The 72,089-nt window shown below is 44.0% G+C and overlaps 1 protein-coding gene across 2 annotated transcripts; it reads left to right on the forward strand.

Annotated features, from left to right (window-relative positions):
* The first annotated feature begins 34,066 nt into the window (after window positions 1-34,066).
* Window positions 34,067-42,877, forward strand: ZNF438 (zinc finger protein 438). 2 transcript variants are annotated; one of them, XM_083188879.1, is made up of 3 exons: window positions 34,067-34,408; window positions 36,136-37,831; window positions 40,809-42,877. In XM_083188879.1, the coding sequence occupies exons 1-3, from the start codon at window positions 34,309-34,311 to the stop codon at window positions 41,404-41,406; spliced, it is 2,394 nt and encodes a 797-aa protein (XP_083045005.1). In that variant the 5' UTR covers window positions 34,067-34,308; the 3' UTR covers window positions 41,407-42,877. The 2 variants fall into 2 exon arrangements, with proteins under 2 accessions (XP_083045005.1, XP_083045006.1); XM_083188880.1 differs by having other exon boundaries at window positions 34,088-34,149.
* The last annotated feature ends 29,212 nt before the right edge of the window (window positions 42,878-72,089 follow it).

Below are 72,089 nucleotides of genomic sequence, written 5' to 3' on the forward strand. Positions count from 1 at the left end.
AAAAAAACTCCAATTAGGTATACAATTCAAAGAAAACAATGTGACAATTGTAGAGAGTCAGCGTTCATCAAAAGAAATAAAGCCTGGTTCTCAGCAGAGATCAGAGAATGATGAAATGAAGACTCAAATGTGGCGTGGAGTTTCAAATCTCAGGCTGCCTATTGTAGTTTTCATAGAAGTTACTTGCATACTTGCCTACTCTCCTGGATCCGGTAGAGGATTTCATTTTTTTTTTGTGGGGGAGGGGGGGGGGTAGTCCCCTGCAGCCCCAGAAGAGTGGGCACCCTCAACATTCTGCCCACTTCCTAGTGAAGAGGGCAGGGTCAGACCTGATCTCAGGATAAATTTATTTTCACAATGGGAAAAACCATGTTGCATTGCAGGTGGGGCAGATGTAATGTGCAGAGATAGATAGATATGGGTGGGGTGTGTTAACACTGAAATCTAAATGGCAGTTTAAAAATAAGGCAGACAGTATTTACCCTGCACAGAAACAAAATAACTCACCCAAATCTAACTCTCTCTGCACATGTTACATTTGCCCCACCTTGGGTGTGGTCTACACTGGGGTGTGGCCTGTGCTGTGTGTGGCTATCACTATGGAGGGCATTGCTAGCGCTAGTACCTACTTTCAAGCACTTTAAAGTGGAGATATAAACAAAGATAAACTTTATGAAAGGGTATGAAATGAAAAGAGGGATGCTGCCCTCTGATAGCAATAGGCTCAAGGTTAGAGATAGGTATAAGTGTAGGAGATACCACTTACAATGATTTTTTTTTATTAAAGAACATTTATTGAGTCACAACACAAGGACTAAAACTAGATGTAGCAAGAAAAAAGGAAAACAAGAAAAGTGATAACAAGAATGACCAAAAAAACAGATACCGGAATCCATGTACAAAGTGCAGCTTTTTTCCAATCCAAGTTCCATTAGGCTCAATCACTCACAATATACAGATGTGTCCCGCTACAGCTTTGCTGGGTGTATAGCATCTTCCTGTAGTGGGACCACGATGTGAGCGCAGGGCGGCATGTCACACTCATTCACATCGCTGCCAATTCCCATAGGAATCAATGGTGCACCACTGAAGTGAATGCATAGCAGGAGTGTACACTTAGCATATGCCCTGATATTCCAGGTGTTGCATTTCTGGATGTGCCACAACATAAAAGGACACGTTGTATAAGTGCCATATATCAAATGAAACAGCACAGGCGTACGTTGTGGGCGTACGTTTTGTACTTAAATAGTACACATCGCATCGCATGCCTTGTGCATGCAATGCGATGCGATACGATGAAAAGCTAGTACAAAAGTATGTGCAGCATATACTTTTTGTACTGTACGATGAGATGCGCGGGAGCAGGCATCTCAAAGTACAAAACGGACCACCGGTGGTGTATGGGGACCTTAAGACGGTACTGCTTTCCTAGCACGGCGCCCACGATCTAGATTGTATGTGTGGGGCTGATATCTCAAGCATCTCATGCATCCTATGTGTTTGTGCGGCATAAGATGCATGAGATGATGCAATCGACGAGATTAGCATCTCATGCATCTTATGTGTTTGTGCGGCATAAGATGCATGAGATGATGCAATCGACGCGATCGACGAGATTAGCATCTCATGCATCTTATGCGTTTGTGCGGCATAAGATGCATGAGATGATGCAATCGACGCGATCGGCGAGATTTTTACATTGGAATCAATGTAAAAAGCCCCCAAAACCCCAATTTTAATTGCTAACCCCCCCTCATGGGTGAAATGCCCCCCCATTGTTAACGCCACCCCACTATTGACGCCAACCCAAAGTGTGGCGAGCGCAGCAAGCCCGCGAGGGGCGGCGGTACGCGTCCTCCGACCTTTTCATACCCCCACTATCCACGTCGGCGTGGAGTTTATTTTATATAGTGTGGCGAGCCCGAAGCGTGGCGAGCGCGAGGGGACGCGGAATACATGTAAAGTAGTCCACGTCCCCTCGCGGGGCTCGCTGCGCTCACCACACTACATAAAATCAACTCCACGCCAACGTGGATAGTGGGGGTATGAAAAGGTCGGAGGACGCGTACCGCCGCCCCTCGCGGGCTCGCTGCGCTTGCCACACTTCGGGTTGGCGTTGATAGTGCTGGTGGCGTTAACAATGGTTATTGGGGGCTCACGATTTTTTTATCTCATGCATCTCATGGATCTCATGGATCTCATGCATCTTATGCATCTTAAGTATGCATAAGATCCATGAGATTAAAAAACCGGGTCCATCGCGTTGATTGTATGCCTTAAGTACCTTAAACTTAAGGCATACAATCAATGAGACGGGCGCCGTGCTAGGAAAGCAGTACCCTTAAGACACATCATTGTAAACAAAAAAAAGAGAATAGGACCTGGCGGGTTACTCATACCAGGAATCTCACGCTGTGGGGTGTATTGAGGCTAGATTATGAGGACATGTGTAGTTTCAATAAATTCATGTATTAAAAATGGAGTAAAGGGCTGTATAGTGAACCATCAAATGTGGCTTGCCATAGAGACATGTATTATGGCTGTTAATTAGGAATGCAAAATTGTATATGTACATAGCAGTGACTGTGCAGGCCTGCATCCATGCCCCTTAATATTTGTGTCACAAGTGCCTTAAGCAGGATTTAAATGAGCTGTTGGTGTGGGGAAAATGTCCTGTGATGCCGAGATCACATGATCAAACAGCTCCAATGTAGTGAAATCTGGCAGCTTGATGATGTTACCAGATGTTTCATAGGAACACAGTGAGCGTGCTCCTGCAAGTACATTGCTCATAGCAGCCCAGAAGATATATACCATCATGCAGCATAGTGTGCTCTTGGCCCTACACCCTGAGTGATGCCAATAGTTGTATACACCTTGTTACAGATGAAATCTCTGTGATCCTGGAAAATGCCCAGAAGAACGTGTTTGAGGAACACTAAACATCCAATTGAGTTTCAAGTAAAAAACACCTGTTGAAGTTACCTCCAGCAGGTGGTTGCCAGTCTTTCTTCATCATTTTGGGGAAAAAAAACCCTGTAATTAGAATGTATGCTTTGTACTCTTCCAGGGTTCTCTTTATATGAACTGGCTGCATTGTGCCGCTAGGTAAAGCTCTATTTGACTGGCAAATAAATTATTATGATTTGATTTTGAATCACTATATTGGACATCAAATGATTCAACTATTTTAGGTATAATAATGCCTCTTTCAAATAGTTTTAGTCATTATGTAAAAGCTTTGCATAAAAGAGATGAACAAAAGGTACTTTCAGGCCAATCCTAGGGCCTAATTCAGATTCCACAAGAGCAAAATTTCTCTAATAGGCAAGAATATGTGCACTGCAGCTGGGGCAGATGTAACATGTGCAGAGAAAGTTAGATGGAAAGAAAGAAAGTTGGGTGAATTGCGTTTAAACTGAAATCTAAATTGCAGTGTAAAAATAAAGCAGCCAGTATTTACCCTGCACAGAAACAAAATAACTAAATTCCCAAATCTAACTCTCTCTGAACATGTTACATCATGCAGTGAACACAGTTTTGTCCATTAAAGAAGGAGTTTGCATTTGCAATCCAACCTAAATCACCGCCCAATCATGTCCATCTGAAAAACACACAGCACAGCAATGAAAGCCCCTCCAAATCTATGAAAAGGAAGAAAGATAGCCTTTGCTTGGTAAAGGGAGTGACTAAAACAGAATCTTATTGTTTTCCAGCTGTGTCCTTAAATACGAGTACGAATCACGTTGTGCAGATCAGCCGTTCGGCATGCACGGCAGGAAGAGAGTTAATATCCCAGGGAACAAGGTGAGTAGGAGTGATGGGAGTCTCCCTCTTGGCTGCGTTGTACCAAGTTGGAAAAGGAAAACCAAAAATTTCTTCCTAGTTTATATGTTAATGGTATAAAAATGTCTCTCAAAAGCTGCACAGGAACAAGATAATTTGAAGACCACCCAGGTAGACCATAATCCCAAAGCTTTGATCTGCTTTACAAGCATGCTCTCACTTCCTAAGCACACTCCAAACTTCATAATCCTACGGGGCTTTTTGTCCTTCTGTAGGCACGGACAGTACTAGAGATGCCAGTATACTGCATATACTTCTCTAAGACTTCAAGTAGTACCTTGAATGTGGCAGGTTACACACACATACAAAAATATATACACATTATTGTTATGTGACAATATATATATATAATCCAAGAGCAGGCACTCACAGACGACTCAGTTGCATCAGTTATGCAAATTGGAAGCTATTAGAACTTTTTATAAATATATTTATTTACCATGTATTTTGTTTTGTTCCATCAACGCCTATTTTACCTTGTAGTTTGGCAAAGATAAAGGTGTACTCTTATGTTCCTTGACAGTGAAGGGTTACTGTTCACATTTCCTGTGTAATTCCCTCTGCTCTTGCTATGCTGTAATTGCTTTCTTGATGTTAAACATTCCCAGGCTCCCATAACCTTGTAGCCTTCAAGCACTGGCCAAGTCTGTCCCAGGTGAACATGTGGGCGAGCCTCCTGTTTGTAAGGATAAAATCTCTCCTTCTTCCTGTCTAGAATAGGCTCCGAAGGCACACTGCTATGTTTAAGTCTAGAATATAAGACTTTTGTAGCACTGTGTAACTCAGTTGATTTTCCTTTTTAATAAACATGATTCAGTATTGGATTTCCTTAACCTATTTGGAGATCCCCAGTAAATCATCCAATTTACTATACTATAGGCAAATATTTATTAGTATACTCCTGAATAACCTATTCATTTTCTTCTGGCCAAGGTACATACATTTGCATTTGGTCATTACCACAGTGACAGAATTCAACTACAGTACTAGCAGCCAAATACCCTGATTAAGACATACATGCCAAATTCTATAGTTCCTATCTCATACCTCCAAACTTTTCTAACCAGCAAGGAGGGACTTCTGCATGTGCCGAAGGTGCGTGCCTTAAAAAATAAGGGGCATAGTCTACAATTGTTTCACGAGGCCACGCCCCCAATTATGCCACTCTGGGGGCTGGCCAGCCCCAGCCTCTCTGCTTGCGCACAGCGTCTATTCACCGGATTACAGAGGGGACTCCCAACTGCACACACACACACCACCCCCACCACCCCCAATCCCCCCCGTCTTAGGACACTGCCGGCCTCGGGAGGGATGCGGGAACGTCCCCAAAAACCGGGACGTTCTTACGGTATGTGGGACATCCCACATACTTTTCTAGCCAAAGGTAATGAGCCCACACAGTGCGATTTCAGGGCATTTTCGACGTGACCTCGCTAGATCGCTTAGAAAATGCCCCTACATCGCTCCATGTGTAGGGGCCATAGCGATAGGGATGCGTGTCGCTATCACCTGGTGATTAATATCCAGCATGCTGGAAATTAATTGGTCAGGGCCAGTGTTCTCACGGAAGAACACTGGCCATGACGGATCGCTCAGAACACATCGCTGTGTGCAATCTATCTAAGCAATCTTCATTGCTCAAATTGCTCAGCAGTCTCACCCCGTGTGTAGGCCCCTTAAGAGAATGTCTCCAAAAAAATATCACAAGCCCCTAAATCTATGGTCCCTTTAGGTCTTATTCAGCAGGGCTGCCATCAGAAATTGTGGGACCTATTACAAATTAAACATGCAGGTTCCCCTTCCTCCTTGGTCACCCTTCCCCAACAACATGATTTATGCAGAGGTGTGGTGTGAAGTCCTTCTGCCTGGAGCAAGCACATGATTGGTCGACATTCAACCTTCTACTCCTTGAACCTTTGTGCCCCACCCCCAATAGCTGGTTGGGGAAAGCATTTAACATGGAGTCCTGGTGCCAAACCATGGCTGCTGCAGGTCTGACCACAAAGTGCATTGGGAAGTTGCATAAGACATCGTACTCCTTGTCAGTCTGCCACTGGCTACTCTCACAGGAGTCTGGGGTGGGTTTAGCAGGAGTTTTATGCCTTATGCTGAGTCCCTGGAGCCTCATGCTGTACAGTCAACGCTGCTAATCTCCAGGGAAACCAGCCAGTACATATGCTACATGCATCAGAACATGTATGTTTATATGTGCTGATTTTCCTAGCAAAATGGTTGGTACTGCAGCTACCGCTGGTGCCAGAGAAGGTCATGTTATGATTATTCCCCTGACAGAACTGAAGTACGCCATGTGCCCCTCATTGGTCGTTCATAACAACCCATTTCACATTTACAATACCCTGAGACCACCCTATGGGCCTGATCCAGACCTGGCAGCAACAGAGTACAGCGCATTCTTCACTCAATGTATCCCACACTTCCTTGCAGTATGCAATTCTCTGCTTATTATTTTTGTTCTCATAGGAGGACATTTACTAAGATAGTAGTTCTATTTCACATGGGATGTTGCTATGGGCAACCAATCAGAATCTACTTATTATTTATTTACCACCTTCTAGAAGATAACAGATAGTGGGCTAGATTCTCTAAGCTTCAAAAGTGATAAAATGGAGAGTGATAAATAGCCAGCCAATCAGCTCCTACCTGCCATGTCACAGACTGGGTTTGAAAAATGTTAGACAGGAGCTGATTGGCTGGCTGTTTATCACTCTCCATTTTATCACTTTTGAAGCTTAGATAATCTGGCCCAGTATCTGATTGGTTGTCCATAGCAATATTCCATGTGAAATAGAACTCCGATCTTAGTAAATTTGATGGCCCCAGCTCCCCAGCAATGAATATATTCCATATTTTTGAGTAAATATGACAAATGTTGGGTATTTTGAAAACATATAAATATAAACATGGGGCCTGGTTCAGGACACTCCCCCCCCCCCCCCCCCCCCCCCCAAAAAAAAAAAAAAAAAACCCTGGCGTTACGCCTCCAAGTATGGGACACATGCACACAGCGTACTGTAAGCATGCGTGATCTTTTGATAATAGGCAGGGCTGCAAATTTTGAATCGGGTCCATAATCTAGAGAGATGAAGGACTGTGGACAAATACACGATTGAGATTATATGTTGTAAAAACTGAAGGAATGAAAACAAAAGAACGCAATAAAATACGATAGAAGGATCTTGTAGACCTAAAGTCTACAGCATGCTCACAAAGTTTATGACAACACATGAAAGAACATTAATTGTAACAACTTCTATATCACTGCATCACTACATCTATAAAATGCATCACTAGATCCATAACATGTATTCGTATTTACAAATAGCCTTGGCAAGAATTTGACATATTCAAAGTGTACTTATCAGTGGAAGATGCAAATCTATATTTAGGAAGGTCGGCTGTCGCCCTTATTTGTATTAACCTGGGCCACAAAAAAAAGGCATGACATCAATGCAGGGTGCAGGGCCAGATTAACAACGTATGGGGCTGCAGCTCCAGGTCTTCACATAACATATACCCATCACCATGGCAACCTGATGATCACCAGACAGACACCAGCTCATACCTCCCAACTGTCCCGGTTACCGCGGGAATGTCCCGGTTTTTGGGGACGTTCCCCCGGCAGGGGTGGGGCAGTTGGGAGTCCCCCCTGTCACCCGGGAATAGACGCTGTGCACATGCGCACAACGTTTATTCATGCCCCACAGCGGCAAAAATGGGGGGTGTGGCCTTGCAGGAGATTTGCGAGTATAGTCCACGCCCCGAAAATACATAGTTACATAGTAGGTAAGGCTGAAAAAAGACTTGCGTCCATCTAGTTCAACCTGGTATAGATATACATTGCTGATTTGGTAGGTTCTGGTATTTTACAGACAAATTATATTTCTTATTTGTACCCATGGATGTTTTTCTCCAGTAAATGTTTGTCCAACTTTGCCTTGAACGCATTTAATGAGCCAGCCGTTACCACCTCTCTGGGAAGAGAGTTCCAGAGTTTGACTGTTCTGACCGTAAAGAAATTCTTTCTACTAGCTGAATGAAATCTTTTTTCTTCTAATCTATACTCATGCCCTCGCGTCCTAGATTCCTTTCTAGTAGAAAATAGGGTGTGTGACAGTTCCTTATATTGGCCCTTGATATACTTGTACATGTTGAGCATGTCCCCCCTTAAACGTCTCTTTTCTAATGTAAATAGTCCCAAATTGCTTAATCTCTCCCCGTAGCTTAAATTCTCCATTCCCCTAATAAGCTTTGTTGCTCGCCTTTGGACTTTTTCTAATTCTATGATGTCCTTTTTATAGTGTGGGGCCCAGAACTGTACTCCGTACTCTAGGTGAGGTCTCACCAATGCTTTATATAGTGGCATAATTACCCTTGAGTCCCTAGTTTCCATTCCCCTCTTAATACATGCCAGAATTTTGTTGGCCTTTTTTGTACCTACATTACAATGGGCACTACATCCTAGATTGCTGTCTATTTGGACTCCTAGATCCTTTTCAAGTATGGAATTACCCAGTTCCTCTCCGCTAAGGTTGTAACTTGCACACTGGTTGTGTCTCCCAAGGTGCATAACCTTACATTTATCTACATTGAACCTCATCTTCCATTTTTTTGCCCACTCATCTAGAATTGCAAGATCATTTTGAAGCATGGTGACATCTTCTGGTGATTTGATGACTTTGCTAAGTTTTGTATCGTCCGCAAAGATACATTGCTGAGTAACCCTATCCCAATATCGTTAATAAAAATGTTAAACAAAATGGGCCCCAAAACCGAACCCTGGGGCACTCCACTTAGTACCGGTATCATATCTGATACGGCACCATTCACAACCACTCTTTGTTCTCTATTACATAGCCAATTCCCTACCCATCTGCAGATATTTTCACCCAATCCTAGGTTCTCCATTTTATTAATCATTCTCTTGTGTGGGACAGTATCAAATGCTTTAGCGAAATCTAGGAAAATCACATCTACAGCATTTCCATTATCGAGGTTTTTGCTAACCTCTTCATAGAACCCTAGTAGATTAGTTTGGCATGAACGATTTTTCACGAACCCATGTTGGTTAGTACTGAGTAGACGGTGATGATCTAAATATTCCTGGATACCATCCCTTAAAAATCCTTCAAATAGTTTACCCACAATTGATGTTAAACTAACGGGTCTGTAATTAGCGGGATCTTCCTTTTTTCCTTTTTTGAATATTGGCACTACCTCTGCTATTCTCCAATCTTTTGGTACTATACCTGACGATAGTGACTTGCTAAAGATATAATGTAGGGGGGTAGCTAGTTCATCCCTTAATTCCATTAATACCCTCGGATGAATCCCATCTGGCCTTGGTGACTTGATTTGTTTTGAGTTTGCTTAGCCTCAGTATTATTTCCTTCGGCGTGAAATCCACAATGAGATCTGGCTTATTTGTCCCGTTTGTGGTAAATGTTCGTTCCACAGTCTGCTCTCCCTTAGTAAATACTGATGAGAAGAACTAATTTAACAGTTTTGCTTTTCCCTTGTCCTCAGTAACACTTTTTCCACTAGTATCAGTTAGTGGGCCTATGTTTTCCTTAATTAAACGTTTACTATTTATGTATTTAAAAAACTTCTTTGGGTTGGTTTTGCTTTCAGTGGCTATGCACTCTTCATATAATATTTTAGCTGCTTTGATTACCCCTTTACAAGTTTTGTTTGATTCTTTGTATTTTGCGAACGCCTCCTCATTCAAGTTATTTTTATAGAATTTAAAGGCTCTGGTTTTATTGTTGATAGCTGACCTTACTTCTTTGTCCAACCATGGTGGCTTTTTTTTGTTGAATTTACCTTTAGTTACTTTAGGAATGTATTCAATAGTTAGTGAATCAAGCACCTTTTTTAGAGTATCCCACATTTCCTCTGCATTTTTTCCCTCCATAACCGTTTCCCACCCAATTCCTGTTAGGGCTTCCCTGAATAATTCAAAGTTCGCTTTTCTGAAGTTTAGTATTTTTGCAGATCCTTTTTGATGTAATTTACTGAAGTTGATTTCCAGTGAAACCATATTCTGATCACTATTCCCTAATTGTTCAATTACTTTTGTGTTTGAAACTAAAGGTGCCCATACACGTTACAATTATTGTATACAATATTGTATACAATATCGCATCTCATCCGATCTCGGTTTTGCGATGACATCAGATGAGATGAGATCTAGAACAAAAAGTATGTGCTGCACATACTTTTTGTACTAGATCTCATCTCATCTGATGTCATCGCAAAACCGAGATCGGATGAGATGCGATATTGTATACAATATTGTATACAATAATTGTAATGTGTATGGGCACCTTTAGTCTGTGTTATTTGTTAATACTAAGTCCAAGAGCGCCTCATGCCTTCGCTGTACGTGCGAGTGGCCCTCATTGGCTTACTCAAAGTTGGGAGGTACTGTATGCCAGCTGGCCACATGGTTGGCCACAAATCATAGTATTAAAATTGCATTTCTATTTTCCACACAAAAGTATGCAATTCTTGCAAATATATGCAATATATTTAGGAAGTCATTGGGGCTTATTGTGTAAATGAATACATAGCATTGGCCTCACCTCCTTCACCTCTCATAATAGGCTCTTAAACATTTTCACCTCCAAGCCCATGAGGCCCTTAATCCGGCCCTGAGTGAGTGAAATCATCCATATATGTCCTCTGATTGTGTGTCTCCAAAACACTGCCATCTGTTGGCAGCAAGTGAAGCTACATCTCTTCTCTCTCACACATGCACAAACACAGAGGCAATCACAAGGTAGCAAACTAGCTTGTTTTTTGGTACATTGATGGCTGTTTATTGGTCAAATTTGCAAATCTGGACTATAGCATGCAAACTAATATGACATGGGGGGCCTGATGCACAGGTGGATTGTGCTGCGATTTGTGTAAATATGTGCTGCAATATGTGCTGTGATATGTAATAATGCGACTCATTAAAGAGATGGATGGAAGATCAATGTGCTTGCAAGCAGCACTGAATTTCCATCCTGTAACTGCAATCCCAGCACGGTGACTGATGTTGCAAGCTGGAATCCAACATTGCGACCATCTGTCATGGTGTTCCATGTAGTCGGCCAGCTGTGTAAGTCACTTCCCCCGTTTCTAGGAATGCAGCCCCCTGCCCACAACATCAACAATGCTGCATATCAATCAGGCAGTGATAGAGAGAAAATATGGGGACAATGCAAGGCCCTTCTGCACATGCATAGAACTGGCCATGCACCAGGGGCGGATTGGGAATTAAAAGCAGCCCGGGAAATATCTTGAAGCAGCCCTAAAGGAGGGCGGTTGTTGCGCGCCGTAGGCGCGCCCGATTTTTTTTCTGGAGGCGTGGCCTATCTGTATGGGGTGTGGCCTATTTCAACGAGGCCACGCCCAATTTTTGCCGCTATGGGGGGGGGGGGTGGGGCGGCATGGCTAGTGGCTCTCTGAGCTGCTGGCAATGTACCCAGCCCCTCAGGCTGCAGAATAGGTGCATGCGTACAGGGTCTATTCTGCAGCCTGTGGGGCTGGGGAGATAGAGACAGGGAGGGTGACAGGGGGTCTCCCAACTGTCCCCCCCACGCGCCGTGGGACACTGAGTATGGGCCACCTCCCTTGAACACATACACCATAACAAGAGGGCCCTTTTTTCTATCGAAAAATCTGTACGCATTATGCCACACAGTATGAGCCAATATTCACATTATGACACATGGAATGATCCAAAATTCACAAAATGCCACACAGAATGCGTTAAAAAAAAAGAAGCTAAAATTCACATTATGCAACGGAATGAGAAGACACAGGGTGAGAGGGATAGGTAATGAAGGGTGAGAAGGGAGTAACGAGGGGTGAGAGTAGAGTGGCAGGGTGGAAGAGGATGCAGGGAGGGTCGGAGGCGGGACGGAGGGTGGCTGAGAACGAAAGGATGGAGGATTTACACAGGGTGGCACAGGACGCAGAGTGTGAGGGGGGCAAGGTGGCACAGGATGCAGGGTAGGAGGGGGAATGCAGAGTGGCAGAGGATGCAGGGAGGGGAGTCACAAAGTGGTGGAGGATGCAGGGAGGGGAGACAGTGATGCCCACTATACATATGCCACACACCATGATGCCCATTATACATATGCCACACAACGTGATGCCCTTTATACATATGCCCCACACCATGATGTCCATTATACATATGCCACACAACGTGATGCCCTTTATACATATGCCCCACACCATGATGCCCATTATACATATGCCACACACCGTGATTCCCATTATACATATGCCTCACACCGTGATGCCCATTATACATATGCCATACACCGTGATGTCCATTATACTTATGCCACACACCGTGATGCCCATTATATGTATGCTGCACACCGTGATGCTCATTATACATATGCCGCACACCATGATGCCCATTATACATATGCTGCACACCGTGATGCCCATTATACATATGCCGCACACCATGATGCCCATTATACATATGCCACACACCGTGATGCTCATTATACATATGCCGCACACCGTGATGCCCATTATACATATGCCGCACACCGTGATGCCCATTATATGTATGCTGCACACCGTGATGCCCATTATACGTATGCTGCACACCGTGATGCTCCATTATATGTATGCCGCACACCGTGATGCCCATTATACATATGCCACACACTATAATGCCTATTATGCATATGCCACACACCGTGATGCCAATTATATATATACTACACACTATAATGCTCCATTATAATATGCTGCACACCCTGATGCCATTATACATATGCCCCACACCGTGATGCCCATTATACGTATGCTGCACACCGTGATGCCCATTATATGTATGCCGCACACCGTGATGCCCATTATACATATGCCCCACACCATGATGCTCCATTATACATATGCCACACACCGTGATGCACCATTATACATATACCGCACACCGTGATGCCCATTATACATATGCCCCACACCATGATGCTCCATTATACATATGCCACACACCGTGATGCACAATTATACATATACCGCACACCGTGATGCCCATTATACATATGCTGCACACTGTGATGCCCATTACACGTATGCCACACACCATGATGCCATTAAACATATGCCGCACACTAACACTGGGGTGGAAAAGCAACCAAGCAGTTGTTGGACTCAGGACCCCTCTTGCTATATATATATATATATATATATATATATATATATATATATATATATATATATATATATATATATATATATATATATATATATATATATACACACTTCACTGAGACAGGCTGTAACATGGCATAAAAGAACATTTCAATGCAGATGAGAGATCATGATGAACATAGCAATTAGATGCTCTATTAAATAACAATAAAATAAGGTAGTGCAGCTGCAGCGATTCCAACACCTTTTATAATAAAAACATTCACACACTGAAAAATATATCATTCAGACATTCCCACACTGCTGGCACACTGACTGAACACTTGTATAAATTTTATGTTTACCGCTGGCTGCCTGCTCGGATGCTCCTGTCACCGCCGCCGCCGCCCCCCATCAGATCTCATCCAGCCCTGTGCGTTGCTGGGATGGATCACGAGGGGGCAGCGCCAGCGCAGCCATCCTACGGACCGCGGGAGCAGCTGAGTGCGCCGGCGCATGCGCACCAGCCTTCCCGCGGCCATTTTGGCTTTGGGTGGATGCGATGCTGGCCGCGGCCATCTTTAATTTGGGCACAGTGCCGCGGCCCAGCAATCGATGGAGACGCTGGCTGCTGCGGGCGGGCGCAGGTCGTTAGGGTGGGCGCCGGGCGGCCCCTTATGCTACAAATGTGCCGGCCCACCGGGAAACGGCCCGGTTTCCCGGTGGGCCAATCCGCCCCTGCCATGCACTGCCACTGATTCACGATAATCTCGAATCTGCTTGTTTGAATCGGGCACAATATGTAATAATTAGGGATGTGCACCGGCCACTTTTCGGTTTTGAGTTCTGATTACCTTCAGGTTTTGGGTTCTAATGGGTTTTGCCAAAACACCCCCTAAATGTTTTGGGTTCTGATTAAAAAAAAAAAAAAAAAGCATAAAAACGGCTAAAATCGCAGAATGAGGTTTTTTTTTGTTCCTAAGCTATTATTAACCTCAAAAACATTAATTTCCAGTCTATTCTGAACACCTCACAATATTGTTTTTAGGGCAAAAGGTTGCACCAAAGTAGCTGGATGACTATGATAAGCGGCACAAGTGGGCGACACAAACACACTTTAATGTAATGTTTAATGTAATGTGTGATATGGCACACTTAGCATCACCCCTGGACTAATACAGCACACTTGGCAGCACCCCATGAATTATTACGGCAGACTTGGCTCACCCCAGGATTTATACGGCAGACTTGGCTTACCCCAGAATTATACAGCACAGATGGTGGCACCCCTGACCTGATACAGCACACATGGCGGCACACATGGAATTGTACGGCACAGATGGCGGAACCCCCGGACTGAAACACCACACATGGAATTATACGGCACACACGGTGACACTCCTGCAGTAAAAATAAAAAAAACTTCTTTTATGGTAGCACCCCTGGATTGATACGGCAGATTTAGCAGCACCCCATGAATTATACAGCACACTTGGCTCATCCCTGGAATTATAGGGCACACTTAGCATCACCCCTGGACTGATACGACACACTTGGCAGCACCCCATGAATTATACGGCAGACTTGGCTCACCCCTGGAATTATGCAGCACAGATGGCAGCACCCCTGGATTGATACGGGACACATGGGGGCACCCATGGAATTATACGGCACACATGCAGGCACCCCTGAACTGATACGACACACTTAGCATCACCCCTGGACTGATACGGCACACTTAGCATCACCCCATAAATTATAAAGCAGACTGGGCAGCAACCCATGAATTATATGACAAACTTGGCTCACCCCAGGAATTACGCGTCACACATGCGGGCACCCCTGACCTGATACAGCACACATGGAATTATATGGCACAGATGACGGCACCCCTCGACTGATATGGCACACATGGCGGGAGACATGGAATTACACGGCAGCCATGGTGACACTCCTGCAGTAAAAAAAAAGAAAAACTTTTATTCTTTTAATAAAAAAAAAGAGCAGCACACCTGGAATTTTACGGCAGACTTAGCAACACCCCTTGAATTATACGGCACTCTTGGCTCACCCCTGGACTGATACAGCATATTTAACAGCCCTTGCAGTAAAAATAAAAAATAAAACACTTTTTTTTTTCAGGACACATGGGGCACCCCTGGACTGATGTGGGACACATGGGGGCACCCATATATTTATATGGCACACATGGGGGCACCCCTGGACTGATACAGGACACATGCGGGCACCCCTGGTCCAATATGGGACACATGGGGGCACCCCTGGATTTATACGGCACAAATGAGGGCACCCCTGTACGGATACGGGACACATGGGGGCACCCATATAATTATACGGCACACATGGGGGCACCCCTGAACTGATACGGGACACATGTGGGCACCACTGGACTGATATGGGACACATGTGGGTGCCCCTGGTCTGATATGGGACACATAGGGGCACCCCTGGAATTATACATCACACATGCGGGCACCCCTGGACTGATACGGGACACATGGGGGCACCCATAGAATTATACAGCACACATGGGGGAACCCATGGAATTATACGGCACACATGCGGGCACCCCTGGACTGATATGGGACACATGCGGGCACACCTGGACTGATACGGGAAAATGGGCATCAAAGCTGGACTGATCATGGGCAGCCCTGCAGTAAAAATAAAAAACTTTTTTTAAGAGAGCCCCTTATCCCCCACAGCAGTCCCATATAGCAGCCCCCCTAGTAGTTCCACAGAATAGTACCTTTAGTAGTTCCCCCTTAGTTTATTCCACAGTAGTTCTCCCTTAGTAGTTATTCCCTGGCTGCTCAGTAGTTCCCCCTTAGTAGTTGTACCTGGCCGTTCAGTAGTTCCCCCTTAATAGTTGGACCCTGGCCGCTCAGTAGTTCCCCCTTAATAGTTGGACCCTGGCCGCTCAGTAGTTCCCCTTTAGATTGTTCCCTCTCCAGCAGCCCCTTTAGTTCCCCCTTTAGTGTGTCACCACCACCACCCCCCCCCCCCCCCCCTTGCAGCCCCCATGTGTTCTCCCCCTCTGCAGACATCCGTGCTGTCTGACATTCACTTGCCGAATGAAGATGGCGCCGGAGCCGGGACTTATATAGCGATCCGGTCTCGCGAGAATCCGACGCGGGATGATGATGTTTTAGCCTCGTTTTGGACTCGGAAAGATGGTGGGAACCGGCGAACTCCTCGGATACGGCCTCGGATAAGGTAAGTTTGGGGGGAGGGGTTCGGATCTCTAGGATCCGAACCCGCTCATCTCTAGTAATAATATGTAAAGGCTAGTTTTTACTGTTGAATGATTGAAATGCCCACTAACAGCATCTCTGTATGCTGTAGAACCACTGGGGATCCTTGACATGCCACCACCGGAATACCAATGCATACACCATTGACACTTACACAGTCCTGTGGCAGGTATAATTTCTCCATCTGAGTATGGTTTCTGTGGCAGTGGTGGGGCATCATGAATGTAACTGTTTTCATAGGACACTCCCATAACACGTCATGCGTTCTCTTCAGGCCACCTGCCAGCCATTACCCAAGAATACCAATCACTTTTCTTCCCCATTTCTATTACCGTCTGTGCCGAATGCAACAACACCTTTGTGCGGACATTTTATGTAATGCATAAAACACTACATGAACTTCAGCATTGCATGTGTATTGCGTGTACCTCTGAATCAGGGGGCCGATTCTGGATCACACACAGTGATTCAAATTTGGCTCCTGTCCTGATGGTCGGGGTTGCACATGTTGAGTTACTCACCGTTCACAGCAGGGAGAGAGGGATGGGGTGGTGGCAGTGGGCCATGGGAACACCTAGCGTCAGGGCCGGTGCGAGGCACCGGAGCGCCCCAGGCGAGTCGGGGTGGGGGAGCCCCGGTGCCGGGGGGGGGGCTGGGGGGGTGGTACCTGTGTAAAAAACTTCCCGCGCCGCCGCGCGCATAGCTCTAGTTATTTTCTATTCACTGTAGGGACCCCGCCGGCCCGCGGCCAGCTTATAAACAATGACAGCGCCGCAGGTTCCCCCGGCGGCACGGACACCCCTGCACGCTCCAGCACTGCAGGGACGCCGGGGACGCAAGTTTTTTACACAGGTACCACAGTTCGCTAACCCTCCATGCTGGGGGTGAGAGGCGAACTGCCGCCCTCCAGGTGCCGGGGCCCTAGGCAAATGCCTAGAGCTGCCTAGTGGTGGCGCCGGCCCTGCCTAGCGTTTTATGGGCACCCCCATGAAAATTCTGGGTGTTTCCATGGGTACGCAGGCAGTCCAATGCCTGCCGGGGCAGGCGGCTGTCATCACATGACGTCAGCCACCCGCCCTGTCTTTGTCCCAGGTGCCCATTATTAAAAGTCAATTCAGACTGTCTTTTATTTGCAAAGGCCGGAGTAATCATTGCCTTGATTTTACATTTATGGTAGATGTTCTTTTTATTCATGATCTTTTGGATTTAAAACAGTATTACACTATTGCCAACTTTTCTTTCTTTGTATGTTCACTGGCGGAGAAACGGTGATCTGGGAACCACCCAATCATATATTGAAAAATCACACCTCTATCACACCTCTTATCCAGCATTTGGGTATCCCTCTTTTTTTTTTATCCTACTCACGTTGTATGGGAATCTTGAGACCTCTTCCAGTACCCATAGCTGCGAAAGTGAAGCGCATACAGTACCTCTTACAAACCCTATTCTTTCTATATTGTTTTGAACTCACCACGCACCTAAGTTTACCATAGTTTACCCATTTTTCTGCTGCAGTTGAAGAGTTTTTGGAATGTTGTTGAGATGTTTGCATGTGTAACTAAGCATATATTTTCACAGACGCTGGGGATGATTTGGAAGGCATTCCCAGAAAAATAGTGAATCGGAATAAAAATTTTATTTTTGTAGAGTAAGAATATTGTATGGAATAAAGGGGGGTACTTGTGTATTTTGGCATAGACGTAGACGAACGTATCGCATCGCATCGCATCGCATGCCATGTACCCGATGGCATGCGATGCGACGTGATTTTGACCCCTTATACGATCAAAAATCGTATAAGCACCCTAAAGGGTGCTTTTGAGCACCCTTATGGGTGCTTACAATGTTAAATGCACCCCCACGCCACCCCCCCACTATAAACGTGAACCCGAAGCGTGGCGAGCGCAGCGAGCCCGTGAGGGGCGGCGGTGCGCGTCCTACGACCTTTTCATACCCCCACTATCCACGTCGGCGTGGAGTTGAGAATAGAATAGTGTGGCGAACGCAGCGAGCCACCGAGCCCGAAGCGTGGCGAGCGCAGCGAGCCCCGTGAGGGGACGCGGATACCTTTACAGGTAAACGCGTCCCTTCGCGGGCTTCACAGGTATCCGCGTCCCCTCGCGGGGCTCGCTGCGCTCGCCACGCTCGGGCTCGGTGGCTCGCTGCGCTCGCCACACTATTCTATTCTCAACTCCACGCCGACGTGGATAGTGGGGGTATGAAGAGGTCGTAGGACGCGTACCGCCGCCCCTCGCGGGCTCGCTGCGCTCGCCACGCTTCTGGTTCACGTTTATAGTGGGGGGGTGGCGTGGGGGTGCATTTAACATTGTAAGCACCCATTAGGGTGCTTAACATTGTATAAGCACCCATTAGGGTGCTTATACAATGTTTAATAGCATCGCATCGTATGCCATGTACAATAGCATACAATTTCAAAATTGTATGCCATCGTGCATTGTCGTACGATATTGCGTCGCATCGCATACCATTGTATGCGTTATGGTATGCGATGCGATGGGCACCGCCAAAATACACAAGTACCTAAAGGGGTAAAGAGTGTGCATTTTCAGCAATGTTCCATGTAGTGTATGAGGAATCGTTATCCCCCACTGGATTTAAATTCTGCACCAGTTCAGAGATGGAGGAGACTGTTGCCCAAGAATAGATAATAAAATCATGGTCATGAAAAATGTCCACTGGAACTTAGATATTGGCGTTATGGTTTCTGTGAATAGGATTGCAGATGTAGGCAGATTATGATACGCTTTTTTGGTCACTCCCTCGTACCTCCTACAAAAATCTGTTAATCACTTGGAGATAAACACTTAGGCACTCATTCTAATCTGATCGGTCCCCGGCTTATTCGCATTGGGGACCAAAGTTTGCGCATATGCACATGTGCAGGGCTGATGTGCGGATACCTTCTGCAACTTGCACAGTCGCCGTAGCGTTCATACGGGGGGCAGTAGGAGGCAGGCACGGTGCGTCCGCATGGGGACATCTAGCGTTTTGTGGGCGTACCCACAAAAATGCTGGGTGCCCCCAGGAAAACGTCCCCATGCATACGCAGATGGGCAGCTGCCTGTCTGGGACGGGCGACTTATGTCACAGGACATCGGTCACCCGCCCCGGTCTCATACCCAGATGGCGCAAATATAGGTCATAAGACTTATATGCGAACAGGGGGAAAAAATTAATTCGATGACTGGGACCATCAAATGTTTTTGCCCTGTACGCTACCCTGAGAATGGATTTTTATGCTAAGCATCCATTCGTAAAGCAGCAGGGATGTTCAGGCCGCGGCCGGGGGCAGGCATTCGCTTGCCCGGCGGGCGACGTTAGATGACTCGCTAAGCAGCGATTTTTTGCTGCTTAGTGAGTCAACCAGAATAACCCCTTAGTACAGACGGAATTATGTTTAAGCACATTTAAATCACTGCATATGCGCAGTGCAGCAAAAACGCTTGCAGTCCACCAATAATGGCTGAGCTGTGTAAGTACCGGCATTACGTGCACATCCGAATCAGTCCAAATACTGGCAATTTATACTCTATTGATCCAATGTCTCTTCACTCTGATAATTACAAAGTTACTATTACTTACTGTAACAAAGATTTTCTAGTAAACCTCTATCTTGAGGCTGAAATCCCCAGACTTGGCCTATTATTGAGCAAACACATTTTCTCTGTGTTATTTCGCACCCTGTAGAATTGCTGTGGAGAAATTCCAACTCTCTGGCTGATTTTCTCCATTACAAATGTGTTCTGTCATGCTTTCCCTTACTCTCTCACAATGCGTGCAAACAGATTTCATATCACCCAGAAAACAAAACACAAATCAGATTCATCTCCACTATTCTCTGCTTTTAATTCTCCACATTGGCCCCCTTATAGTAACGCATCTCTTCTTATCACGCCACATGACTTTGCAGATTATTTTTAAACAAAGTTAAATGTATTCATAAATGTTCCTTGTATTACAGTGTCTCCTTCCAGAAGTCTCTTTTCTGTCTTTCAGTCAGGGCTGGTTGCTGTTTGCTACACATGTGCTTATAACCTTTATTGACGGCCAATTTCTTTCTTTTTATGAGACCTGGAACATCCAGTGCCCTTTAATCTTCAATCTGGTCAGAAGAAAGTACATCATTTGTAATGAATGTAAACAGGGCTGGTGCAAGCCCCCCGCCCACTCCAGGCAAAAACCCCCGCCTGCCCCAGGCAAAAAACCCTGCGCCACCCGCTGGGGGGACGGTGCGGACGATACTGCGGCACAGGGGGGGGTGTGTGTGCGGGGGTGCGATACTGCAATGCGGCACGGAGGGGGGGGTGCGGGCGATACTGCCGCACTGAAATCCCCCCAGTGGGGAGCGGATTAACGGGCGGGATGGGGGTCGGGGAGGAGGATTACAGACTCACCTGCTCCCCACTCCCTGCTTTCTGGTACCTCTCTATGGTACCTCAGCGGCTCAGTACCGCCCTCCAGTGGCCGGCGCCCTAGGCAAATGCCTAGTCCTGCCTAGTGGTGGCGACGGCCCTGAATGACCCAGGCCGGAAGTCATTCTGTGCATGAGTGGCCATCGAACAGCACATGTGTGAGTCACAGGGGACACTGAAGAATGCCACAGAAAGAAGCCCATAGGGGTCACTGCCAGCAAAGTGACTGGAGCTGTTTTCTGCAGTGTGACATTATCCATCAACTTATGTCGCTGAGCTGGCAATACTAAATAGGGTGAAGACTGAACACCCCCTAGATTGAGGACATCAGGGGCATCCCCTGAGGCTTCACACATTCTACACCTAACGACAATTCACCAATCATTCCACAATCCATTCTTAAATTAAAAAAAAATCTGTTTGGTGCCCAGTATTACTCTATTGGCGACCATAGTTATCCTCTATTGCCGACCACAGTATAACTCTATTGGCGACCATAGTAATCCTCTATTGCCGACCACAGTATAACTCTATTGGCGACCATAGTAATCCTCTATTGCCGACCACAGTATAACTCTATTGGCGACCATAGTTATCCTCTATTGCCGACCACAGTATAACTCTATTGGCGACCATAGTAATCCTCTATTGCCGACCACAGTATAACTCTATTGGCGACCATAGTAATCCTCTATTGCCGACCACAGTATAACTCTATTGGCGACCATAGTAATCCTCTATTGCCGACCACAGTATAACTCTATTGGTGACCATAGTAATCCTCTATTGCCGACCACAGTATAACTCTATTGGTGACCATAGTAATCCTCTATTGCCGACCACAGTATAACTCTATTGGTGACCATAGTTATCCTCTATTGGCGACCATAGTTATCCTCTATTGGTGACCATAGTTATCCTCTATAGGCGACCATAGTTATCCTCTATTGGTGACCATAGTTATCCTCTATTGGTGACCATAGTAATCCTCTATTGGTGACCATAGTAATCCTCTATTGGTGACCATAGTTATCCTCTATTGGTGACCATAGTAATCCTCTATTGGCGACCATAGTTATCCTCTATTGGCGACCATAGTTATCCTCTATTGGCGACCATAGTTATCCTCTATTGGCGACCATAGTTATCCTCTATTGGCGACCATAGTTATCCTCTATTGGTGACCATAGTAATCCTCTATTGGTGACCATAGTTATCCTCTATTGGTGACCATAATAATTTTCTACTCACGACCATTATAAAAAAAGTAAATTTAAGCAACTGGTCAGCAACCATCAAATGATTTTTCATATGCAAGTGAACACATCCATTTATATGCAAATACGCCTGTTTCCTTGGCAAAGGGGGGTGGGCAGTGTTTACCCAATCGCTTAAGAGCGAATGTACACTGCTTAGCACACCAACCCGAATCAGGCCCTTAATAACAAGCTATATTCTTGTTATCACTCAATGGTAATCTTAAATGGTGCTCCAACCAATCAGCTCCTGTCAGTGGTGCAAGTAGATTTTTTTTCTTGGTGGTACTGATAGCCTCCACCAAAAATGGGCATGGTCATGTGTCATCAGGGGCGTGGTCACACAAAGCTAGAGGAGTGACTAAATGACAATAGAGGCGTGGACACAGGAGACGGAATGAGAAACAGGGAATGACTGGGGGTGGGTTGGCTCTTGCTCGGGGGAGAGCCAGGCAGCTTGTGCTTACAATAGTGGAGCCTGCTCTTCATGCTGTCGGCGCTGCTGATGCCTGTCAGTGTGACAGGCTAAATCAGCAGTAGCCGGTAGCTGCATACAGCACCAATCATAACGCTGGGTGGGCGGGCTGCGGATGCATTATATTTAGACTTAAAATGAAAATAGAAATGACAGTGGATCAGGGGTAAGTGGTACTGCGTACCTGCAACATATTTCTTACAGGTACTCCGTACCACGCCGTACCCGCTTACTTGCAACACTGGCTCCTGTTATTTTTCAAATACACATCAGTTAGGAGATAATTGGTTGGAGCACTATTTCAAATTAATAACGAGTGACAAGAATATCATTCATGATGAAATATGTCCCTTAGGGGGAGATTCTCTAAAAATCTCCGCCCCCCCTTCGCCGCCCATCGCAATTATAATTATTGCATATGTTCTAACATATGTGATAATTATAGCAAAGGACAGCTCTTGCGTTAAGAGCTGTCCTTTGCGGTGAGAGTCGCCAGGGCCCAGCAGGTCCCAGCAGCTCCCCCCTCCCTCCCACACCCGGCGCTGCTGCTGCTGCGCCGGGCTCTCTTCCTCCCTGCACCCGGAAGAGGATCAGTGCAGGGAGGAGGTCACAGGTGAGGGGGGAGGGGGCGATGCGGGGCGGCGGGGGTCCGTGCAGGGCGGCAGGGGGTCGTTGCGGGGCGGCGGTGGGATGCGGTAGAAGCCCATAGGCTTCTATGGGGCATCGCCAGATTTTTCTGCCGATGCCCCCCACAGCGGTAACCCGGCGGGGGATGCTTAGTGCATCCCAAAATGCGGTAAAAACCCTGATAACAGGGTTTTTACCGCATTTTTAGCTTAGAGAATCTCCCCCCAAGTCTTTTATGTCATGGCTGGGTTTTCAACATTTCAGTGTATTGATCATATGGTATAATTATACTTAATCTAATTGTTGTTGTACCTTATCATGCAGTGATGTATTGCTGGCATAGAGCATCTCCATACATCCCTCTTTCCTGTTATTCCACTATTGTGTTTGATACTTTTAATGCCCCGTACACACGGGGGAGATATATTGCTCAGCAATATATTGCTAGCAATATATTGCTGAGTGTCTCTCCTGTTCATCAGCGACCAGAGATGGTCGCTGATAATCAGGAGACTCTGCCGGGGGAAGAGGCAGGGAAATAGCTGATCGCAGGAGCAAGCTCCAGCGACCATCAGGGGCTGCACACGGGAGCGCGCACCCGGCGATTCATAGCCGACAGCACACACAAATCACTGGCAATATGGTCGCTCAGCGACCATATTGCCAGCGATATGTGCTGAAATTGCACCCGTGTGTACGCACCATTACAGTTAAATACAAAAAGAACTAATAGTGAATTGCTGTGAAAAACTGATATTTTTAATTGTTTGTTTTATCCAATAAAACATATTTTGGTATTTTTTACTAAAATTACAGAGTGATATGTGTCAGTGGTAAGAATTCCTGATTAAAGCCATTTTGATTCCAGTGTGTAAGAAAAGAAAAAATGCAAGCAGGGGGGAACAGTTTTAACAGCTACTGTATCATAGAGGACATGGGAATACTGTGTATAATGTCATCATTGTGAATATTGGCTCTGTTCCAACATTGGAATACACAGAAAAGAGATTTAAAAGCCATATAATTGCAACATTCTTCTCTGAGCCATTCATCTACAATTCAATTATGTATAGCAGGGGATAACAAGAGAGCGTCACTTCATTTAAATGAATGGAGCTGAATGCTTGTTCTGTACTTCAAGCCAATTCTGTTGAACTTAGCAGGTGCTAACAAAAAAAAAAAAACAGAATGGAAGCTCTGAGCTTGCAGACGTTATAAGATTCTCTGCAGAACGGTGTTAATAAATAGTCTTTTAACTCTCTTCATTTAAGGTAACTGATTAGGATGCCACTAGACAGTAGGATCAGAGAATTATTAAGTGCATAGGCGGTATATAATGCGTAAACTGAACTGAACCTTATCACCTGCAAACTGTATCTCTCTCTGTTGTATCTTCCACACGCTTATTGAACTTTACTGGGGAAACTGAACTTAGAATATTCTTTGGTGAACAGACCCTTGTGTCGCGCCACAGAATTTATGGTCAAGTTATACGGGGCTGCCCTACTCACTGAATCCCCTGTTGGATGGGGGATAGGGGGGAAAATATGGAGAGCAATAGGGGCGCCAACCCACTATTGCTCTCCTTAGAATATTCTTTGTTTAGCAATTTCTGCTGCAATCTGTACCCAAGCAGGAAATCTCTGGATTAGTGGGGGCAGTTGTCTGATATTGATTACACCTTTGATCAACCATTGGTTGTGGGTGGAGTTTGAGGGGGGATTACAAGCATCTGGATTTTTATTTAATTAGTGTATTTTAGGCTGTGAAGCCTTCTGGCTGTATAACATTCTTAGCTGTAAAGTATGTTTAGTTTTAAGTATTTAATATTAATATCACTTCGGACATATACCAGAGATAAACAGGAGGACATAACGGGTGACATTTAATAGGGAGTGATTTTATGTTTTTGGCGATTTTTAGTGCGAAAACGGCCGAAATCGCACTTTTTGACGTTAATTCGCACATTCTGAAGTGGCGATTTCTCAATTCGCATCCAGATGTTTTCCCATTGAAAAACATACAATTCGCAAATTTAATGGGGTGAGAATTTGGAAATCTCCCAAAAAAAAATGTGCAAAAATCGCCAAAAAAATAGACCAGGTTCTGAGTGGCGAATTTGTCAGAAACATTCACAGATCATTGCGATCTGTGCATGGTTCTGGTGTTAAAAAAAGAGTAACATTTAAAAAGTGGAAACAAAAACGGAGTGGGGTCCCCCCTCTTGAGTATAACCAGCCCCGGGCTCAAAGAGCCGATCCTGGTTTCATAAAATCACAGGGCTGAACAAATAGGGGTCCCCAGGATTTTATTAAACCAGCACCGGGCTCAAGGGCCGGTCCTGGTTCCAAAAATACGGGGGACAAAATGAGTAGGGGTCCCCGTATTTCAAGAACCAGCACCGGGCCCAACCAGCCAGCAGGGTAATGCCACAGCCGGGGGGAGACTTTTTATACAAGTCCCCCCTGACCGGTCAGCATGGGCCGGGGTCCTGGGGGAGTGGGGACCCCCCCAAAGAAGGGATCCCCCCTTCCAGAACTTACCTGCCCATGCTGAAGCCGGGGCTGTCCTCGATGCCCCTGGGCGGTAAGCATCGAGCTGATACTTGTGTAAAAAGATAGAAAAACTATTGTATACTGCTGTGGAACTATGAGTCCCAGCAAGCCTGAACCACATGTAGGGACTTGGAGAACCACAAGTCCCAGCATGTGGGGCAATAAAGGGCCCGCTGTGACTTGTAGTCCCACAGAAACTGAACTTATTACTCTTCCTTTATTAGTGTTGCTACCTGTTTATGTCATCATTATCTAGCACTAACAGTATTTCCCAACCTGCTCTCTAGGGGCCTTATTTTGGTTCATTCTTTCTGACAAAATCCTTCTTAGATGGACAAAACCATGTGCACTGCAGGTGGGGCAGGTGTTACTTGTGCAGAGAGAATTAGATTTGGGTGGGGTTTTACTTCAAAGTGAGATCTATATTGCAGTGTAAAAATAAAGCAGTCAGTATTTTCCCTGCACAGAAACAAAATTACTCACCCAAATCTAATTCTCTCTGCACATGTTACATCTGCCCCCCCTGCAGTGCACATGGAGGGTGCGGACGGGGAGGGTGCGGACGATACTGCGGCACGGGGGGTGGGGGGGTGCGATACTGCGATGCGGCACGGGGGGTGTGTGTCTGGGCGATACTGCCGTGCTGAAATCCCCCCAGCGGGGAGCGGGCTGTGGGCGGCGCGCGGGGGGGGGGCAGCGTTAATTAACGGGCGGGATGGGGGTCGGGGAGGGGAGAGGGAGGAGGATTACAGACTCACCTGCTCCCCGCTTTCTGGTACCTCTCTATGGTACCTCGGCGGCTCAGTACCGCCCTCCAGTGGCCCGCGCCCTAGGCAAATGCCTAGTCCTGCCTAGTGGTGGCGCCGGCCCTGAAAGCGGTCATAGCAGAGTGCTAATCTGAATCAGACCCAAAATGTTATGTTGAGATATATAATTAATCATCTCCTTCCCATGGACATTTTATTTACTCCACTCTTGTTATTTCCTTTTTTATTTTTATTGTTTTCTCTTTAGAAATGTTGTTGCTATACTTCCTAAAATAATATTACAATTTTTAGTTTTTAAAACAAGACAAAACAATTGAATGTCTACTACTAAATAGAGGCTGATTTTATTATATTTGTTTGTTAATGTGGTGCCAGCCTTTTCCACTGACCTTGATAGCAATGTGGGATCATAACTTTAAAGCAAAGGGTGAGAAGGCCTCGCCTAATATTGTATACAATCTATAAATATACACACTGCAAACAATTTAGGTTTTTATGCATCAGCGGACAATTATATTTGTCAATTAAATTTAAATATTAATTATTCATGATAAACCACTGATACTGAAAGTCAACCAAAGTACTGTAACTGACTGAACTGCTCAATACTAAAATGTTATTCATATTTAATATAAATATTCCCAGCAGTTTACATGTTACATAATAGTGGCTGACGACACTAAATGATTTTCTGTCGGATCTATCTGGTGGGAACAAAAACCTGGAAATGTATGAGAGCGATTGACAATCAAAAAATTGTTCCCAAACACTTGAAAACAGACAGTGATCAGTCAGACAAATTGTTTAAATCATTCTGATATAACAAATTTATCAAAGCATATATTTTTTTTTCTGTTTTCCTGCATTTGGGTGGAAATTTTTGATTGTCATATGCTCCCATACATTTCCAGGTTTTTGTTCCCACCAGATAGATCAGACAGAAAATCTGTACGTGTGTACGAACCTTAAAACACTGTTAGTAGCAGATAAGAATGAAAAGAGATGCAGTGATGAGACATCAGAACAGTACCGTTCATGATAAAAATGTAAACCACACTTATGTTATTAGCAGATTTGCAAACTAACATACAATTTATTATTTTTTGCAGCATTTGCAGCTTTATCTGGATATGGGACCATTTTACATTTGTTTTCGTCTGTAAAATTTAACATGAACAAAAAATAAATTTAAAAAATAATAATTTGGAAAAAGAACTTCAGATAGTGTAATGCTGAATTTCATAGCATTAAAATAATGTTAAATATATGTTATTAAACAGGAAGGGAAGTTAAAAACATATCTTTGAGTTAATAAAATAACATTTATTTTCAGCTGTACCTCTCCTTTTCACGAGTTTCTGAATAGAATATATCATATTAACAAAGCAAGATTAATAACAAATATTGTCTAATACATTGGCATAATTGTATCATCATAAAACAAATTGCAAATTGTGGGATACTCTATAAATATGGAATTTTTTTAAAATATGAAGTAAAATATTTAGTACAATGATTCTACATTTTTATACCATATTCTATTCAAAGTATTTCTTTTATTCATCACCATAAAAAAATCTACAGTAAAGCTTTATTGAATATGGTACAAAAAAAGACCAATTCTAAATTCTAACATTTCTAATTTAAGGCATGTGGAAGTAAACAAATATATATATATAGATATGTTCTAGAGCAATGGTTCAAAGTACACAGAACTCCGATCAAAGAGAGGAACCCTACCTTTTCATATCTCATCCCCATCCAAAGCTGGGCTACATGTTTATGGTCTTTTAATTAAAGACTTGTCAGGATTGTTACTACAGTCTGAAGCATCCTTCATTTCTTCAGTAAAATTGGATACTCTTCTTGTTTTCTCTGCAATCTACCCTTATTAGCTGGGCCGTAACCAGACCATTTAGAAAATTTTGAAAGGGCCCTCCTGCGATATGCTATAAAGGTGCAAATAGAGATAAAGATCTAGGACCTCCACCACCAGCGGGGTCAGGAAGCATGGCGTGAAGTCCGGGTGAGAAGTCTGCCTGCAATGTCACAGTTGCCCAGTGGTGGTTCCAGTGTGTAGCGATCTCTCAACTGTGGATGAAGTAGAAGGCAGCCAGGGAACCTCTGGCAGAAGTTAGAGATTGTTAGCCAAATTTCCTGAAGTGCCGGATAGACACACTCACCATAAGGAGCCAGGAGCTACAAGGAGCTGTGCAGGAGGAGTACACTGTGTGTGGGGAGATGGTGAAGTATGGAGCAGGAAATTGTCAGGGTGGCTGTGGGGCTCGACTGAGGGTGACATGGCAGGTTCCGCAGTACAGGTGGAGAGATGAGAGGAGGAGCCGGTGTGCGCTGCTAATGTAAAATGCATCACAGCGGATGCCCAGCTATAGTTACTGCAGTGGCATGTGATTTCATCAGGTTGGTGCACTGATGGCACAGCCCTCCTTGTAGCTCTCGGCTGATTGGTGGCTTAGGTAGTGGGCTGAACTGGGTGCGGGGGAGCAGCGGGCCCTAGAGACAGCTCGGGCCCCATAGCAGCTGCACCCTTGGTAGTTACGCCACTGCTTATTAGCCACTTATCCATTCCAAAACATTCACTAATACAAGCATGCAATACATAGGGAGACTCCTGCATTCTGCAGGAGAGTCCCTGAAATAGTAGCAATCACCCTGAAACACTGTAGAGCAGGGCTGGGCAATTGCGGACCTCCAGATGTTGAGGAACTACACATCCCAGGATGCTTTGCATTAGTTTTGCTATGTGTTTATGCTGAAACTGATGCAAGGCATGCTGGGATGTGTAGTTCCTCAACATCTGGAGGTCCGCAATTGCCCAGCCCTGCTGTAGAGTCTAGCAATCTCCCTGATTGCATCTAATGGGCCACACACACGGGGCAATGAAAGCCCCATCTCTAAGCGATCTAACTAGATTGCTTAGAAATGAAGCACGGAACGTTCCGTGTCTATGACCCCCGGCGATGCGAAGTCCCGCGCATCGCTATCTACGGACTAGATTTATACTGCATGCAGTATAAATCTAGTCATCACCAGTGTTCTTTCTCCAGAGAAGAAAGGCCGTGACAGATCACTCAGCACACATTGCTGGTGCATCGCCGTGTGCGGGCAGGGGGCTGGCACATAGGGACACTCAGCGTTTTCTGGGCGTACCCACAAAAATGCTAGGTGCGCCCAGAAAGATACTGGGCGTCCCCATGAAAACGCAGGTGGGCAGCTGACTTGCGGCATCTTGGACCAGATGCTGCAAGTCTAAGTCAGTCCAGACTGACTTAGATTTGCGAACAGGGTAGAAATCATTTGATGGTTGGCGACCATTGAATGATATTGGCCCGTATACTACCCTGCAAATGAATGTTTATGCAAAACATCAAATCTCAAAGCAGCAGAGATGTGCAGACTGTGGCGGGGGGGGGGGGGGGGGATGGGCATTTGTGCAGACACTTGGCTCGCAAAGCTGTGAAGGTGCACTGCTTAGCGAGTCAACAGAATCACCCCCTCAATCTACTTATAGGGGTTAGACTGACAAGAGATTTCTGGCCAGTGTTTGGCGATGAGCGAGCTTTAGACTTGAGTTGGAGTGGACATGGAAATATAAGCTCCCCATGCCCAAATCTTTCTAATGTGCCTCTTATAATGACCATCAGACCACTCACATGCCCCTTGTATGCCCAGTTTTTTGCCCCCCCCCCCCATTATCATTATGTCCAATATTATGCTGCCCGCATCTCTATTGTTCTCCACCACCTGCAAATCCTGTATTGTGCCACCCACATCTGTTTTATCCAAATTATGTTCTATGACCCCCCCACCCCTCTTCCCCCCAAATTATACATTTTCTGTATTGTGCCCTTCCCCTCACCTAATCTGTATACATCCCACTTTTATTTATACCTTCTCCACCAACATTAGGTCTTAACACCAGCCATCTCCATATTAAACTCCTCCCACTCCCCCTCCCCCCAAACACAATATGCCAGGAATTCAGGACAGTGCATGTCACTGTTAAAGTGCCTGTGAAGAGTCAGTACGACAAAATGTTTAGTGATCCTAATTATGCCTGCACCAATGGGACTAGCATAGGTGCAGATCAGGCACAGATTATTTGCTGGAATGTTGCCTCCCTTTGTTGACAACACACCTCTCCCCGGTTATTCCAACAGATGGAAGCCAGGATAGGCCTAAAATGACAGAGGAAACATTTTTATAATAATAATTACTGTATTATCCATACTAGCGGCATAAGTCGTACCTACAGTACTTTGCCTTAAGGGATTCACCCTAATTAAAATGCTTCAACATGTGTTTTACCATTAGCAGTAATGCTTCTATTCTTACCATTAGTGTACATCCAGGTATAAACATAGCATACCACATATGCATTTATGATGTGAAAAGTTATAGATCGTCCCCAGGGACACATTTCCAGATTGTATACATCTGTTACAGTTACATACTGGAAGTCAGTGATGTTGATCAGACTGTGGGAGCATCTTTCCCCGAGAGACACTGCAGTACAACAGCTGCTCATATCTGTGTCCACAATGTGCTAAGTAAAAATACATTCACAATTTGTATAGCGTACATTGGGCACAAAAAACATCATTTAAACATCATTCAATGTCAAGATTAAGATGGACAAGTGGGTACTGTTCAGTACAATTTATTCTCAAACATAACCTAACCCGAGTTGACTGAAATATTCTTGAAATGTGATCATTATTTTCTGCCATGTCCATCTGATCTGATGCATGGAGAAGTTCCCCTTTAAGTACTAGAGAACATGAAGCATGGTTGTTAGGAGACTGCCCCCTTTTGTCAACTGTCCTGTCAGCATTATCGATAACTTTGCAGGGAAGATTGCAGGGAAAACTGCTGCGTACACATACTGAGATTATAGGACCAAGCTGCTGCAAATGAGCTGATTGGCCTTATTACTGCATGGTGTGTACCTAGATGTTTAGAAAGAAAATCAACAAAGCCAATTAGCTAACATTGCTTATACAAGATGTGGCTGATGCAGAGGCGAACACAGGTATCCAGGTGGCTGCATGCCTCCAACCATGACCTCTCCAGAAGGGGCAGAATACTTCTGGACTTCTTTCTTAATTAATGATTGCAATGGCGATGATAAATTAAGTTGGACATCCAGAAACAGAACATTGTGGCCCCCTGGAATGGGTCATGTTGGGAGGTATTCATTGTCTTGGTTAACAGTCAATAGGTCGACCCTGAAAGCATGCTCGCCTACCTGACCCTCTCAAATGCTCTGCTCCTGGACTTCCCTGGTAACGTATGATTGCCATCACCTGTGGTGAAATCCCTTTCTGATCAATTACCTACAGTAGCTCACCACAGGTGATGGCAATCATACATTACCAGGGAAGTCCAGGAACAGACATGTTCTCCCTCATGGAGAGGGTCAGGTAGGCAAGTATGCCTGAAAGGCTGACATGCACAAGGTCGACATTGAAAAAGTGGCCACATGCAACAGTCAACATGGGCAAGGTTGACATGAGCTTTTTAGGATTTTTGTCATTTTTATTAAATTTCCATCCTTTACCATCTGTGTGGACTACGACTGGGAATGGTAGTCGGTAAAAATCCCATGTGCAGCTAGAAGATGCTGTACACTTATCAACATGTCAGGTGTCAACAATGACATAGAAAGGAGCTGAAAACGCATGTCGACCTTTACATCTTTACATACCTTTTGCTGTCAACCAAATGACTGTCGACCTAGACATTGGGCGGTATTCAATGAGCCTGATTCGCCATGTTTTTATGGCGAATTTGTGCTGTTTGGCGAATTTCTGACTAAAACGGTGAATCACCCTATTCAATGACCACATGGCGAATACATTTCAAGGTTTTTTTCACCATGATTCACCGAGTAGCAATCGCTATCTTTTTATGGTGAAGTGGAATGTGAACTTTTAAAATAAAGTGTTTTGTTTTTTACATTTGGTGTCAAAAAATCAGGAATTTTATTCTGAGGAGGGGCATGCTATTTTTATTCATGTGCTGTAAGCACATGAATATATACTTAATTTAAAAATTTATTTTTTTTTTTTTACACAGCAGCCAGCAGGGGGCACCGGAGCCGAGCCGCTCATTACATATTCATATATTCACTGCACCCGATCGTTACGATCGGGTATAGTGAATATAGGTCCCCTGCTGGCACCCCCGGGGGGCAGCCTGTGCTGCCTGACACCCGGGGAGCCCACCTAACCCCCACAAAGTTCTGGGGCAGGCAGAGAGACTACCATCTCTCTGCCTGGCACCGTCCTCAGGCTCCCTGCGGCAATCGCCGCAGGAGCTCATATTCGCCAGTCAGGGGCAGCGAGCCCCTGACACGTTGAATACCGGAGCCCGCCGGCTCCGGAACGTGGCGAATGTGCAGCGAATCCTAAAAAGGATTCGCTGCACCTCGCAGGTATTCTCATTGAATACCGCCCATTGGGGCAGATGTATCATAGCAGCGCTTATCGCGCCGCTATGATACTTCCTGCTTTCGCCTCAATAGCGAGGCGAAGCAGGAAGGGACATCGACAAGATGTATTAACATCTTGTCTGCCGAAGCGGGGGAGCGTTAACTCCCCCCTCCGGCGATGTCCCTTTCTGGAGATAGCGCATCAGTTAATACTCCTGTCCCCCGGCCGGCCGCACTGGGCATGCGCGGGATCTCGCTGTTCACGCGAGATCCCCAGCGCAGCCCAGACCTAACAGCAGGGACAGCGCAGCGTTTAGATAGGGCTTCGCCAGCCTGATGCTGGCGAAGCCAAAGCAGGCTTCGTGCGGAACGGTCAGCGATGCTGACCGTTCATACATTCGGCCTGCTATCATTTTGATAGCAGCGCCGATATGGACAGGGGAGCATAGCGCCCCTGTCCATTACCGCATCCCGGCTCTATCATACATGGGGGAGAAGCGGTATCAGTGCACATAACGTGCGCTGATACCCCTTCTCCCCCATAACGACCCTTCATACATCTGCCCCATTGTCTGTGAGCTATACCACACCCATTCGGAGTGGTGCTGCAGAGTGCATGTACCGCAGGCGAGTACAAGAACAGGTGACCCAGAGCCGCTTAAACTTCAGACACCATCTCCGCATGTGGCAGAAGGGGTGTAACTGGCTGGGAATGGGGTATTTGCGCATAAAAAAAATAGGCTATTATCAAGATTCTGATTTTAGCTCAATTTTCATTATAGGACTAGAGGCAAAAACACACGGGATCAGTGATAAGTTCTAGGACCCATGTGTTATTGCAGCTGCGATCATGAAGATGGGCAATTTATAACGGATTATCATGGCGTTATGTTTCTCAAAAGAGATTGGATTCAAGGGAGAAGCATCCCTATAATCACCATTCAGGAACAACACCCATTGTAGCCAATGGGGGCATCAGGATTGTGACAAGAGGCGGAGTACACTCCGTTCTGTAACCGGAGAGAAAACGAAAGCACGAAAGACTACAACATATTTGTTTATTAAATACACCCAAACCCAGCAACCACATGACTGCATGACATGTAGCAGCGGCAGCATACATATCCCTCCGCCCGCCTCCTTGCATAATGATCGCTTTTAGTGGGCGGGGCCAGCGTCAGAACGTTTTTTAGGGAAGTAGCGCGAGCGGTGTGACGTCATGCGGAAGAGGAACAGAACCCGGGGATGCTGCTGCTGCTGCAGCGCTGTGCTGTGACTTTATCTGTATGTGAGCTGCAGGATATATAGTGATATAGTTGTTCCTGGCTGATGTCAGGGGGGCCGCCTGCCGTCTCTCCCCACAAGTGGTGTGGCTGTAGATGTAAAGAGTGACTTAGCTGTTGTCAGTTCTGTCTTCTCTGTACATTAGGCTGTGTAACTTGCATGTTGCAGGCGCTGTCTGTTATGCAAGGTTCTCCTGCAGAGAAAATAAAAGCTATGCATCATGTACAGGAGATATGTGTGGGGAAAGCCGCATCTCCAGGTATTTACTGTCATTTTTTCAGTGTACTGTACAGTCTGTGTATGTGATTGTCAGTGCTTAGCTATCATCAAATAAGACCTTTCCTTCAGCTGTTGTCACCTTTTACATTAACCTTCCTGAGTCCGTAAGATATATTTTTTTCTGATAAATGGTTCCATGGTTTTCTTAACAAAAGTTATTCCAAAGTACCGTAATGTGTAAAAGCATATACCACTGAATATCTGACTACAGCAGATCATAGGCCTATCAATGTCATTATCAAAGCTAGAAAATAAAGTACTAGCTAGCCAATTAACTTCTGCCTTACATTTTACATTTTTAATAAAATGACCGTAGGAGCTTTATCTCTCTAGGCCAGTGGTAGCCAACTCCAGTCCTCGAGAGCTACCAACAGTTCACAGTTTCTATCTCACCTCACAGATACACAGGTGCACTCATTACTGACTGACACATTTTAAAAGATCCACAGGTGGAGCTAATTATTTCACTTGCGATTCTGTGTGGAGACATGGAAAACGTTAACTGTTGGTAGCTCTCGAGGACTGGAGTTGGCTACCCCTGCTCTAGGCTATAATACATACCCTCCCAAAGGTAAGTTAGTTGTAACCCTCTTTTATGTCTTACTACACTGGATATTAATGTCAGTGTTTTGGAGGAATCCTGTCCTTTTAAAATGAAAAGTTTCAGTAGAAATATTTACACTATTCATTTACTTTTGCAGTTCTGAGACTTTCATCCTGTTCTCAATGGCTGGAGGCCCAAGCACAAAATAAACAAAGCTAGCATACACCCTGCATCTCCGCAAGAAATCATTACCTCTCCAATTTTATTTTGAGATTAAAATATTGGATTACATTAGGAAGCCACTGGTCATTGACAGCAGACATCTGACAGCAGTACTCCAGTACAGCTAAAATAGTATTTATGTATAGCATTTTTACAAAGTGTGCCATTTTAGAATGCCCACACTGTAAAAATGTTTCAACTAGTATTTTTACTGTGTGGGAAGAATGCTGCCAACATTCTAATGTCAGTCCTATCTAAGGAAATAAACTGTTCAGTCCCTGGTTAAATTCCTAAACACAAAAATGTGTTACAGAAAAATAATTGTGAAACTATTTTATTTTTTTATTTTGAAGAACTGGGAGGTCTAACACTAAACTTATCCCTTTTCTTCATAATGACGACCCCTCTTACTGGATTATTCATAAAGGGACTAATGAATCTACAGCAGGGGGTGACCAAACTGGTTCTTGAGATCTACCAAACGGTTCATGTTTTCCAGGCCTCCTGTGGGTCTGTAGAATGTGTCAGTTAGAAAGGAATGCAGCACATGTTTGAAAATGTGCCAGTAATGACTACACCTGTGCACTAGCTGCTGGTCTGGAAATGTGAATTGTTGGTACATTCAGAGGGCCGTTTTGGCTAGCACTGATCTACAGTATGTAGAAAGCTAAACTCATTAGGCCAGGAACCATAACCTATTCAATAACTAGTCATGATTAACATCACAATTACAAGGGTAAAACTTGTATCACAAGCTCCTAGATTTCTTTCTCTGTTTATTCCTGTTAGGCCATTGGTTTTCCACTTGTATGTTATGACATGTCCTTCTACTGAGTGAGAGGAACGAACAAATAATTTTTTGGATAAATTGGAATCAGGTCAATTAAATTGAATTATCATTTAAACTTCTATTGAGCTTACATACTTTGTATTTTTTGCAGAGGAAGCAAAGACTACACTTGGATCCACTGGAATGGCTGGCAGGAAATTTGTGTCCAACACAACCCATTTTAGAACCATTGCCCCGAAGATGTCACCAAAGATCGTTTCTTCCAGTTATCCACCTTCGCTGCCAGACGTTGCACTACCCAGTCCTAAACCCTTAATTATTAACACGCAGAACTATACTCTGATGAAAGTAGCCAGCCATGATGGTACTTTCTCTCTTGTAGCTTTACCACAAGTCTCTCCACCACTGGGTGGGACGGTGTTGCAAACCACAGGCATACCTCTCCATGAAAATCCCAAATTGCCTATACCAAGATACCAACCTGCACAAAGCAAGAAGCTGCTAAACAAAAAGGCAAATGTTCTAAACAAACCAAAAGTAGTAAACTCTGAGAGTATTTTACATTTTGACCCTAAACAAGAGACAGAGACTACAAAACATTTTGCTGTGACTGCAACAGAAGAGGCTAATTCTGAAAGTAGCATTCTTCTAAGTATTGGAACTGAAGATGGTAAAATAGATAATTGTGCTTTTTCATGTGTTGAAAAACTTCAGACTGCCACATTTGGAATTGGCACCGGTAGTCCTATAAAACTGGGTGTTAATGTTGAGAGGACAGATGATGGAACATTGGTCAGATGTGAGAGAAATAAAGTGGTTGATTCTACAAAATCTGTAGCGGTTCTCTCTCCGATGATGTTTGGCAGTCCGGTTCATCTTCAGCCTGTTCCAAAGGGAAAATTACCAATCTTACCTTATTCAAAGATTAAGAAATCCTCTATTTCTAAATGTAAGGAATTGGCAAGTTTGGCAGATGTTCCACTATCGAATGTAGGGCAGTCTGGATTCCAAATGCCTTTGTGTGAAGTCCAAGCTCCCCCTCCTACAGTCACGGTTTCAAACATTTCAACACCTGACAGTCCAAAACAGCCAAACCTGGAGCATGAGGTGAGCAATTTGAGCAAACAAAACGGAACTATAGGAAAGAAAAAAGCAAAGAAACGAAGAGCTTCTTGTGAGACAGGCTGCAAACCTAAGATGAAAGTGGATGGAGGCAAGCTAAGTATGTGCAAGGATAAAGTCAGGGCAGAGATTGTTGATACAAGTGATGAAAACATTGTCTCGGTGAAGAAATACCGAAACATTATGCCAAAGCCAATAATGGAAATACACAGCTTGGCATCACTAGATGCGTCGTCCTCTATATTACAAGCACACTTTGCAGAATCTCCCATTCGAAATCGGTTGCTCAGTATCCGGCCACATAGGTGGAGGCAAATTGGTAATTTTTCATTGATTCAAAACAATGACTGTCGAATTTTGTCTTCGACAGCAAAGGTGTATTATACTTGTCATATCTGCAGCCATAGTTTTCAGTTTAAACATCACCTGCAAGACCACTTGAACAGCCACACAAACAAGAGGCCATACCATTGCCGTCTATGCCGAAAAGCCTATGTTCACTCTGGTAGTCTCAGCACGCACATGAAGCTTCACCACAGCGAGAGCCGTCTCAAGAAGTTGATGTGTTGCGAGTTCTGTGCCAAGGTGTTTGGGCACATTCGAGTATATTTTGGTCATCTTAAAGAAGTGCATAGAGTTATCATCAGTACAGAGTCTTCGTTAAAACAACTTGAGAAAAAAAATTTGACCCTCATTGTAAAGGATGAAGTCAACTCATTGGGCAGGTGAGTGTTTTGACGGATTTACTTTTGAGAATATATTTTTTTTTTTGTTAAAGCAGGTGACCATTTCCAAACATTCATCACTTGTAGGAGGTTTCCCAAGAACCAGGCTTACTTTTTTTGAACGGACTCATTCATTTTCAGGAACATCCTAAAATTTCAATTAACTCATTAACTTGGATGATCCATATTGACATTCTAAAAATCTATATGGTAGTCTCTGGTGCAAAATTACAGGAAGGGTTTATGGCCTATATTCTGAATGGGAGGTTGTCATATGGGATAATATAATTGATGAGGAAATATGCAATTTTGGGTACTTGTTTCCTAGCGCGGTGCCCACGATATTCAGTCATATGGCATTGTATTCAATTTAAAATTGTATACCATTGTATATGGCATACAATGCAATGCGATTTTAAATTGTATAAGCACCCTAATGGGTTTTTTCAATGTTAAATGGCCCCCCTATACGATTTTTAATTGTTTAAGCACCTTAATAGGTGCTTACAATGTTAAATGCACCCCCACGCCACCGCCACTATCAACGGCAACCCGAAGTGTGGCAAGCGCAGCGGTATGCGTCCTCCGACCTTTTCATACCTCCACTATCCACGTCAGCATGGAGTTGATTTTATATAGTGTGACAAGCCACCGAACCCGAAGCATGGTGAGGGGACACGCATTAATTCACATGTATTCCGTGTCCCCTCGCGGGGCTCGCGGCGCTCGCCACGCTTCGGGCTTGGTGGCTCGCTATGCTCGCCACACTATATAGAATCAACTCCCCGCCGACGTGGATAGTGGGGGTATGAAAAGGTCGGAGGACGCGTACCGCCGTCCCTCGTGGGCTCGCTGCGCTCGGCGCGGTTCGGGTTGGCATTGATAGTACAGGTGGCGTGGGGTTGCTTTTAACATTGTAAGCACCTATTACGGTGCTTATACAATTATTTATTTTATAGGAGGCACATTTAACATTGAAAACACCCATTAGGGTGCTTATACAATTTAAAATCGTATACCATTGTATATGGCATACAATGGCATACAATTCGATGGTATTCAATTTAAAATTGTATAACATCGGCTAATATCGCATCGCATGCCATTGTATGCCTTATGGTATGCGATGCGATGGGCGCCGTGCTAGGAAACAAGTACCCAATTTTGTTTAGGTGCTTTTTGTTTTATTTCAGTATTTACGTCCTAAAGTGCCATTTTTAGCCTAAATGGCTGAACCTGACTAAAGTTTTAAAAATGAAAAGAGGTGATGCTTCACATAGCAACCAATCAGATTCTGTCTTATTATTTCTCAATTGCATCCTAGAAAATGATGGACAGTCTTATTTGTTGCTGTGGGCAGCGTCACCTGTTTTCTTTAGTTTAAAGCTTTATTAAATTTACTCCACAGTTTAAAATGTGCATTTTTTTTTTCTCATGGGCTTTTTCTAAGTGTTTCCTTGAAGGTTACTACTTAAAGTACTGCTTTAAATAAAAAAAAAAGCCTATTGTAAGGGAATCCTTGGTATTATACCACATTCTTGTTGCTTGTGGTATTCATCTAAATAAGCTTAACCAATGCAGTCAAACACACACACACACACACGCACACACACACAACAAATATATAGGGAAGTGAATCAGATAAGATAGGTGCTAAATCTGCCTAGCATCAAGCTTATCCCCCAATATTTCCATAGGACAAAAAAAACCCAGTTATTTACTCTTTAAGATTGTGAGTAAGAACACCAACACATTAAACCGGCAATACACAGAGAAAAACCTCATGGTTCAATCTTCATGTTTACTTTGTGACATATCCAGTGCTAATGCTTAACTTCTCTTTTTTGTGTGTTTGTGCATTTCTCTGAAAAGTACTTTTTGCATGTTTTAATTATGTTTAGTCTAAAATTGGTTTTATTGAAATATTTCAAATAAATAATATCATAGCCTTATAACTTTGGATTGTTTATTATTGTCTATGAGGATATGGTGGGTGGAAACTGGAATTAGAGACTGATTGTAACTGTGATATACAGTACATAGAGGTGAAATACATTCGAATGTACAGTTGTTAGGTTTAATAACCATTACCAAAACGTTTCTCTTTTTTTTTTTGCAATATATCTATCTATATATCTCCAGACATTGGATGGGCTCTGCACACACTAAATTAACTGACAATAAATAGTGGAGATTTGGTTCATGAATTGATCAATGCATTTAAGCCTGCAGCCCCCGTCAAGGGACCCCACTGTTCTGCAGGTCCTACCACTATCGCTGAAAATGGCTGCAATACACATAGCTATCACATCAATGTTTGATACCAGGCATGCTATCAGGTCTGAAGCTCACAGCAGACTTTGCTTTTATAGGTGAGCAGCTACCAACACACCTGTCACTAATCATCTAGGGAAATGGCTAACACAAGCTATGGAATCTTAGTTAAAAACAGGGTGCATGAGAGAATTGTGACCACAATAAGACTAATTAAAAAAATTAATCTAATAAACAATATATACACTTAACATCGGCACTCACCTTTCCTAGTTTTGGGGTGCCCTATGGCTTGTGACCACATTGTTTAAACAGACATTGGATGGGCTCTGCACACACTAAATTAACTGACAATAAATAGTGGAGATTTGGTTCATGAATTGATCAATGCATTTAAGCCTGCAGCCCCCGTCAAGGGACCCCACTGTTCTGCAGGTCCTACCACTATCGCTGAAAATGGCTGCAATACACATAGCTATCACATCAATGTTTGATACCAGGCATGTATATATATCTCCATGTATGGTTGTTGTTAGATTTGCCTGGAACCTGTTCTTTTGTCTTCCATTTCACAGTATGTCTGAAGCCATTGAAAAAGGAGCCAGAACACTTAAAATGAAAGCACCATGACATGTTGCGGAGCTTTTTTCTTCAATTGTGGCTACTGTTTTATTTATTTCTTTAATGGTGTTTTGTTCTGCAGGAAGAAGAGTGGCGGTAATGAAGATTATGACATTGCAGGACAAGTAGAGAAGATCAGACTGAAGATAAAATGCGGCCTTTGTCATTTCATAGCGCCTACATTTTCAGATATGAAACTTCATTTGTTTTCTGTACATGGAAAAAAATTCCATAAAATACTGCAAGAGGGTGTTTTGGAGAACAGACAGGGCATGCAAGAGGAAGTGGTTAAACAAGCCGCCCACTACTGGAAATTGCTTACAGAGAGACGGAATCTGGCGAAGTGTAGCAGCTACAATGAGGAGCTCAATGCTTCTAGTAGACTGAAGGAACATCTGAGTATTTCTGATGCAGCTCACGGTGAGTTTGCTGAAAATGTATCCACTCCATCAATGGAAGAACAAGAAAACCCCAGTCAGGAGAAATATCTTCCTTCTGGGTTGTGCACAGAAATTCAGTTCTGCTGTGGAAATCGTTTCAACTGCATTTTGTGTAAGCAAGTGTATGATGCCCAAAATGAACTATTTGAGCATTGGGAGAAACATCACAACTGTGAGAATCCCTTGGTTCTTTGGACGATCTTTGATTCATTGCTCAAGAACCAGAAAGAGACTTTATAGGAAACTTCTGAATTCTTTTGTAACTTGCCGGAGAAGTGGAAGGAAGTCAACTATAGCTCTGATACGAGACCAGTAACAGTGCAGTAACTGTGAATCCTGAATTTGATTTATGTGTCACATTTCTGTGAATTTCTTTGATTTTTTTTTTTCTTTTCTTCCTCTTGTATTATATGTGTATTGTAGATGCTACCAGTAGTCAGGAGGAATGCAGTAATTTATTATATACAAGGTTCATTCATAATCTTGTCTCAAAATTTGCACAGCTGTTGAAATATGTAACCTATTATTTATGTGTCCAATATATGCAGACATATGTTATTTCCCCCCTTTGAGCTACAGTAACATGGCCCTGAAAGCAGGACATATCTAATAAGATATCCTTTCACCTTCATATCAAAGACCATACTAGTTTATTACTATGTGAATAATTGAATTGATTGCTAGGTGCTGCTGTAGTGTTTAATGTGGCACCAAATATTGCTAGTTTTGATATGCACTTTAAGGGCAATGTCGCAAAATAAGAAAAAGGCCTTTGCCCATCTGCTTCGAAGGTAATCCATTGTCATCATGCTAAATTGAATTCCTCCCTTAGTGTATTGGTGACTTAGGGTGGGTACACACTAGAATGATCTTAGACTATGTTGTTTCCAGCCAAATTAGAGATCATTCTAGCTGTGGTAGCCAACTCCAGTCCTCAAGAGCTACCAACCGTTCACGTTTTCTAGATCACCAAGCCGGGGTAAAGGTGCACTCATTACTGCCTGACACATTATAAATGATCCACAGCTGGAGCTAATTATTTCACTTATGATTCTGTGAGGAGACCTGTAAAATGTTAACTGTTAGTAGCGCTCAAGGACTGGAGTTGGCTACCCCTGTTCTAGTGTGTACCCTGTGTTATATTTTGTATTCCTTTTACCATATAAGCCTGTAAGTACATAATACCTTCTTTATAGCTGGTAGAATGCCTGTGTAGATTTTAGTATTTGGCAAAGTATATATACTCATTGGATGCTCTTTACACATAGATGAGTAATGGGGTATAGTCACAGCACAATAGCAAGAAATGGTCTTGAACACTTTATCAATATATTGAGAGGGGAGTATATTGCAGTGCCTTTATTTATACAAATATGTACTGGGGAAGCTATGATTTGGCAGAGAGCATTTCTTTTATGACACTTTGAAAGTTGGCAGTACCAATAAATCCCTCTTACTTTTGCCCACTTCATCCTGTTTCTCTGCCAATCCAAATTTGAGACCCTCTAATTTATTTAAGGTTTTTTTGGTACTTATGTAGTATCTGGGCTGCCGATTTTGTGATTGTATGCCTTACCTTAAGGCATACAATCAGATGCGATGCGATGCGATTCGATTTTGCATAGGATTCAATGTTAAGAAGGTCCTGTTCATTTCCCCACTATCCAAGTGAGCATAGAGTTGATTTTATATAGCGTGGCGAGCGCAGCGAGCCACCGAGCCCGAAGCGTGGCGAGCGGACGCATATTTCTTAAAAAGTATTCTGTGTCCCCTCGCGGGGTTTGCTACGCTCGCCACGCTTCGGGCTCGGTGGCTCGCTACGCTCGCCACAGGTTTATATCCAACTCCATGCCCACTTGGATAGTGGGGAAAGGAAAAGGACCCCTTTTTCCCATTAAATTCTATGTTAAAATGGACTCAGACCATTTTAACATTGAATCCTATGGAAAAATCTTGACCATCGCATCGCATACGATTTGGTCGCATGCGATGCGATACGATGCGATCCGATCCGATTTCTAAATCGGCAGCCCAGATACTACATAAGTACCGTTTTTTTAGTTTACTGCAGTTTTTGAAAGTTGATATGAGCAATAATTAAAAGTCAAATGTAAGTATACACTTAACAAACTAGATATTTTTTTGATAATGTAATTAGTGCACAGATTAATAAATTAATTGATGTACTTTAACATCTTTACTCACAATTGCCTGGCATGGTTGCACATTGGTTAGCATTGATGCCTCCGTACTGAGGCCATGGGTTCCATTCTGACTGAGGCAAAATTCTGTTTCTTAAGGTCCATACACAATGGTCTCATCGCTGCACCGTACACACTGGGCGGCTTTTAAGTTGACTGAGTGGCTTTCACATGAAAGTCGCCCAGTGTGTACGGGGCTTTAACCACACATTAAAATATGCCAGCTACAGTAGTCTGTGTCAGATTTAATAAGTGCCTTTAAAAAAATAGATTTGAAAAGTCCTTGACAAATTAGAGAGAGGTTCACATCTGATCAGCATGCCATAGACACTACAAATATATGGTTAAGCTGAGATGTCCACATATTGTAAATTCAAATAAAGTCTAAGGCACTACATATTAAAGTAATTGAATAGTTAAGGAAGTTTAACTTTTGTATTACTGCTTTTTTTGTGGTCTGTTATATAGCAGACGTTTTGTTAAAACGCAATAGTGTTTTCAACTTCATTACATTAGTCATTACCAGATATAAATACATCCTTTTTTTTTAACCCATCTAAGCAAGTCTAAATTTATTAATGTGTCACTGTCTAGGCCATGTCTGTTCTAATAATAGTGTAATGAGGGTCCTTGTAACCTTGCAGTTTGGAAGTATAGTATGTTATACTTTAGATTTGGTTGGTGATGTACATTGTACCCATGAGCAATGTGAAATACAGTAACTGTGCTTCTTTCAGAGACCGTAAATAGCAAAATGCTTAAACTCTGTATTCAAACATTTGCAGTAGGAAAAATTAGTATTTTTTTAATGTGCTTACAGCAATATGTATCCACATTTAAAATTCACTATTAATCATCCTCATTTACAACTCATTTTATTTTTTAATTATGAGTGGCTTTTTTGTGCAGCAGGTTTGACAGTTGGTATTAAAGTTAATTGCATAAATGAACTATACATTGTAATACAAACTAAATATATAGATGAGTATACTGTATTATACAAGCAAGTAGTACTCAACAGAACTTTATTAACAGTTTTCGGGAAACGATGAGGCTGGAATACTTCTCACTGGCCTTATTCTCATTGACCAAGCAAGTTCTAAAATAAATGACTAAACTACTATTATTCCAGATATGAGTGAAAAATGAAACCTAGCTACATAATATAATGTGATTTATTTTATTCCCTGTAATGTTTTAAATGCAGTAGTCCATATGCTTTTAGTAAAGTTAGTCTAAAAAACCTTATGTTCTGACAACTGAAGAATGTTAAGAGAACCACTTTAAAATTTATTTGTGCTCCTCCCGTAAAGGATTTAGTAAAAACCTTCCTAAAACTACTGATGTTACCTGTTTACAGGGGCCGAACCCGGCAGGAAAGGTCGAGCAATATGAATGTAAAACGGTCCCGTACATTCCTGGGAATGCATTATAATGTCTGAGCAGATATGAATGAAGCTATTGCTGCTGATGAGAGCAGAAGCTGCAAATAGGCAATAGCGGAGATCCAGATAAACCCCAACTACAAAATCACTAGTGAAGCATTAACAGGTTATAGATGTATTTGTATGCAAAGTTGCAGTGGGTTTACTATTTATTTTTGTGTATTAAATATTTTAGGTACTATCTTCAAATAAGAGCCCAGTGTTGTAAATGAGTGACCTACTTCAGTAACAACTCATTGAACTTGACTATTGATTGCACAGAAAGCCACTTCTAATATACAGCAGTAGTTTTAGGAATATAATGTTTCCTAGAAAATGCAGACCACAGTGCCTTATACAATTGGTGGCTTAGAGTCTTTTTGTATGTAACGCTGCGTTAGAGCATTTTTTCATTTGTAACCCGGATATACCGCCATAGCTCTAGCAAGTAGGAAAACATTTTTTTTCTAATGTTGAAGGTTACTAAATGTCATCTGTATATTATTTCCTTTGTCTCTTTGCACTGAAATTGTTGCCTTTTAAATGATGCTTGTGCTGGGCTTATTAGTATTTCCAATTTAAGTTACACAACTTAGATCATCTACCACAACTGTGGAATTATTTATTTGTACAATTTTTCTGAAACCGTGGATAATTCGCTGAATTAGATTATCCATTTTGTGGATGAATGGCAATACTTGTTTAATGTTTAGTATGTTGATATGCTGTTCTAGTGACTATTGGAATTGTCTATAAATAAAGTACCAGCATATGTTTATTTTTAATATACTAATAATAATGTAAATTATTTGTTGTACAAAAATATATACTTGCTAATGGTGGTTTGTAAGTTGTCCTTTTTATTGTATCAAAAACATTTAAATTAATAGTCACAGTTGGCTAGTGCAGATCATGTAAACCAACTTGTGTTTTTCTAGAAGGCCTATAGTTCATGCTAAGGGTCATGCCTGATTCAGAGTTGATCAACGAATTTACAAATCGCGTTATTATCGAATTACTGTGCATGTGTGAGCCTGAATAGGGACAGAAAATGCATATGGGTCATAAATGAAAAATGGCTGGAGGTTAACCGGCATTTGTGGCTGTTAACCGGTTGCTTTATACGAGAGTCTGTAAAAATGCAAACGTGCCCAGGCATTTTTTTGAGGAAGGCCTGTAATGACATCGATGACCGCTTTATCCCGTCTCAGTCATGGATTAAGGTTAGGGACAGACCTACTCACATTTGCACAGACCGCAAAAAACATTAGATTGTTCGGGAATTGCGCATTAATTTGTGGTTGTTTAGCGATTTAGCGATCCATTTCCAAATTATTTTCATATTTACATGGGGCAGGTTTTTTACTGTCTTTGCAGCTGCTATCTCCTCGCAGTCATCTGCAACTTTGTACAATAGCAATCCGTGCTGAATCAGGCCCTAAAACAACACTTCAGCGCAAAATGTATATAAAACATTTGCACACTGTCATTTTCTCTATTGTCTAACATAGACAAGCCTTCCTTATCACAGCCCAGTTAATGTATTATTTAAGGAATAGCCAACTTGACGAACCCTGCCCTGTATAGCGTCATCATAGACCTCTATAACAGTGCGTTCTATTGAAGGCAAGCAGGTGTTTAGTGGGGCATCTTTTTGTTTTAGAGCTTAATTACACACATACACCTGTTAAAGCAGAGGCGTCTCCAAATTTATAGCTAACTGAGCATGCGTTTAACTCGAGAACTGCGCATGTTCTGTAAGATGTTTGAAGTAGAAAGTAAGTGCATCCACGTATAATTTTATGTATGTTCAGAGACTAACACAAAGTATTAAGATGCACGTAGCGGCTGTTTCTGATGGGAGTGTGGTGGGTGTGACTAGCTATCTCCATGCTTCAGGTGGTGTTGGGATGCAGCTTGTGTGGCCATTTCACATAGCATTCAGCATAGGGCTACCACAAGTCCAGATACTAATGATGGCTGGGATGCAGGTTATCACACTAATTTGCGCATAGACCGTTATAATATTAGGTCATACTGTAAGTTGTCCAGATGGATGCACATTTGAACAGGACTGCCTTAGAAGAAAGTCCACTATCCTGGGCAGATTTTTATCGCCCAGACTCTGTACCTCAGGAGGAGAGTGCAAGCAGGAGGTGGAGGTAGTGGTTATGAAGTATGTCATTGAGGGGCAAACTAGGATTTTCTAAAAAGTTGACTATTCCGCTCATGCTAACTTTGATTGAATTCTCACATACTCAAAACCTTTCCTGTCCCTTTTTGAGAGAAAGATATTTTACCAAAGATAAAAAACGCATGCTTATCCTGGTAGTTTGGTAAGTACTACGGGAATAGTCCATTCCCAATATATACTAGTAACAAAGATGAAGTAGTTTTACACATGAGCTTGCACATAAAACATATATAATTGTCCACTGTAAATTAGCAAATACAAATGTGATTTATTAATAAAAGAATATTAAAATGGCCCATACTGTATAATGGAGTTAAAAAAAAGTGCATATAGAAATTATCCTGCTTGTTCCTATTCCTTTGACTGGACCATATATGATGGGACAATCAATGATATCTTACTCCTGATATGTATGTCACAGTCCTGTTGAACATTGTTGGGTAGATGTATGAAGCAGTGATAAGGAATAAGTGCTTGGTACTTTATCACCGGCCAAGTGCTTGGAACTTTATTACCACTTCATGAATCTACCCCTGTGCTTCAGCAGAGTTTCAATATCAAGGCAGAATCCCAAATATGTCCTAAATGCAGTTTTGTCATATTGGTCCTGGTTAATAGGTGAAAGTGTGTATCTAATGCGATTTGTTGTAGCCTGTACAACTTTTTCAAAGCACTGTGTTGCTAGTTCAGGTGTATATATACCTGTCTAACAGGTAGATCATTAACACCGTGTTTGTACAATACATTCAAATACAGTTTAAAACGCATTTCACATTCAATTGTTTATAAAAATAGGAGGTAGATTTATTTTAAGATAAGTGTTTTATTTTATATGGAAAACTTTATTATTCTTTTTTTTATATACTATTAATCCCAATTCTGGTACTAGTCCTGCATATCTTCCGGTCGGTGAAACGCACTGGTGATTTTGGGCCTGCTATATGTTGTCATACTAAACAGGGCCATCCCTGTTCCTCTTGCAGCACTTTTTGAAAACGAAGTAATTACCCTACCTGCCATGCTATGTCCTGAATTGTACACAGACATTGCCCCATGGCTCCAACTAAGGAAAAATATTAGTAAAATGGTACAGCAGGGGATGTTATACCTTTTTTTTTATTTTGTTGTTTTATTACTCATTTTAAATGTACCTTGTTAGGAAATCAAGTTATCAGAAGGCAGATTATCCATGTAGATGGCTTTATTTTCTAAGATGGCACAACTGAGAAAATGGACCGATTTTGTTCTTCACTCAAAACATACCCTGAATTTCAATAGTAAAGTTGAGTTTGCACATTGTATTTCTACATAAAGCCCCAAATCATTCTATTGGGTTGACTCCCAAACCTGTAGATAACAAGATGTTTTATCCAGTGTGATAAAAATAACATTCACATTTCTAAAACTAAAGGATGAAGTTTGTCCAGGTGTTAGAGCAATTCTGGTGGTATAGCCAACTCTCATCAGCAATACTCCCAAGAAATAATGCAGTAAACAAGTGACTTTTCCAAAAAAATCATATCTTGGCTAAACATAGGACAAATAGTGATAACCTAAATGTTAATAAGACTTTTGTTTTCTACATCTACTCCCATTCCCCCCCCCCCCCCCCCCCCCCAAACAGTGCTGAAACAATAAAATCAAGCTGTAATGTAATGCTAACATCAAAATGGAAACTTTTGTCTTGCAAAGAGGATGATTTAAAAATAAGCGTTGGTACCAGGAAGGGCTAAATCGTTTCAAAAAGCTAAATAAGTTGTATCGTGTATAAGGGCATAATCCATTGCCAGATGACTCTTTTGAATCCATGATCTACTTCCTGCAACCACATTACAGTATATCTAAATCATTTTTTTATTTCATATCCTTGTAACATTTTGGTTATTGTAATAGACCCTAATTATTGTTTGATTTGTTGATCCAAAGCACTTCAAAAATACTTTTAAGCTTAAGAAGAAACAGAGCACATATATGAAAAACCAAATCAGAAGTGGACCCTGTTTTTAATCATTTCTGCCTGAGATATGTGCTTCAATCTGCCTGTGCAGTGATAGCGCAGAAGGCATTGTACCCTTCCCAATATGGGGAAGAGCCTCACACCTCCCCCATGAGTTTTAAGGCCCCATATGGATCTAAAGGTCTTCTGGCTCCCCTTCTAGGAAAATTAGGGGAGATATCAATAATCTCTGCCCTCCCAAGCTATAATGGAGTGAATGTTTTCAGCCCGTCTTCAACAAAAAGGCTCAGATGGGCAACTTGCTACCCCAAGTCAGACAAAGTTTTGTCGGGGAACTTTTTCTTCTTCAGTTTCCCATATTTTAGGCCCCAATCTTTTGGCCATGTATACAAATAATTGTCCCTGGAGCATATATCCAGGGAAGGAAAAAGAGTGCTGTATGAAAAGAAAGATACACCGTACCACAATGCATCAGGAACACCGGATCAGGCCGCACCAAGGACACATTGTGCTTCGGACTTTAAGCAGCCCATTCTTTGGCCAGAGGAATGGATAATGGCCCATCATCTACAAGGGATACTATTTAGTACCACATGGTACATGAACATCTATACCTCATCTTTTACACTATTGGTTGACATTTGTTTTTAATGTCCTTTTCTGGTATGATAAAAACATGACCAGTATTTTGTAACAGAAGTCTAAAAGTCACATGTACACTGTTCCGTCTGCAAGTTGTTATGTAGTGTCCTAGATTAAGGATCTTAAGGAATTAATCACAACAGAAAATTTTACAGTAATACTTCAAGTCAACAACCACTCTCATTGGATCTTGAACTCAATATTATGTCATTTTATGGCCTTAATGTCTCCTGATTTTGAAATCTCAATTTAACAGGGCTGCTTAATGTTGCTTCATCTGATGTGCCATTAAATTGTAAAACAGAGACAGGTTTTTATATTTCCATCCAAAGGATTACAGCCACAAATGCTGAGTAACTGATATTGTGGCTCCTGGTTCTAACCAGTTTATTATAATTTAGTATATTATCGTCTGTTTTTTAATATATATATATATATATAATATATATATATATATATATACGCACAGCAAGTGTGGCACTCAGGAGAATTTATTAAATAATCAAGGAGACCCTGATGACACACAGTACTACATCCTGACGAAATGACTGTTAAGAAATGAAACGTTGATGGTAAACAGTGTCTCTGTGATTATTTACTAAGTTGTCCTGAATGCCACACTTGCTGTGCTGCATATTTCTCCTACATTTGGATGTGAGGGCACAACACCCAGTTATTGGACTTACACAGTGCCAGGTCAAATTGCTTTATATATATATATATATTTAACCCCAAAACAAGTGATTTCCTATCCCTGCCCAGGGTATTAGAAGAAACATTTAGGGATACTGGGCATTCCATTCCATTATTACTACTATTATTATTTCATGAATCTTGACACCTGGAAACATCAGCTGTGAAAGGATAAGGCTCTTTAAAATATTTTTGTGCACCAGCAAAAAAAATTCGTCACCGCTTTCTAGAGTGCGAATTTCCTGCAGAAGCACAGAAAATGAAACAGACGTAGAAGATGGATATTTAGGCACAGGATCCACAATGTACAATATACTTTCTATCTTTAGATTAAGCCATAAGTAAATAGGACCTGTGACAGCAAACCTTAAACCTTGCAATAGCGGATGTGTGACCCTTGCATGATAAAGTTGACATATGTAATCTTAACACTCTATTAAAGAAATGAAGACACGGAGACATGGTTTGGCAGAAATTTGTTAGCTGAAATTTATTGAAGAAATAATTTTTTAAACTAATTTTTGTTTTGTTTTATTTTATTTTTATTTTTTATTTTATTTTATTTTAAATGGTGGCCAAGAAAGAACGGCTATTATTAATCTCCACCCCCAAACCAACATACGTAATTTGGCCTAATAAAGGAAACGGTCTCCACTCAACCCACACATTGGCTGCCCACCCAGCCGGGTGGGCTTGCTATCCCCGGTCGGGTAATCTAGCAAAGGCCTAAGCCAATGAGGGGCAAGCGCACCGAAAGATACCAAATACGCCATAAACTTCAAACAACAAACGCCTAAAAAACTCATAACTTGCCGTTCTTTCCCGCCTAACAGCTAATGCGATTAAAGAACACCCCACTATCCTAACCCCTAAATAAAAGAGGGACGGGAGGGTGGGGAATTTTTCAGGAGAAGAGGGAGACTCCTCCCCTCTCCTGATGTATTATCCCTTTGCTAACAAACTAAGAGCCACAGCCATAGGCTATCCATGTCACATGCTAATCCTGGCCACACCCAGCTATTCAGTTTAAGTCACTCCATGTCTATCCTAGCCACTGCGTTGTTTTAAACCTTGCAATAGCGGATGTGTGACCCTTGCATGATAAAGTTGACATATGTAATCTTAACACTATATTAAAGAAATGAAGACACGGAGACATGGTTTGGCAGAAATTTGTTAGCTGAAATTTATTGAAGAAATAATTTTTTAAACTAATTTTTATTTTGTTTTGTTTTATTTTATTTTTTATTTTATTTTAAATTGTGGCCAAGAAAGAACGGCTATTATTAATCTCCACCCCCAAACCAACATACGTAATTTGGCCTAACAAAGGAAACGGTCTCCACTCAACCCACACATTGGCTGCCCACCCAGCCGGGTGGGCTTGCTATCCCCGGTCGGGTAATCTAGCAAAGGCCTAAGCCAATGAGGGGCAAGCGCACCGAAAGATACCAAATACGCCATAAACTTCAAACAACAAACGCCTAAAAAACTCATAACTTGCCATTCTTTCCCGCCAAAGCGGGGGCACCGGTCCCGGGGACCCCGCCCCGCCACCAAACTAAGCTACTGAGTCTAAAACCATCAGGATATCCTCAATGAACATAACCAGACCCTCCTCAACCAAGTGAACTCCGTCGGGCCTGTAGAGCTGGTGGTACCGAAACCTAATACGCTCGTGTGGGACAATGGCACCACCTGCCCCCAGCACCCATCTCGCTACTGCGGAGTTCAGTTTCTTTCTCGACTCGTCAATGGCCTTGCAATCCCTGGCACCCCTCCAACACAACCTAGGGATCACAAATGACCAAATTATTAAGCATGAGGGCCATGCATCTTTTATAGCAGCCAGGTCACACAACATCAATGCTCTCAGCTCCAACTGGGACATTTTCCCAAGATCGTTTCCACCCAGATGGATCACCAGTATTTCAGGCAACCCAAACAGTCTCACCTTCATCCGAAGGAAGGCCCTTAGCTCGCGCCAGGACATTCCTCTTACTCCTAACCACCTTATCATGTTGGAGCACAGAAAGATGGGCCCACTGCCCGTTGCCACGAGTCTGGCCGCCCAATATACGAAGGAGTGGCCCACTATCCATACTTTGAGACGGTCGTAGCCCAAACCTATAGGGGAAAATTATTTAAGAGGGGATTAGAGAATGTTTTGTTTAATTTAATTAGGTTTACTCTACGCACAGGTACATTTTAGGAGGGTCTGCCAAAAGAAAAATAATTTGGATTGGTGCACAAATTTGGTGCGATAGAACCACTTCAATCACAATTGAAGTCACTCCTGGAGACGGAAGGTATGAGACAAACATCGGTAGGTAAGGGTAGTGGATAGGTAAAGGAAAACAGGGGATTACTCGGCCGGAGAAAAAACGTCAAGACCTGCTGAGGGACTCTTAATTGGTGCCGAATTAGCCGAATTGAAATAAGTCGAATTTAGTCCGTCAGGTCAGGTAAAAAAGCGTGAAAACTCCGGACGCTGGCCCAACAACAGAGCGTAGCTAATCCCCGAGTAGGTAACTGTGGGGTAGGGGTAACACAGGAGTACAACCACTCAGCTTTCACTGCACACGCACAGACATTAGATCATGAGGTTAGGGCGGATGTATTTCTTGTAGGTCGCGGAGCGCCAACGCCCTAGCTTCTTAATATCCTTAACTGACCAGCCAGAGCCCGCAGCTGTAGTTGCGGCGCCGATTCTAAAGGAGTGAGTACCAAACTCCCCGGGACACAAGCCCAGCTTTGCCAGGCATTTGCGCATCATCCAACTAAACTGATATCTCGTGAGAGGAGAGCCGTCATAGTGCACCAGCCAAGATTCGCCTATGCTGGGCCTCACCAGGGCATAATGCTTAGCTAGCGAACGGGGCATGCTGAGGCCGATACTACCGCGCCCAACTGCACCCACACCCCTTTAGCTGCCTGGTCAGTTTTCGACTTTCTAACCCTACACCAAAGCATCTCTTGTTCTATGCGTATATCTGAAACTTGCAGCGAAGCTACTTTATTTTTAGACGGGGAAACTAACTCTAATACACGGAAAGCTCTGTGGAACGCCATTGAAAAGGCTAGTGTGAATAACAATGTCTCAAATGCGGACTCCGCGAACACTTTAACTTTGCTCAAAAGAGATAACAACAGCGAGAAATGGATGGGGCGCCGATAATCAGGAGCAGCTGGCGCCAGACGCGTCCAGCCCTTCATGGCCCTACGTATTAGGAAGCATTTAGTAAAGTCCTCTACGCCTTTCAGCTGTGCAAAGAAGGATATCCCTGCCAGATAGCGCGCTGCCACCGCCCTCGATTTGCCTGCATTGTAAAGCTGCCATACAAAAGAAAGCAGCAGCCTTTGACCACGCCTACCTTGCTGCCCAGCGCTTCCAGAAAAAGCTTCCCATTCCGACCACGCTTGCTGATACGTTCTGAGGGTAGCAGGCGCCACGGATAGCTCAGCTAGCCCCTCCAATCCGGCCTGATGACCTGCCAAACATAAAGTGGGCACGAGACCCCGACAGCGTCAGCATCTGGAGCCAGCTCCCTAAAACGGTCCCATTGAAAGCGCGATAATGCATCAGCTACCTCATTTTGCGTTCCTGGTACATGCTTGGCTTTAAACAAAATGTTGTAGCGGAGACATTGTAGAAAAAGCTGCGCAAGGACTCTCAAGACCAGCAAGGATTTGGCTTTCTGATTATTAATTGCATGTACAGTGCTGAAATTGTCCGACCAGAAGAGTACGCTGTGGTTTGCTAAGCGCCTGCCCCATATCTCCATAGCTACCATGATCGGAAATAGCTCGAGCAGCAACATGTCCTTTGTAAGCCCCTCAGCAAACCACGTCGCCGGCCAGCCCTGCGCGCACCAGCTGCCCTCCAGAAAACACCCAAATCCGGTGGACCCCGCAGTGTCAGTGTAAAGCTGCAACCTGGAGTTGTCAAGAACCGGGGTAAGCCAAATACGAATGCCATTAAACTCCTCAAGGAAAACTGACCAGACCCGAAGGTCACGTCTGATTTCGGCTGATAAACGCACAAAATGGTGCGCTCGTGATACCCCGGTGGTTGCCCTCTCCAGCTTGCGGCAGAACAAGCGGCCCATTGGGATGACTCTACACGCAAAGTTAAGCTGACCCAGCAGGGACTGTGTCTGGCGCAAAGTGATCTTCAGAAAGGTAAAATGACTCCGCGCTAACCTAATTTTTTCAGCTGCTCCTATAGATTAATTGAATAGTAAATTGGAAAAAGAAGCGCTCATAAAGTGGAATGGATAAGTGAAAAAAGTATAGGATAATTCAGTTATTATTTAAAGTAATATTGGGGTGCTGAATATTTAAAATAAATGTGAGTGGTACCTGTAATGAAAAAAAAAAAGGGGGGGGGAGGCGGTTAGTTGCAATGTTTACACCCTTTTGGGGAATTTTTGCGTTTTTTGTTGGTATTTTACGTTTTTGTTAAAAGATGGGAAATACTCCGTGCGGCACTGTTCCTAACTATCCCTGGGTACCTTCGCTCCGTGTTGTTAGCGTCTGCGGGAGATGGAGTTGAGATGGTTTGCAGGAGTCAAGCTAGCCACGCGTCCTGTCTAGGTATCCCTACACACTTGTCCTCAGCAATCTCATACAGCTGAGAGTTAAGGAACACTCTAGCATCATGTTCCTCCCAGGCCAGCCAATGAAGACATCTGTAAAACTGAACCTCTCCTTCAGGGAGAAAATGCTCTGTTCCTGTATTTCCCTGGTAATGTATGATTGCCACTCTCCTTCAGGGAGAAAATGCTCTGTTCCTGTATTTCCCTGGTAATCATACATTACCAGGGAAATACAGGAACAGAGCATTTTCTCCCTGAAGGAGAGGTTCAGTTTTACAGATATCTTCATTGGCTGGCCTGGGAGGAACATGATGCTAGAGTGTTCCTTAACTCTCAGCTGTATGAGATTGCTGAGGACAAGTGTGTAGGGATACCTAGACAGGACGCGTGGCTAGCTTGACTCCTGCAAACCATCTCAACTCCATCTCCCGCAGACGCTAACAACACGGAGCGAAGGTACCCAGGGATAGTTAGGGACAGTGCCGCACGGAGTATTTCCCATCTTTTAACAAAAACGTAAAATACCAACAAAAAACGCAAAAATTCCCCAAAAGGGTGTAAACATTGCAACTAACCGCCTCCCCCCCCCTTTTTTTTTTTTTCATTACAGGTACCACTCACATTTATTTTAAATATTCAGCACCCCAATATTACTTTAAATAATAACTGAATTATCCTATACTTTTTTCACTTATCCATTCCACTTTATGAGCGCTTCTTTTTGCAAAGTGATCTTCCTTGCAGCGCAACACTCAGAAACCGCCTCTCTCAGCTTCTTAATCTTATCCAGGGGTAGGCAGCAGTGACCCGTTATGGTATTTATTTCAATCCCTAAGAATGACAATGTAGTGGCAGGACCTTCCGTTTTGTCTTCCTCAATTGGCACGCCAAATAGCTGGAAGACATAACGGGCGTGTCCCAACAGGGAAGAGCATTGGCTGGAGCCGGCCGGGCCTACGCATAGGAAATCGTCCAGGTAGTGAGCGATCCCGCTCACTCCGGCCGACCTCTCAACACACCAATGCAAGAAGGTACTGAACCTCTCAAAGAATGCACAGGATACGGAGCACCCCATCGGCAAGCATTTGTCGATGAAGTACTCGTCACCAATGCGGAAGCCCATGTACCTAAACGCATCGGGGTGCAGCGGGAGGAGCCGAAAGGCCGACTCCACATCGATTTTAGCCATCAGTGCTCCGGCCCCGTATTCTCTGACCATGGCCAGGGCTTCATCGAATGATTGGTAAACCACTGAGCAGAATTCGGGAGGTATGGAGTCATTTACTGAGGAACCCACAGGATAAGACAAGTGCTGTATGAGCCTGAACTTACCGGGAGTCTTCTTCGGAACCACCCCCACCGGTGAAATCACCATGTTTGGTAGGGGAGGAGCCGGGAAGGGACCGACCATGCGCCCTAAACGGAGCTCCTTGCCCACTTTCTCTTGTAACACAGAAGCCAGCGAACGTGCCGACTGGAGGTTCCTAAAAGCACCTCCTGAAACTTCCCCCGAAATGGGAAGACGGAAACCGTATGTGAAACCCTCCCTAATAAAGTTGGCTGCCCCCTTATCCGGGTATTGATCGAGCCATGGCATCATGGCTCGTATCCGCACCGGGGTAACTGCCCTATCGAGGATTGGAGGATGCTGTAGGTCACCCCGAATGCAATGCGAGGCAGCGTGGTTTCCGGAACAATTAATGCAGATGTGCTTGTACCGGCAGCGTTGCCCCTGGCTGCAAAAGGAATTGTTGAACGCGTAGCATTTACCTTTCGCTGCGCCAGAGTTAAAGGGCCTGTTCCCAGCAGGGGGACGCTTGTGGGGAACCACCTCGCCAGACGGCCGATGTTGAGCTGCGGGGGCGGCGGCCACTGTGGTTGCCGGGCGTGTAGCCTCCACCGTCTCGACATAGGCCCTGGTCAAGCCCATCCAAACTTCCACATCTTTGCAGCCAAAATCCATTATATGCAAACAGTCCTGCTTACGCCTGAACTGCTCGTCATATGTCCTCCAGGCAACGCCCCCATACGACCTATACATATCATGAACCATGTGAATATAACGAATTATATTCATATGTTCGTCTGGCCTGTCCTCTAGGTAGCAAGCAGCGAAAACACAGAACCCAGCTGGCTAATTATCGTATGAGCGGAAAGCTTCCGCCCCTACGCCCCCTTTTGCCTTTGCAGCTTTGTAAGCTTTCTTGGACTCATCAGTGAGACTAAAAAGGTCTACGAATTCCCCTTTTTGAATTTTTTCCCTACAACTCTCGCGCAGACCCCTGCACACCGCGGTATAGTCGCAGTGTACAACCCCAAGTAGGTTCCTGCGCTTACGCTCCCTCCTGGACAAAGAGGCTCTACGCTTACACTTAACGCTGTGCGCCTGGCGGCCTGCTTCCTTTTTTGCATACCTAGCTGCCCGCTTACGCGCTTTTTTGGCGCTACCTGCCTCGGAACCACCAGCCGAGGAGGAAGAGGAGGAGGAGGAGTGGCGAGTAGACCCTGACCCCACCGTGGAGGAGTCAACCACAGAATCAGCCCGCCCCCCGTCAGTAGATTCATCACCTGTGTCTTCTGGTTGTGCAGCCCATGTGGCATCATCGTCATCGGTGTCATCTTCCGCTCTGTCTCTGCCCCTTTCCTCCACATTTTGCTCATCAGCATCTTATGAAACAAAGGCCTGGCGGGCCACTCGTGCCGGCCACGTGCCTGCTGGCGTCTGTTAAGAGCGATGTTGGCGGGGGGTTCCCGGGGGGAAGCCCGGCGACCGCTTGGAGCCGGAGGGCTAATGCCACGAAAGGCCCGGACAAACTCGGAGCAACCTGGGATCTGCTGACCCCTAAGTGAAGGGCCCCGCCTGCCTGAAATTGAACCTGAAGCCTCCCCAGAACAATCGTCCACTAATGGAGCTAGGGCCCCTGCCATAGACGATAGGGCCGCGGACAACAGGGCGGGGTCAAATGTACCTGGGGCTGGCCTAGCCCCCCTGTTCCCTCCACAACCCGCAGCAGTTCCCTGGTGACTGCCGTGGCTCTGAGCGGCCCCCCTACGTGACCCCCTACCGTGCCAGCCTGCAGGCTCACTCATGTTAATTGATCAACCCCTCTCCCATGATGGCCTGAAGCCATAAAGAGGTGTATCAGGGTCCGGGGCGGGTGCTGGCGTTTCATCTCCCTCATCCCCTTCATAACACTCCCCATAATCGTCTGCGGCATCTAAATCAACTACTGGCATACTGCCCCTAGGACCTGGGCCCCGCCGTCCACGAGGACGGCTGGACCCGGCCGCCATTTTGGCATGCACGTCAGCGGTGCCTAATGGCCGCCGTGCCCGACCGCGGGGAGCCTGAGAGGGAGCTCCTTCAGGAGGCTCATCGCTTCCCCTCCCCTGTGAGGCCTCGCGACGGGCGACGTCTACAGACCTGCACCCGCCGCGTGAAGCACCCCGGCCGCGTGCGTTGCCGCGACCGTGCGGTGGTGTGCCGACGTCATCGGGCACCCGCCGGGACACGGCCGCAGCAGCGCGACCTCTGCCCCGGCGCCCAGCGCTCGTGGAAGCGAGCCGCCGCCCGGGAGCCGTCACCGCCGGATGCTGTGAGCCGGCGTCTATGCCCAGAACTCGCGGCGGGGTGCGGACTGGCGCGCGCCCGCCGCGACCAGCGGACCCCCTCAGGCCAGCCCGGCGGCCACAACGAGAGGGCGCCGGAACCACCGCTGCAGATGCAGCAGCAGCCGTGCGCCTCCCTCCTGAGGCTCCGGTAACGGCCTGGGGGCATTCGCCGTCAGCCACTGGGGTCTCCGCCGTCACAGCACCCGCGGCCTCCACAAAGCGGGCGGGTGGCCTCACCACACGCCTGGGGAGCCTGGCGGCAGCACGGGGCATCTTACAAGTAGGTAGAAGGTGTACTCACAAAAACCAAGCTGAAAACTCAGACAGGGAGACGCAGATGTGTTCACTTGGAATTTTTCAGGAGAAGAGGGAGACTCCTCCCCTCTCCTGATGTATTATCCCTTTGCTAACAAACTAAGAGCCACAGCCATAGGCTATCCATGTCACATGCTAATCCTGGCCACACCCAGCTATTCAGTTTAAGTCACTCCATGTCTATCCTAGCCACTGCGTTGTTTTTAATTAACTGATAAGTGATTGTATCTGGTTGCACAATCTCTTTTTGGCCCTTATTCTGGTCTGTGCGGCCGGAGCCGCACACGGTGCTCCGGCCGCACAAACCAAACCCCGCCCACGATACGGATCGCCACGGCCGTCCGTACACGGACGGCTGGCGATCCGCAAGAAAATGGTGGGGCGTACGCCTCCACCATGGAGGGAGCTGCCCCCTGCATTCGATGGTCGGCGACCATCGAAGGCAGGGCCGCACGCCCCACCAGGTCCCGCAAGCTGAGACCACACGGACAATCGTCCGTGTGATAGCTTGTATGGGGGCTGAGAGCTGACATCCGGCGACGTCAGCTTCCCGCCCCCATCACTGGCGTCATACCCTCATTAGCATGCATACGCCCCGCGTTTGCATGGGAACGCCCATGAAACGCGGGGCGTATGCATAGGGAAATGAGGGTATGAAGCCCCTCACGCCCCTATACGCCCCCTTTGCGGCGGACGAACTACGTCTGCGGCGAATTGGGCTGCACATGCGCAGATTGACCTCTGCGCATGTGCAGACTGAAAACATCGGCGGTACGGCCGCACGCGGGCCGTACCGCACGATTCAGAATAAGGGCCTTAGTCTGCTACCATTTCTAAAGAGGTTCTGTTGCGGTAACGTACATAGATCGTTTTTTTTTTTTCCTTTTTATTGAGGCACATGCATCAATACAAACATTACAATAGGTAAGAAAGTATATTGTACAACATGCGATAAGTATTTTTTTCTATAACTTTATGCCTATAGGTGCCCCATACACGTACCGATTACCTGGTACTTTTTGTGCTAAATCACATCGCATGCTTTGTGCATGCAATGCGATGCGATCAAAAGACAGTACAAAAAGTAGTTGCAGCACATACTTTTTGTACAGCGCGATGAGATGCCGTGGGAGCGCGCATCTCATTGCATAGGACGCACCGGGAAAATCGGTGCGTGTATGGGCACCTTTAGTCTTATCCAGTTACTTTCATCACTTAGAAGCTCTGGTTGTTATCATAATCCACAAACATTGTAGTGTCATCAATCCAATGAATCCAGGGGCGGATTGGGAATGAAAACCAGCCCGGGAAATATCTTGAAGCAGCCCATACACGGGGTAAAGGAGGCTGTTGCGCGCCGCAGGCGCGCCCAAATTTTTTGGGGGTGTGGCCTAGCGGCAAGGGGGTGTGGCCTATTTCAACAAGGTCACGCCCCATTTTCGCTGCTGTGGGGGCATGGCTAGTGGCTCTCTGAGCTGCTGACTATGTCCCCAGCCCCTCAGGCTGCAGAATAGGCGCATACGCACAGCGTCTATTCTGTAGCCTGAGGGGCTGTGGAGAAAGAGACAGGGGGGGTGACAGGGGGTCTCCCAACTGTCCCCCCCCTGCCGTGGGACACTAAGTATGGGCCACCTCCCTTAAACACATTATGCACCATAACAACAGGGCCCTTTTTTCTATCGAAAAACATGTACACCTTATGCCACACAGTATGAGCCAATATTCACATTATGACACATGAAATGATCCAAAATTCACAAAATGCCACACAGAATGAGTTAAAAAAATAACATTATGCAGCACCCTATGAGACAAAAATCACATTATGCCAAACAGTATGAGCTAAAGTTCACATTATGCAATGGAATGAGAAGACACAGGGTGAGACGGGGTTGGTGATGAAGGGTGAGAAGGGGGTGACGAGGGGTGAGAGTAGAATGGCAGGTTGAAGAGGATGCAGGGAGGGAGGGGGGATGGAGGGTGGCGTACAATGCTGGGAGGGGAGATGGCTGAGGATGAAGGGAGGGAGGACCTACGCAGAGTGTCACAGGACGCAGAGTGTGAGGGGGGCATGGTGGCACAGAATGCAGAGTAGGAGGGGGAACGCAGAGGATGCAGGGAGGGGAGTCTCAAAGTGGTGGAGGATGCAGGGAGGGGAGACGCAGAGTGGCGTAGGTTGCATGATGGCAGAAGATACAGGGAGGGGGGACGCAGGGTGGCGTAGAATGTGGGGTGGTGGAGGATTCAGGTAGGATGGGGGGAAGCAGGGTGGCGGGGGAAGCAGGGTGGCGTATATATATATATATATATATACATACATACACACACACATATATAGAGACAGAACAATTAGTGGCACACACTCGGACTTCCACAGCACAGCATGAAACACAAGGAGTTAACCAACGTCTCGGAGGTTAATCCATTGTCAAGGTGAGAACAATGCATATCACAAAAGCACTTACATTTATACCAGTGGACCGGAACCGAGTCTCGCTCTGTTTGTCCCTCTCTTCGCATGTCTCTGAACAGTACTTCCTGGTTGGTCACGTGGTGCTGCCGTGGCAGCTGAACTCACACGCAACTCCATTGGAGAATCCTGTTGCTAGGTGACAGCGGGGTTAGGGTAACTACAGACGCTAGAGCAGGACCCGGAGAGAATCACCTACAATCAAAATACCAATAAGTTATGAGGTCCAGAATTAATCTGTCAACGTTTCAAAGATTTAATGGATATGCTTCTTCATCAGGACGTAAAAACATACATACAACATATTTATACATACCCTCCACAGTGCAAATCCCTGACTCCCGCATGCGCACCACGGACCAGGCGGGTGAAGTCACTAGCACGCGCCTGTGCGTTCACCTGACCCGCCGTGACCACGCCGTTGCTATGGAGATACCTATTAACAGCACTTTACTCCCGTGTAACGGGCTGAAGCAATTAACATAAAAAAGCACCATTTACGTGTCAGCAATATTCATCTCTCATAGTGCTCTTCTGCCAGCAATCACATTAGTCATATTACACACAAGGCTGAACATAATTCCAACGTACAATTTCTCTTGTCAATGTTTTAGCACTCTCCACTTTATCTCAACGTGTGTACTCGTTGCAATACAAAGCTCCTCATGCAGGGAAGATCACATTTAAAGAACCCTCAAAGGCTCCATACTAAAAAGCATACCTTCTAATATATAGCAAATACATCTGTTGAATGAACAGTTCCCACATAAAAAAAATGAATCACATATACCCTAGACCTATATCAACAGGCAATAAGGCAAATAACCACACAACGGCGGTAATCCGTTATCAATGTTTAAAATGTATTGCATTTTTCTTCAGGATATACAAAGAACAAAAACTTACATACCTTTATAGATAAGTACATACTTATTCGCCGAGGAGGTGACGTCATCACCTCCTCGGCGAATGGGCGGATACACAGTTCCGTTCCCAGCACGCTGAACCCCCTGTATGTACTTATCTATAAAGGTATGTAAGTTTTTGTTCTTTGTATATCCTGAAGAAAAATGCAATACATTTCAAACATTGATAATGGATTACCGCCGTTGTGTGGTCGTCTGAGTACCGCACCTATTGCCTGTATTATACCCCCTTGTTAAGGCACCAGCTGCAAGCCGCAATTTGTTTTTGGGAGTGCCGAGCCTCTGCACTATATATATATATATATATATATATATATATATATATATATATATATATATATATATATATACATATACACATATATATATATATATATATACACACACCTATATATATACACATATATATATATATATATATATATACACACATATATATACATATATATATATATATACATATATACACTATATATATATATATACACACACACATATATATATATATACACACATATATATATATATATATATATATACATATATATACACATATATATATACACACTATATATATATATATATATATATATATATATATATATATATAATATATATATAATATACATACATACATACACTAGTCTACTTCACTGAGGGCTGAGGCCACACATTATTTCTTCAATTTCTTGCATATTTAATTACCCTCCTGGAGTGGCCGCCCCCTCATCTGCTGACTGACATCTGCTGACTGACTTTGCTGCCAGCCTGGCTGCCTGCTTCTTCCGCCGCCGCCTTCTATCGGATCCAGCCCAGCGGCGCAAACTAGTCCTGCGCGCTGCTGCTGGATCACGTGGGCAGCGTCGGCACAGCCATATCATCCGGACCGCGGGAGCAGCTGCGTGCGCGCGCATGCGCACCAGCCCTCCCGCGGCCATTTCAACTGTGGTAGCACTCGAGGCCGGCCGCGGCCATCTTGGATCAGGGCAAAATGCACGAAGATGCCGCGGCCGGCCCTGTAAAGGAGGGACGGCGGCCTTTTACCCTCCAAATATGCCGGCCCACCGGGAAACAGCCCGGTTTCCCGGTAGGCCAATCCGCCCCTGAATGAATCTTAAACTATGCAGCAACATCTTTTATATTATATTTTACTGAAATAATCTGACCAGAATTGGAATATTGTTATCTTTTTAGCATTGTTTTTTTGCAGCATCACCATTCCTTGGTCAAATATGCAAACACTGTAAAATTATAATTTATTTGAATCTCAAAGAATGTTCTTTCCTACTTTTATTACTGTATAATTGTTAGATTATCCTTTCATCCTTTTATCTTAACACCTTTGATGAGAGTTGTTGAGCTAAAGTAATTTGTTCTTTTCATATATTTGAAATTTCATTATTGCATACTGTATGCATCCGTTATACTCCTACTCTGCAGATTAATTCTTTACTGCATGTTAATATTTTCATAAAATACACTTGCCTTCCCCCTCCGAAATCCAATCTATTAGAATGTGCATGTGATGTAAAACAACTTACTCTAGCTTACTGGTTGGGGTTCTTTTTATGACTCTAGTTAGTAGTTGATGTTAATAATTTGTTCTCTTGTATATTGAAAGCACGCTCCTACCTGTACTCTTCTGTGAATCACTGCACATGAGCACGCAGCGGGGGTTTCCGAGTATCAGGAACACCCCCCCACCCCCACCCCCGCACGCCGATTTATCAGCACAGTTACTTAAATTTAGTTTTTCTAAGTGAGCGGAGCAGGGTCCGGCCGCATTCACAGCACTGCAGAATGGCTTGTTCTTTCCTTCTAAGAGCTGCGGTGCTGATGCTGCCTGTAGGGGGAGCTGCCTCTAGCACGCAGCTCCTCTCAGGCATTAAGGAGCTGCACTGGCCGGGTCACGGTGGGTGAGGCAGCAAGCAAAAGTCTCGAGATGAGAGGGACAGAGTCATACACTCAAGGTATTTGTTGTATGCTGGGGGGGGAGGTTAGAGGGGGCTGTATCTATAATAAATCACACTTGCTATTGTTTTGTTCATATGTTTGTAAATCCAGTCATAAGGACACAGACATGTGAGTTCACTGCTGTGCTGTTTTATTCCATCCAACTCCAGACACACTGCCTCAGGACCACCCACTTCCCAGCATTCCCCTGGTACTAGAGACCATCACCGAAGATTCAGACTTACATATATTAGTAAGGGAGTGTCTAAAAATATTAAGAATTCTAATACACTAGCATCACATCCTCTGTTCTTTACAGAAAAGCCCTGTACACTTCAATGCAACAATTAACAACGTCCTATTAAGAACATCATCTACACATTTCAATGAGTGTCTCAGGTCTGCGTATTTCTCTTTTGGGTCTTTCATACACAGTTTGTGTTTCATCAACCATGTTGGACCTTTCTAGAATTGTGGTTTGTTCACCATTATCAGGATCATCATACATGTCAGATGAAGGGTATTCTTCAGTCATGTTGTCTTCATTATGGTTATGTTGAGATCTTAAATCCACCCGATTTCTTCTTACTTCCGTTCTACGCTCTGTACGTATAGTATAAGATCTTGTTGCTACTTGTGCTTGCACAATACCTTTCTGCACCCAAATACCTTTCTTGTGATCTCTGAGACGGACTTGGTTACTCGATTTTAGATCAGATAAGCTTTTTGTTCGCCTGTCATGGAACAGTTTCTGTTTCGCCTGTTGACGTTCCTTACTCAGTCTGCCCAACGCTGAGTTATGTGTATTAAGCAGTTCATCCAGTATCGGGAGATTTGCTCTAATCCTCCTTTCCATCAGCATTTGTGCAGGAGAAAGTCCATTCTGTAAAGGTGTACGGCGGTAGATTAAAATACTTTTGTTGAAATCTTTTCCAGGGCAGGGGCTGGTTCCATAAATACAGGGGATAAAATGACTAGAGGTCCCCCGTATTTTAAGAACCAGGCCCAACCAGCCAGCAGGGTAATGCCACAGCCGGGGGGAGACTTTTTATACAAGTCCCCCTGGCCAAAGCATTAACCCTACCGACCAGTCAACCTGGCCAGGGGTCCTGGGGAAGTGGGGACCCCCCAATAAAGGGGTCCCCCCCCTCCAGGACTTACCTGGCCTGGCTGAAGCCTGGTGCTGTCCTCGATGCCCCTGGGTGGCGGGCATCGAGCTGATTGTAGTGTAAAAATGGAATAAAAAAACTATTGTCTTATACTGTGGAACTATGAGTCCCAGCAAGCCTCCCTGCATGCTGGGACTTGGATAACCACAAGTCCCAGCATGCAGGGCATTAAAGGGCCCACTGGCACTTGTAGTTCCATAGTAAAATAAATAGTAAAATAAACACACTGACACCATTGAAAAATAAAACTTTAATACATACATTATACATACATACTGATACTAACCTTTCTTGAGCCCATAGGTAGGTCCCTGGGTCCAGGGCTGCAGGGTCCGGGACTCCAGGGCTTCAGGATCTAAAGAAATCCATAGGGGTACCTGTGGAAGAAAACCCTACTCACCAGGGTCCTCCGGCGAAGATCACGTCCTCTTCTTTCCGATGTAGTCCAGGGGTGAAATGTAATAGGGTGAGATAATCATAAAGTGAGAGCTTTGGTAAGAAATCTACAGTTTTTTCAAAGCGGCAATCATTTACACGGCAAAATCAAACTGGTTTTGCAGTGTAAATGATTGCCGCTTTAAAAAAACCTGGAGATTTCTTACCAAATCGCTCACTTTCTGATTCTCTCACCCTATTACATATCGCCCCAGGAAAGTAGGACCCGGCCGGTACCCTCTCACGAACTAACCAGAGAGACGCTGAAGTTTCATCTTCAGCGCCTCTCCGAATGATTCTATTGGCCACCTAGCGGCCAATCAGGAGCCAAATTTCTCGGCTCCTGATTGGCCGCTAGGGGGCCAATAGAATCATTCGGAGGAGAGGCACTGAAGATGAAACTTCAGCGTCTCTCTGGTTAGTTCGTGAGAGGGTACCGGCCTGGTCATACGCGTTTTTTTTTTTTTTAAAGAAGACCTGGACTACGTCGGAAAGAAGAGGACGTGATCTTCACCAGAAGACCTTGGTGAGTAGGATTTTCTTCCACAGGTACCCCTATGGATTTCTTCTGATCCTGAAGCCCCGGACTAGGCAGCCCTGGTGCCCCAGACCTCGGGCCCTGGAGCCCAGGACCCCAGACCCAGGGACCTACCTACGGGCTCAAAAAAGGTAAGTATCAGTATGTGTAATGTATGTATTAACGTTTTATTTTTCAATGGTGTCAGTTTTTTTTTTACTATTTCTTTTACTGTGGAACTACAAGTGCCAGCGATCCCTTTAATGCCCTGCATGCTGGGACTTGTGGTTCTCCAAGTCCCAACTGTCAAGAATACTATCTCAAAGAGTAGTGTCAAGGTACTGGTGAAGTGAGGCATATACAAATCCCTATGGTAAGGCTATGCCCTCCAAATAAATGTAAAAATACTATGTGTGGCGCTACAAGCTGTAGCTGACCCAAGCTTTTTTTGGTCTTCTTATGGCACGCCACCTGGTTGGCTTACAAAGACCGACATCAGTTTTCCAATGGGCAGAATGCAGACAGGGGCTGGGTTAATATACTAATACCACTTTCACAAATCGCAAAAGGCAGGGTTGCATCGGGACTTGAAAATGGTTCAGTCGTGATGCAACTCTGCGTTTTGCTTTCTCAGGCGCCTTTAGCGACCCAGCAACATTGCTGGTTCGCTGACGTCATGTGGGGGCAGGGCAGAGCATAATCGTGGGTGGGGGAGGAGGCAGCAGCGCGTGGAGATGGCGCTGCTTCAAGCACTACCGCCTCCTTTTCATGCCGAATCCCCCATTACATATACAATGAATATAGGAGATCATTCTGTTTGATGCGCAAAGCTGCGACATTCGCAGCTTTGTGTGTCAACAAATAGACTCCTCCCCGCACTCAGACTTCCCCACATGCTTGAGAATCATCTGTTCACAGCCTTGTGTGCAGAGGCAAAATCATTAGATGGTCATCGGCTTCTGTGATTATTTTGCAGGCTCTCGCAGATGTAAGACACCTCTCTGGTGTCTTACATCAGTGGGTGCCCTGTACAGGAAGCAGATGGGCAGTTGACATCCACTGACATCAGCTGCCGGCCGCTCCCCACACCCGTGTCACTGGTGCATTAGCATGGTAACACCCATGAAACGCTGGGCATTCCCATGAGCACAGCCTGTCCCCGCCGCCCCACACCCCCTTCCCGCACTGCTAGGTGCGAATGGGACGGCCAACAGGAAAGTTTGTCGTGCCCATTCGCACAAAGTGGCTGCACATGTGCATAAAGGTTTATCATTGCTCTCCTGCTCGAACACGCAGGGAAGCGTGCCGATCAGAATAAGGGCCATAGTTCCCTTTTATTTCAGCACCAAAAGCCAATTGCTCACTATATTATAGATCTACACATATACAGAAACTCAAGAAACAAATGTACAGTATTTCTATAAAAAACCCAAATTCATTCCAGTTGGATGATGACCAAACCCATAACTAACATGAAAAAATGTATTTTAATTTTCATTCCCAAAACTAAAGGATGTGTTTTTTTTCCATGTGTTAAAGAAAACCGTTTTAATACAAAAAAAAAAAAAAATCACATATTGCTTAAATTATTTTAGATGATTGATTTCCCACATACCTCTGCAAAAAATTATAATTTAATTACTTTAATGTATTGGCTTGATATGGACTATAATTACTTTTATATATTAGCAATGTTAGATCCAGTCAGTCCTATACTGTACATTAGATTAACTTTGTAGCTAAAATATGTAATTACATAATGCTCTTAATCCAGGTATGCACTGTTCTACCTAATGAGCACCTTGTAATTAACATGATATAAACATGTGCATATTAAATATTATTCATCCTTACTAAACAGATTAGGAGTCATTAATCAGTACCTACTTTGTATTTCAAAAGCTTTCTATGAGGGAATGATTGTGGTTCATTCATTATACTGGTTAGACTCTGTTGATACTAAAGAGAATCTAGTAGCTGATTGAATGAGAACATCTACAAAAAATCTTGTCAATTAAGTTTAATTCAAATCATTACATTCTAATTAAGTTTACCATATTCAAATTATTATTAATTAACTTGTGTTCTCTTAGGGTTAATCTAAAGATCCTCCTTTAACCATATGAATCTCATTAATTACCATGGAATTAATGGTAACAAAGATAAATCCTTTAAACAATTGCTCTTATTAATTCTAGAGTCTAAATATGATCAACAGTTTCTCTAATTAACAAATAGAAATTGTATACACTTTTTTTATTAATAAGCTTGAGCATCACATTCTTACACACCACGGTGCTATGATGTTATTTTCATTTTGCCAATATTTATATTGCAAAGGCATTTTTTTTTATTAACAAGATGGTTCTTTTTGATGTTTTAATTGTTATTGAATTATTGTTTTTATACTAATGAGATGAACAAAGCAATTATCCAATTACATAAAACCATGCCAAACAGCCTCAGACATAGGCTGAATTTGATTAACTGTGGTAGATTCCCTTGGGGCTACCAATGAGCCACAAAGCCAGACGTTATCAGGGATTTTTTTCACCTGCCTTAGCTGATTAAAAAATATCCCCAATAATTGCAGGCAACTCTGATAATACACTAATCTGTGAATTTTTTGTGGATTTTGTATGTTACTGCACTACTCTATGTTACTGCACTACTGTCCAATTGAAAAGCTACCCCCCAAACATGATATGGCACATGAGAGTATGGGTGCGTGTGAGCGTTTACCTCTGGATCCTTCACCCTTCCAAGAAGTCTGCTGCCATAGGGTGCTCTCCCATATTCTGTCCTAGCTGGCTAGGCAGCACCCTGCAGCACCCTAGCACCATGTAGATCAGGGATGGGGAACCTTTGGCCCTCCAACTGTTGTTGAACTACACATCCCAGCATGCCCTGCAACAGTTTTAGCATGGCCAAATAGAAAAACTGTTGCAGAGCATGCTGGGATGTGTAGTTAAACAACAGCTAGAGTGTCAAGGTTAGCAATCAAGGATATAGGATTACTCTCACTGAATCCAATGAGTTTCTTTTCCATTTCAATAATTATTATTTTTTGATGGTCAATAAAAAAAGAAATTAGTAATATTAGCTCTTAATAATATGAAAAACTGATACCCTCTTAGGAAGAAAAAGCATATTCGATCTTAAGACCAATTTTTCCTTGCACTTATTATTATTTTTTTTTTTTTTGTGTACCTTAATAGTGCCTTCATTTCCCCAATGGGTTGAGTATGGGAATTTGACAGTTAAAAGTAAAAATAAAAAAGAGAAAACCCAACAGGGACAGTGTGAGGTCAAAACTGGTAAGCCAATATGCTACAGATGTGTCCTCTTTTTAAAGGTGCAATGGCATTTCAGCATTTATGGCGCATGATAGCGAGGAGCATGCATACATATATATACTCGCTATCAATTAAATAACAAGGAGAACTTGGAGGGTGCAATTAATGGGGGCATACTTGTTGCTGCATGACGCAGTAACAAAGAAAGAGGACATATCTGTAGTAATGTGAAAGGTATTTTAATAGTGCTGACTAAATCATCCAGGTTTTGTTATACAATTTATTTTACCTATACCTAGTGAAGTCTGCATCGTTCATCATTCATACCATACACACTGGGTGATATTTTAAACAATGTTGCTCAGAAGGGCCAAAATGAGTGATATTTTTTTTTTTAATTGCCCAGTGTGTACACACCTTTATTGTGACTAACAATTAATATACCTTTGTTTTGTTAAAATTCCTGTTTTTATATATAGATTGTATAAATAAGATATGTAATATCTGGGCTCCCGTTTTTCTTATTAGACCGCGTCCCCTCGCAGTGCTCGCTGCGCTCACCACGCTTCCGGCACGGTGGCTCGCTGCGCTCGCCACACTATATAAAATCAACTCCATGCGTAGTTGGATAGTAGGGGTATGAAAAAATGGGGTGCATTTAACATGGGAGCCCAGATAATACATAAGTACCCAATTTTTTATTACATTGTTTAAATTGGTTTTATCTTCATTTATTCTGTTAATCTAAAAAACTACTAAACGGATGTTTTTAGGCAGACATACTGTGGAAGTCTAGTTGCACACACGCCATTTTAGGATAGTATGGCCGCCATTTTGGTTCGCAGAGTTGCGCAAATAAAGTTTCCATACCCGAGTATGTGTGACAAAGTGGACCAGAAGAGTAGCCATACTATCACACATAAATTCATAATAACACACTTACACTAAATGAAATATAGTTAAAGGTTTAGAACGCCACACATAGCTTAGTTAGCCCTGCACACATCTGTCTGTATCATGTTTAGTATCGTTCCGTTCATTGTGCGAAGTATTCCGGTCATTGCGAATATTTTGCAATATACACGGCTCGATAGTTATGGACATAATCCATATTCCAGGGACAGTTTCTGTTGAAAGAATGTAACAAAGGAATCTAGATGAAACCAGTTCTTATCACTGCTGACGCCGAAACCACCAAACAAAGGACTCTTAAAGTTCACTCCCCTGGACCTAGCCAAACCAGGTGTATCATCTTACCCCCCAATCACAGCTGACCTGACATACGACCTCTGACCAATGAGAACGGCCTTTGACCTCCCCTTTCTGACCCTATAAGATAGGCGACCCAGAGCAGCCAAAGTCTCTTCGGCACATCTACCTTTCCCTGACTGTCTACCGGACTATAGTTCAGCCCTGAACGATAGTGAGCTCTGACCGGACTGCGCTTCGCATATTTGATGAGACGGGTAACGGTTGCATTCACGGTATTTATTCTTATTGTATTGTTGGCTGGTTGTGTCTTGTATCTGTATTCTTTCCCCTTAGCAGAGCCTGTTTAGTATTCATTGTTAGCATATTGTATCACTTGTTAAACCTGTATTTTCTATTCCTGTAACCCCCCTTTTGTCCATTAGGGACTTAAATACAACCTCTTTATGGAGTTCTTATCTCCTTACTTCTATACTGTGGTTTGTGTCTGTTATTCGCATTTAGCGATAAAGGTATATTACGGACACTGTCCATAAAGGTATATTCGCAGATTAGAGACAAAGTACTGCGAAGGAATCTCTGATTAAGGTATTGGTTCTTGGTGTACATAATACAATAAAAGGTACGCTACGCTGCGCTACGCTTTGTTCGCACGTAGTTAGGTATAAAGGGTACGTTGGTTGCGGACTTATTACGTAACCAACGCTTTTCACTTATTGTCTCTCTGGTCATATTATATCGCCATTAACAATTGAGGGCTCGTCCGTCCGCTCCACATTCCAGAACTCAGTACCAGGCGTGCGACCTGACCTATACCAGAAAAAGGGTGGAAGTATTTATTGTTTCCATTGCTGGATAGGCCGGGTCCGCGGCGGTGCGGGGTTCGGGAAGTGCTAGCGCTGAACCCGGAGTACAATAAGTGAAAGCCACGTGTTTTAAAGCATATATTAAGTGTTTAGTAAACTGTACTTCTGCCTGCCACAAGTAGTTTAACGGGGTATAGTGTCTTGAGTTGCTTGTTCATTACAGTATATGTACCACGTGCGATAAGGTTCGCACACGTGGAGTCTGTGTTTATTATAGTACATAGAGGATCCCCTCTGTGCAAAACTATAACTGTTTATTGTTAGTTACTGCAAAAACAGGGACTCCGCCACGTGGCGACAAGTCCTGGGCCTTTTGCAGTAACGTAAAGCGTCTATTGTGTATTACGCAAGGTGCGCGCGCACGTGCCCATATCGGGAAATTTTCGCATCTTTGTACGTGATTTACGGATTAAGTGCGGGATTTATTTCGCATCTTGATACGTAAC

Source organism: Crinia signifera, chromosome 5 (assembly GCF_055691185.1).
Source record: "Crinia signifera chromosome 5, ASM5569118v1, whole genome shotgun sequence".
Lineage (NCBI taxonomy): Eukaryota > Metazoa > Chordata > Amphibia > Anura > Myobatrachidae > Crinia > Crinia signifera.

Excerpts from the sequence above, each read along its gene's own strand:
- ZNF438 (XM_083188879.1), top strand. The coding sequence starts at position 34,309 with ATGTTGCAGGCGCTGTCTGTTATGCAAGGTTCTCCTGCAGAGAAAATA. Across the intron at positions 34,409-36,135 it reads GGGGAAAGCCGCATCTCCAG|AGGAAGCAAAGACTACACTT; the intron begins GTATTTACTGTC and ends TATTTTTTGCAG. Across the intron at positions 37,832-40,808 it reads GAAGTCAACTCATTGGGCAG|GAAGAAGAGTGGCGGTAATG; the intron begins GTGAGTGTTTTG and ends TTTGTTCTGCAG.